This window comes from Pristiophorus japonicus, chromosome 2, assembly GCF_044704955.1.
Source record: "Pristiophorus japonicus isolate sPriJap1 chromosome 2, sPriJap1.hap1, whole genome shotgun sequence".
NCBI lineage: Eukaryota > Metazoa > Chordata > Chondrichthyes > Pristiophoridae > Pristiophorus > Pristiophorus japonicus.
Window position 1 is genome coordinate 12,653,598 of NC_091978.1, and position 72,089 is coordinate 12,725,686.

At 47.6% G+C, this 72,089-nt stretch overlaps 1 protein-coding gene across 1 annotated transcript; it reads right to left on the reverse strand.

The window, feature by feature from the left end:
* Positions 1-6,742: 6,742 nt before the first annotated feature.
* Positions 6,743-59,566, reverse strand: fgf24 (fibroblast growth factor 24). The gene is made up of 4 exons (XM_070859523.1): positions 59,546-59,566; positions 58,956-59,133; positions 22,045-22,151; positions 6,743-7,063 (listed from the first exon to the last, which is right to left on the reverse strand). The coding sequence occupies exons 1-4, from the start codon at positions 59,564-59,566 to the stop codon at positions 6,797-6,799; spliced, it is 573 nt and encodes a 190-aa protein (XP_070715624.1). The 3' UTR covers positions 6,743-6,796.
* Positions 59,567-72,089: the final 12,523 nt, after the last annotated feature.

Genomic DNA, 72,089 nt, shown 5'->3' on the forward strand with positions numbered 1-72,089 from the left:
GTCAGTGAGGAGGGGGAGGCCCAGAGGTCGGCGAGGAGCGGGAGGCCCAGAGGTCGGCGAGGAGCGGGAGGACCAGAGGTCGGCGAGGAGCGGGAGGCCCAGAGGTCAGTGAGGAGGGGGAGGCCCGGAGGTTGGCGAGGAGCGGGAGGTCAGTGATGAGGGGGAGGCCCAGAGGTCAGTGAGGAGGGGGAGGCCCAGAGGTCAGTGAGGAGGGGGAGGCCCAGAGGTCAGTGAGGAGGGGGAGGCCCAGGGGGATGCCCAGAGGTCAGTGAGGAGGGGGAGGCCCAGAGGTCAGTGAGGAGGGAGTGGCCCAGAGGTCGGCGAGGAGGGGGAGGCCCAGAGGTCGGCGAGGAGCGGGAGGCCCAGAGGTCGGTGAGGAGCGGGAGGCCCAGAGGTCGGCGAGGAGGGGACGGCCTGGAGATCAGCGAGGAGGGGGAGGCCTGGAGATCAGCGAGGAGGGGACGGCCTGGAGATCAGCGAGGAGGGGGAGGCCTGGAGATCAGCGAGGAGGGGACGGCCTGGAGATCAGCGAGGAGGGGGAGGTCGGCGAGGAGCGGGAGGCTTGGAGGTCGGCGAGGAGGGGGAGGCCCAGAGGTCAGCGAGGAGGGGGAGGCCCAGAGGTCAGTGAGGAGGGGGAGGCCCAGAGGTCGGCGAGGAGCGGGAGGCCCAGAGGTCAGTGAGGAGGGGGAGGCCCAGAGGTCAGTGAGGAGGGGGAGGCCCAGAGGTCGGTGAGGAGGGGGAGGCCCAGAGGTCAGTGAGGAGGGGGAGGCCCAGAGGTCAGTGAGGAGGGGGAGGCCCAGAGGTCGGCGAGGAGCGGGAGGCCCAGAGGTCGGTGAGGAGGGGGAGGCCCAGAGGTCAGCGAGGAGGGGGAGGCCCAGAGGTCAGCGAGGAGGGGGAGGCCCAGGGGGATGCCCAGAGGTCAGCGAGGAGGGGGAGGCCCAGAGGTCAGCGAGGAGCGGGAGGCCCAGAGGTCAGGGAGGAGGGGGAGGCCCAGAGGTCAGCGAGGAGGGGGAGGCCCAGAGGTCAGCGAGGAGGGGGAGGCCCAGAGGTCAGCGAGGAGCGGGAGGCCCAGAGGTCAGCGAGGAGGGGGAGGCCCAGAGGTCAGCGAGGAACGGGAGGCCCAGAGATCAGCGAGGAGGGGGAGGCCCAGAGGTCAGCGAGGAGGGGGAGGCCCAGAGGTCAGCGAGGAGGGGGAGGCCCAGAGGTCAGCGAGGAGCGGGAGGCCCAGAGGTCAGCGAGGAGGGGGAGGCCCAGAGGTCAGCGAGGAGCGGGAAGCCCAGAGGTCAGCAAGGAGGGGGAGGCCCAGAGGTCAGCGAGGAGCGGGAGGCCCAGAGGTCAGCGAGGAGGGGGAGGCCCAGAGATCGGCGAGGAGGGGGAGGCCCAGAGATCGGCGAGGAGGGGGAGGCCCAGAGGTCAGCGAGGAGGGGGAGGCCCAGAGATCGGCGAGGAGGGGGAGGTCAGCAAGGAACGGGAGGCCTGGAGATCAGCGAGGAGGGGGAGGCCTGGAGATCAGCGAGGAGGGGGAGGCCCAGAGGTCAGCGAGGAGGGGGAGGTCGGCGAGGAGCGGGAGGCTTGGAGGTCGGCGAGGAGGGGGAGGCCCAGAGGTCAGCGAGGAGGGGGAGGCCCAGAGGTCAGTGAGGAGGGGGAGGCCCAGAGGTCGGCGAGGAGCGGGAGGCCCAGAGGTCAGTGAGGAGGGGGAGGCCCAGAGGTCAGTGAGGAGGGGGAGGCCCAGAGGTTGGCGAGGAGCGGGAGGCCCAGAGGTCAGTGAGGAGGGGGAGGCCCAGAGGTCAGTGAGGAGGGGGAGGCCCGGAGGTTGGCGAGGAGCGGGAGGTCAGTGATGAGGGGGAGGCCCAGAGGTCAGCGAGGAGGGGGAGGCCCAGAGGTCAGTGAGGAGGGGGAGGCCCAGGGGGATGCCCAGAGGTCAGCGAGGAGGGGGAGGCCCAGAGGTCAGCGAGGAGCGGGAGGCCCAGAGGTCAGCGAGGAGGGGGAGGCCCAGAGGTCAGCGAGGAGGGGGAGGCCCAGAGGTCGGCGAGGAGGGGGAGGCCCAGAGATCGGCGAGGAGGGGGAGGCCCAGAGGTCAGCGAGGAACGGGAGGCCCAGAGGTCAGCGAGGAACGGGAGGCCCAGAGGTCGGCGAGGAATGGGTGGCCCAGACAACGGCAAGGAGCACCCAGCCTTCACTTAAACAATACCTTAAACGTTACTTTTAAGCAAGTAGTATAATTCGGGCCTTTGGTTTACAGAGACTGAATAAATCAAATGGAATTTGTTGGTGATCGAATTTGTAATGCCAATAAATCAGTGGCCTTAATTATCACCATACAGTCCTGGAGGATGCCAGGTTTGATTGCCGACTTATGCCAAGTTGCCTGATCTCGGTTAAGACATTGTCAGTGGTGGCTCAGCAGGAAGCACTCTTGCCTATAGGTCAGTAGGTTGTGGGTTCAAGTCCCACTTATAGTACAAAAATCTAGGCTGACACACCCAGTGCTGCACTGTCGGGATGAGGGGCAAGTTTTCTCTGGTGGATGGAAAAGATCCCATAGTATTATGTGAATAAGATCAGGGGAGTTGTTCTGGCCAATGTTTATCCTCCAACCAGCAGCTAAAAGCGGATGATCTGGTCATTATCACATTGTAGGACTTTGCTGCGCGCAAATTGGCTGTCGCATTTCCTACAGTACAACAGTGACTACACTTCAAAAAGTACCTCATTGGCTGTAAAGCGCTTTGGCACGTCCTGTGATTGTGAAAAGTGCTATAGAAACGCAAGTTTACAAGTGGCCTCACCTTGCCCTGTTGAGTGAAGGGGACTAACAGTCAACTAACATCCCTATTCTTGGAAACACCACGTACTATATCATAGAAATTTACAGCATGGAAGGAGGCCATTTCGACCCATCGTGTCTGTGCCGGCCGACAAACAGCTACCCAGCCTAATCCCACTTTCCAGCTCTTGGTCCGTAGCCCTGTAGGTTTCGGCACTGCAAGTGCACATCCAAGCATCCCTTAAATATGGTGAGGGTTTCTGCCTCTCCCACCCTTTCAGGCAGTGAGTTCCAGATCCCCATCACCCTCAGGGTGAAGAAACATAGAAAATAGGTGCAGGAGTAGGCCATTCGGCCCTTCGAGCCTGCACCACCATTCAATAAGATCATGGCTGATCATGCACTTCAGTACCCCATTCCTGCTTTCTCTCCATACCCCTTGATCCCTTTAGCCATAAGGGCCACATCTAACTCCCTTTTGAATATATCTAACGAACTGGCCTCAACAACTCTCTGCGGTAGGGAATTCCACAGGTTCACAATTCTCTGACTGAAGAAGTTTCTCCTCATCTCGGTCCTAAATGGCTTACCCCTTATCCTTAGACTGTGACCCCTGGTTCTGGACTTCCCCAACATCGGGAACGTTCTTCCTGCATCTAACCTGTCCAATCCCGTCAGAATGTTATAAATTTCCCCTTAAATCCCTTCTAAACCTCTAAACTATATAGGTTTTCACGTAAAGAATGGGTGCTAGATCAAGGTAGCAAAGTACTGCCTGACTTATATTTCGGCATAAATCGCCACACACAGGAGAGTAGGGGTTAAAATTTGGGGAATGATCGGGAGGGGGTGGCAGAGGATAATTGAAGGAGACCACAAATTCTCTCAGCCCACAAAGCATCAAACAGCACATCACATTTTTCCATGTAATCCTCATTCTTTAATCATGAGGGCACCTTAAATCTCCTCAAATTGTATTTTAGGTACAGATGCAATAAATAGCGATCTTTATAATAGTCATAAAAATTATTTTCATACACTTTACACTGTATATAAATGAATCAAGCTGTTGTTGGAAACAATTTTCCAAGCCAAGGTTGTTGCACGATGACTGAGATGTATAACTTGGGGACGATTTGGCCCGTTGGTTCCAACGATAGCAAGTCATGGGACAACTGCGCCAGTCCAGTAACAAACCAACCCGTTCAAATCCTTTTTCAGCATTTTTTTGCGTTGTCCTTAATGGAGTTGCTGAACATCACGCCAGTTCTCAAACAGAAACGACTCCCTTTAACACATCAGTGTCCTTTTTTGATACCCCTCCTCCGGCTAAGTCCTTTCACACTGTCCTCACAACAAGCCACGTGAAGCTCTTGCCAGCAGTTCTACAATAGTACCATTAACGCACTGTCACTACTTTCCTCAGGGCTTTGTCACTATATGCGTGTAAAATGGCACCAAGCCCAAAGGAAAACTTTATCCGAGGCCTTGTTCACAGTTAATCGAGGACCTCCTTCTCGAAAGGCCCTGTTTGCAGATCTGAAGATGAGGCAGAGACGACGAATCTGATATCTTTCACAGTAAAAAAAACTTTTCATCTAAGCCACCTTTCCAGTCTCTCCACACAATTTTCCAGTGTGGGCGCCGCAGTACCTTTTCGTTGATCACCTTCTGAACACGCCCAAAGTACAACCTGTTCTCCAGACTCCTTCCCAGCACGTCCACAGTGGAACCTTCCCTCACAGGCGCTGGGCAATGCTTTCCACACTGTAGCGTTTGGGTACCCTGGCAGTTTTTCCACGGTGGAAGCTTTCTCTGTGGACAGTTGGCCAGCGATCCCACCGACCCATTGCCAACACTTCCATTGCAAATGGCTCAGGAACTTTTGCGATTGCCTCTTGTATTTACAAGAGAGCCTTGTCAGACCAAAGACATTTTACACAGCTTAAAATTATGTACAGAACTGATGATTCTTTTTTCCCCTGAACTCTACTACACCATGGCCTCTCCATAAATGGGAAAGCTTGAGAAAGTCGGCTCTTAATGCAAACTGATACACAATAAGAACCCTCGCTTTAGAAAAAAGGGTCGTAAACAGAGCTCAAAGACAAGCAATGCTTCCTTGCTCTTAATCCAGCCTTGACTTATTGTTGATCACATTAATGTAAATAATAATAATTGAAAGGAGATAATATGACTACAATAAAAATGATACATATTTTTACAGATTCTGTACAATTTGTTTTCCAGAAATGTCTGAACGTTATCGAACAAAAGGTCAGAGAAGGATGGAGACCGTTACAGCAGCAGTAGACTTGAGGCAAAACGCTTGCCGCGGAACTTCTTTGTCTATTCTTTGTCATTGGGAAACCTCGGTGAAGGGTCAAGGGTCAGAGTGCAGGACGCCACCAAGATTGAGAGAAGGTGGGAGCGAAGACAAGCGGGAAGTGGTGATTAGGGTGGGTTAGGCCAAGTGAGGGTTTAAAAAGGGTATCAGAGGGAAGACTTTTTGTTAATTAGTCCAGGATGTGGGCATTGCCGGCAAGGCCGGCATTTATTGCCCATCCCTCATTGCCCTCGAGAAGGTGGTGATGAGCCGCCTTCTTGAACCGCTGCAGTCCGTGTGGTGAAGGTACAGTGCTGTTAGGGAGGGACTTTCAGGATTTTGACCCAGCGACGATGAAGGAACGGCCGATATATTTCCAAGTCAGGATAGTGTGTGACTTGGAGGGGAATGTGGAGGTGATGGTGTTCCCATGCGCCTGCTGCCCTCGTCCTTTAAGGGGGTAGAGGTTCGTCAGTTTGGGAGATGTTACCAAAGAAGCCTTGGCGAGTTGCTGCAGTGCATCTTGTAGATGGTACACACTGCAGCCACGGTGCGCCGGTGGTCGAGGGAGTGAATGTTGAAGGTGGTGGATGAGGTGACAATCAAGCGGCTGCTTTGTCCTGGATGGTGTTGAGCTTCTTGAGTGTTGTTGGAGCTGCGCTCATCCAGGTAAGTGGAGAGTATTCCATCACACTCCTGACTTGTGCCTTGTAGATGGTGGAAAGGCTTTGGGGAGTCAGGAGGTGAGACACTCGCCGCAGAATACCCAGCCTCTGACCTGCTCTTGTTGCCACAGTATTTATGTGGCTGGTCCAGTTAAATTTCTTGGTCAATAGTGAACCCCCAGGATGTTGATGGTGGGGGATTCGGTGACGGCAATGCCGTTGAATATCAAGGGGAGGCGGTTAGACTCTCGCTTGTTGGGACTGATTGCCGAAGAGCAAGTCACGGCAAAACCAGCCTGGGATGAAATAGAAGGGAGAAGCTCACTGTTGTCACTCAGCGAGTTGTACCAATAGGCTAGAGGCGGATATGTGGGGGGTGGGGGGGGGGGGTCACACTTCAGCCACTATGTTTCAGCATTTGTGGGATACACGTCTTGCGCAGTAGCGTGTCAAATATCTCCCAACACTGCACTGCCACTGTAGCAACCAGTCTGTCATTCCCAGTCCTTTATAGCTCAAAAAGGCTCTCTGCGGAGCGCAACCCAAGTATGGAAGGACACAATTCGGGAATTGCATGACTGGGTGTTTTTCACAGTTCAAGCGGACTCGGTATATATATATATAAAAATGACAGCCCAAACCCACCCTGCCCGACTCTCACCACTGCACGCTTCACTGTGGATCCTGGTGGTGGAATTTGGATCAGCGTCAAATGCTTATGGGGACGTTTTTTTTTTGCATGGTTTCCGTCAATCTATTAAACTGCAGCCTAGCTACAGGCCAACAAGAGGTGCTTATCCTTTTCAGGATGCTGATGGAGAAATGGCCATCTTATAAATAACCTACACACACACACACACATGCATACGCACACACACATACAGACACACCCAGTTTCCCTTTAAATACAGGTCAGTTCAGAGCTGCTCCTTTCACGAGTATAAAAATAAAGTATCTTTAGTTTTTTTTTTTAAAAACCCCAAACGCAAATATTTAGCCAAGGCAGCCAGCGGGCCGATGATAAAGGTCCCTTAGGTCCTAGCTGGTCTTGTGGTGACGAGCTCGCTTAGTCCTTTTAGTGACGGTGGTATATTTGAAAGGTCTATGGTGTTCCCCTTTGTCTTTGGGGGGTCTCTTCATGAAGTGGACCTCCCTCTGGTTCTGCTCGGTTTTCGACCCCTTCCTGGGACGTCCTTTCCTGGTGAAGCCCAGATACCAGCCCTTGTACTTGGCCGACATCAGGGCAGTGTAGTTATTCTCCAGGACCTCTTCGACAAACACGCACTCCCGGTTCTTGCCGTTAAGCTGAAAAGGGAAATAAATGTGTCACTGGACAGGGAAAAGGAGGACTGGAAATGGGCAGGCAGCCCTCAGAGCCAACCAAACTAGAATGGGGCTGAAATTCCGCCCCCCCGCCCCTTCACTTAAAGGGGAGAGCCTGCGCCATTTCTAAAGTTCTGTCCAGCGAGGGTTTCGACCGGGCCAGTGGCCTGGCACCCAAGAGGGGGAAGGAAGATTTTCGCGGTGGAATTTCGACATTGGTGGTGGGGGGGAACATCAGCGGTGCGCACTGTGTGACATACTAAGCATGGATCGACAGCAGCGGAGCGGTGGGGGGGGGCGGGAAACTGGTCACTGCCGGGGTATCGCAGGAGCTGAATTTTGATAATGGAGGCCATTGCATGGAAAGTTGGCGGCCATTGCACTCTGCAGCTTTTAAGCCCTTAAAGCTCTGGTCACACCTATCTGAAATGTCAGGTTCAGTTCTGAGCACCACACTGTGGCAGGAAGGATAACGATATATTGGCCTTGGTGGAGGTGCAGCGCTGATTGACCAGAATGATACCGGGGCTAAAAGGGTTGCATTATGAGGTCAGGTTTGCCTAAACTTAGCTTGTATTGAGCAGAATAGGCCTATGTTCTCTGGTGTTTAGAAGAATGAGAGATAAGCCCATTGAAAAGTATAATGTTCTTGGAGGGCTTGACAGGTTGGATGCTGAGAGGTTGTTTCCCCCTGGCTGGAGAGTCTAGAACCAGGGGTCAAAGACTCAGGATAAAGGGTCGGCCATTTAGGACTGAGATGAGGAGAACAGGCTCGAGGGGCTGACAGACCTGCTCCTGAGGAAGTGACCTGGATGGAGGATGGAGTTGGTTGCAAGGGAACAGAGTTGCCTAAGAGTAGGGATTTAATCTTCCCAATGTTTAACTAGAGAAAATTGTGGCCCGTCCATGGCTGCATATCAAACATCACAGTGGCAGAGGAAGGGTTGAGAGAGCTGGTGGGAGGTTGAGAGATGGTGGAGAGGTAGAGAGAGGTGGTTGAGCGGTTGAGACAGGGGGTGGTGAGGTTGAGAGGGCTGGGGGGGTGGAGAGGTAGAGAGGGGTGTCGTCAGTGTACATGTGGAAGCTGACCCCATGTCTTTGGGTGGACGATGTCACTAAGGGCCAGTACGGAGATGAGGGGCTAAGGATAGATCCTTGGAACACCACTGTGGTGACACAGTGGGGTGAGGAGAGAAGACACTGCTGAAGATACTCTGGCTATGATTGGTTAGCTAAGATTGGAACCAAGTGAGTGTTGGACAATGGAGAAAAGGCATTGGAGGATGGTTTAACTGACCATATCAAAGGCAGCAGAGAGGTCGAGGAGGACAAATTGTGATAATGTACCATGGCTACAATCACAAAGAATGTCATTTCTGATTTCGGTTAGGACCGTGGGAGGGGCAGAAACCCGATTGGAAAGGTTCAAACAGGGACTTGCAGGAAAGGTGGACACAGACCTTGGAGGGGAGAACACATTCAAGGACTTTGGAAAAGAAAAGGAGGTTGTAGGCAGGGCGGTAGTTAGCGAGGGCAGAAGGGTAGACCATGTTTTTTTTTGAGGGGAGGGGGTGATGATAGTGGCTTTGCAAGAACATAAGAAATAGGAGCAGGAGTAGGCCATACGGCCCCTTGAGCCTGCTCCGCCATTCAATAAGATCATGGCTGATCCGATCATGAACTCAGCTCCACTTCCCTGCCCACTCTCCTTAACCCCTTAATCCCTTATCGGTTAAGAAACTGTCTATCTCTGTCTCAAATTTATTCAATGACCCAGCTTCCACAACTCTCTGAGGCAGCAAATTCCACAGATTTACAATCCTCTGAGAGAAGAAATTCCTCCTCATCTCAGTTTTAAATGGGCGGCCCCGTATTCTAAGGGCCCCCTGGTTATTGACTCCTCTGCCAAGGGAAACAGGTCCTTCCTATCCACTCTATCCAGGCCCCTCATAATTTTGTACACCTCAATCAGGTCTCCCCTCAACCTCTTCTGTTCCAAAGAAAACAGATCCAGCATCTCCAATCTTTCCTCATAGCCAAAATTCTCCAGTCCAGGCAACATTCTTGTAAATCTTCTCTGCACCCTTTCCAGTGCAATCACATCCTTCCTGTAATGTGGTCCTAGTTCTAGTCTCCCCTATCAGTGGAAACATCCTCTTTGCATCCATCTTGTCAAGCCCCCTCATAATCTTATACGTTTCGTTAAGATCACCTCTCATTCTTCTGAAACCCAATGAGTAGAGGCCCAACCTCCTCAACCTTTCCGCATAAGTCAACCCCCTCACCCCAAAAAAAACCATGGTCTACCCTTCTGCCCTCACTAACTCCCACCCTGCGCCCAACCTCCTTTTCTTTTCCAAAGTCCTTGAATGTGTTCTTCCCTCCAAGGTCTGTGTCCACCTTTCCTGCAAGTCCCTGTTTGAACCTTTCCAATCAGGTTTCTGCCCCTCCCACGGTCCTAACCGAAATCAGAAATGACATTATTTGTGATTGTAGCCATGGAATATTATCACTCTTTGTCCTCCTCGACCTCTCTGCTGCCCTTGGGAGGGCAGTACCCTAAGGAGAGGGAACCACCTACAATGTTAGCGTGCATGGGGGCCAGGAAGGGAATTTGGGTGTTCAATAGCTTAATAGGAATGGGTTCAAAGGAGCAGTGGGTGAATTGCATTGATGAGATGATCTCAGAGAGGGCATGGGTGAGCTGGGAGAGAAACAAGAAAGAGACATGGGATTTGGGGCAGTGGTAGGAGGGGCACTTGGGGGGAGGACTAGCTTGCTGGGTATAGAGAAGGGTGGGGGGGGGAGCAGCAGGATAGCTCAACAATGGTCTCAATCTTAGTGTTCAGGATATTCGTTAGCTCCCGACACTCGTTTTTAGAGGTAAAGATGGAGGGAATGGGAAAAAGCTTTCAAGGGAGCGATCAGTATTGGGGAAAAGAAGCCACGGGTTTTTTTTAAATTTCCAAGTTGTTTCTAGAGAGGTAGGCATGTTTGGTAAAGAAGCCCCAGGCCCTTCGGAACATAGTGTGGTCGAGTCAGATGGATGGATGGCTAAGTCAGTTAGGCACCGTTATAAAGAAGGATCGTACATTTCTATTGCACCTTTCGTGACCTCAGGATGCCCCAAAGAGCTTTACAGCCAATGAAGTACTTTTGAAGCATAGTCACTGTTGAAATGTGGGAAACGCGGCAGTCAATTTGCGCACAGCAAGCTCCCACAAACAGCAATGTGATAATGACCAGATAATCTGTTTTTTTGTTTATGTTGATTGAGAGATAAATATCAGCCAGGGGATAACTCCCTTGCTCTTCTTCGAAATAGTGCCAAGGGATCTTTTACGTCCAATTGAGAGAGCAAACGGGGCCTCGGTTTAAGGCCTCATCCGAAAAACAGCACCTCCGACAGTGCTGCACTCCCTCAGCACTGCACTGGAGTGTCAGCCCAGATTTATGTGCAAAAGCTGAACCCACAATCCTCTGGCTCAGAGGCAAGTATGCTGTCCACTGAGCCACGGTTGATGGGTTCATGACTCGAGGAAGTGAGGGAGGCAGTTGCAGGGATGGTTAGGGTCTCATATGTGGAGCTGAGACACTGGTTGGCTCATTCATCAAATCAGCAGCTGGAGGGATATTGAAATAGTGCGGGTCCTTTGTGCAAATACTGCTTTTGTGCCAAATGTGACTCCTAGTGTGCCAAAGAACCATGCGTACAATATTTGAATTTCCATTGTACTACCACGCTGGGTCCTAAAGAAACACAAATAGCTTAACACTGGGGTTGAGGGATGTGAGCTAAGTAAGCGCGACTTACATTTATGTAACATTTTACATTGCATTTCAAAATAAACCTAGTTTCATGTACAGTGTATTACCGCGCGGTTCGGTAAATGTTGTGATATAAGCAAACATGGCTGCCATATTGTGCTCAGCAAGATGCCACAAACAGCAACAACAGTAGATGAATGAACATTTTTTGGTGGTGTTCGTCAGTTGAAGAATGTTGTCTAGACTACTGAGAGAACTCCTGGTCTTCTTTGAATAGTGCCGTGAGATCTTTAACATCCACCTGGGCAGGAAGTTGGGGCCTCGGTTTAACGTCTCGTCCAAATGGTGGCACCGATGACACCTGGGAGGTGCTCGAGGAATTCAAAACTTCTATTCCGGAACTGAGGACATTTTAATAATGAAAACATTCAGAATGTGGCTCAGTGGGTAACACTCTCGCCTCTGTGTCAGAAGGTTGTGAGTCTGCAGTCCCACTCCAGGGACTTGCACACAATCCAGGCTGGCACTCCCAGTGTAGTACTGAGGGAGTGCTGCACTGTCGGAGGTGCCGTCTTTCGGATGAGACGTTAAACCGAGGCCCCGTCTGCTCTCTCAGGTGGGTGTAAAAGATCCCATGGCACTATTTCGAAGAGGAGCAGGGGAGTTATCCCCGGTGTCCTGGGCGAATGTTTATCCCTCAATCAACATCACTAAAACAAATGATCTGGTCACTATCAAATTGCTGTTTGTGAGAGCTTGCTGTGCACAAATTGGCTGCTGTGTTTCCTACATTACAACAGCAACTACACTCCAAAAGGGCCTCATTGCCTGTAAAGCACCTTGGGAATTGAAAGGCGCAATATAAACGCAAACTTTTTTTCCTTTCTTTATACATGCTGAACATTCTTACTTGGCTCAACTGCCCTGTTTTTACCAACTGTCTCTTTATTTATCCTACCTGGAGCCAACTCGAGTCATACACCACAACCTCATACCTTGGCTCGTGCTGTGTGCTTTAGTCAGCTCAACTTTCTCCTCATTAAACACAGGACAGAGCATTACATTTGGCAGCTGCTACCTTTCGTGCCTCCAGGTGAACAGGTGAGTTAGTCTGAATAGACATTGCTTATTAGCAGTGTCTCATTGGAAAGCCTTTTGTTCAATTGCATAATGGGCTCAAAGACAAGGTTGGGTTGGCTGGCGACCATCGTGAAACCCTTAAATAAACCTGACCGTCCTGGGCCTCAATCATTTGCATTCAGGCTGCCTTAATTCTTCTGTTTTCTCCGGATACTGCCCTGGTCTGATCATGTCCAATCATCCCTCTAATTTCTTTTGGGGGGGGGGGGGGGGGGGGCGGGGGTGCTGTGCTGCCCAGTCAAATTTTCGTGGTTTTTCCATTTAAGAGTCAGTGAGCCGGCTGCGTGGGAACTCCAGGCCGCTGCGCGAACGAGAACGTTGACCCTGAGCCCCGCGGACCTGAAGGAACCAGATTCAATCCTTGCGCCGCGAGCTGAGACGGCCAGTCTCAGTTCCTTTTTGTTCAAAATTCACTCTCGGGATGTGGGCGTCGCTGGCAAGTCCCGACGTTTATTGCCCATCCCTAACTGCCCTTGGAAAGGTGGTGGTGGTGGGGCTTTTTCTTGAACCGCTGATAGCGGTTTGATACAAACTGAGAGGCTTGATCGGCCATTTCACAGGGCAGCTCAGAGTCAACCACGTTGGTGTGGGACTGGAGTCACATGTAGGCCCAGACTGGTTAAGGACGGTGGTTTTTTATAATAAGAACATAAGAATTAGGAGCAAGAGTAGGTCATTGGGCCCCTCGCACCTGCTCCGCCATTCAATGAGATCATGGCTGATCATCTACCTCAACTCCACTTTCCTGAACTGTCCCCATATCCCATGATTCCCTCAAAAATCTATCATAAGAACATAAGAAATAGGAGCAGGAGTAGGCCATACAGCCCCTCGAGCCTGCTCCGTCATTCCATAATATCATGTCTGATCCGATCATGGACTCAGGTCCACTTCCCTGCCTGCTCCCCATAACCCCTTAATTCCTTATCGCTTAAGAAACTGTCTATCTCTGTCTTAAATTTATTCATTATCCCGGCTTTCACAGCTCTCTGAGGCAGCAAATTCCACAGATTTACAACCCTCTGAGAGAAGAAATTCCTCCTCATCTCTGTTTTAAATGGGTGGCCCCTTATTCTAAGATTATGCCCCCTAGTTCTAGTCTCACCCATCAGTGGAAACATCCTCTCTGCATCCACCTTGTCAAGCCCCCTCATAATCTTATACGTTTCGATAAGATCACCTCTCATTCTTCTGAATTCCAATGAGTAGAGGCCCAACCTCCTCAACCTTTCCTCATAAGTCAACCTCCTCCTCTCCGGAATCAACCTAGTGAACCTTCTCTGAACTGCCTCCAAAGCAAGTATATCCTTTCGTAAATATGGAAATCAAAACTGCATGCAGTATTCCAGGTGTGACCTCACCAATACCCTGTATAACTGTAGCAAGACTTCCCTGCTTTTATACTCCACCCCCTTTGCAATAAAGGCCAAGATTTCATTGGCCTTCCTGATCACTTGCTGTACCTGCATACTATCCTTTTGTGTTTCATGCACAAGTACCCCCAGGTCCCGCTGTACTGCAGCACTTTGCAATCTTTCTCCATTTAAATAATAACTTGCTCTTTGAGTTTTTTCTGCCAAAGTGCATGACCTCACACTTTCCAACATTATACTCCATCTGCCAAATTCTTGCCCACTCACTTAGCCTGTCTATGTCCTCCTGCAGACTCTCTATGTCCTTTTGCAGATCTTTTGTGTCCTACTCATACATTGCTTTTTTTCCCATCTTTGTATTGATCTCTGTCTTGAATATACTCAAAGACTGAGCCTCCACAGCCCTCTGAGGTAGAGAATTCCAGAGATGCACCACCCTCTGAGTGAAGAAATGTCTCCCCATCTCAATCCTAAATGGCTGACCCCTTGAGACTGTGACCCCTGGTTCTAGATTCCTCAACCACGGGAAACATCCTCCCTGCATCTACCCTGTCAAGCCCTGTAAGAATTTTGTATGTTTCAATGAGTTCACCTCTCATTCTTCTAAACTCAAGAAAATATAGGCCTCATTGAACAATCCCCCTATCCCAGGACTTTGTTTCCTTCCCTGGAGGACATTAGTGAGCCAGTTGAGTTTTTACGACAATCCGACAGCTTCACAGTCACTTTTACTGAGCGCAGCTTTTTCAATTTTAAACGGGATTCAAATTCTCAAACGATCATGGTGGGATTTTTCAGTTCAGACTATAAAGCACCATCGCTGGGCTGAGAGATAGGCGGTGGGGCCGGGGAATCAGCCTGAGCTGCTGCTGATTGCTGCTGTAAATGTAGATGAGGCGACGTCAAGGTCAGGTTTTGAGCATGTTTGCCCAGGGTAGACACACCCGTGGCAATGTGTAGCATGTATCAGAGGACCGCTGGTGCGGACGGGTATGTGAAACAAAGACAGTTAGTTAGTGGGGGGAATCACAGACAGCAATGATAAGTGATCAAGGAATTAAACCACTCTTATGCATGCGGCTGTGGTGGGAAGAAATGGTGATCAGGGGCCCACCATGGAGTAAAGCTGAGTCCCACCTTAAACCGAGGTCACGTCTGCCCTCTCAGGTGGATGTAAAAGATCCCACGGCACTATTTCAATGAAGAGCAGGGGAGTTATCCCCAGTGTCCTGGGGCCAATATTTATCCCTGAATCAACACCACTAAAACAGATTATCTGGTCATTATCACATTGCCGTTTGTGGGAGCTTGCTGTGCACAAATTGGCTGTTTTCTACATTACAACAGTGACTACACTTCATGGACTGCAAAGCGCTTTGAGATGTCTGGTGGTCTTTCTTTCTTTAGAGTTTGACTTCCCCTTGTGCCAAATTAATTATAACAATGAAAGTTATCAATGGCGTCTTGTATTTATTGACTAAAACTTGTTTGTTTAGGAATGGCAGAGACTGTGACCTTTTCCTCTCCAGTCTGCTCTCTCAGGTGCACGTAAAACATAGAAACATAGAAAATCGGTGCAGGAGTAGGCCATTCGGCCCTTCGAGCCTGCACCACCATTCAATATGATCATGGCTGATCATGCAACTTAAGTACCCCATTCCTGCTTTCTCTCCATACCCCTTGACCCCTTTAGCCGTAAGGGCCACATCTAACTCCCTTTTGAATATATCTAACGAACTGGCCTCAACAACTTTCTGTGGTAGCGAATTCTACAGGTTCACCACTCTGAGTGAAGAAGTTTCTCCTCATCTCGGTCCTAAATGGCTTACCCCTTATCCTTAGACTGTGACCCCTGGCTCTGGACTTCCCCAACATCGGGAACATTCTTCCTGCATCTAACCTGTCCAATCCCGTCAGAATTTTATACGTTTCTATGAGATCCCCTCTCATTCTTCTAAATTCCAGTGAATATAAGCCTAGTCGATCCAGTCTTTCTTCATATGTCAGTCCTGCCATCCCGAGAAATCAGTCTGGTGAACTCCCTCAATAGCAAGAATGCCCTTCCTCAGATTAGGAGACCAAAACTGTACACAATATTCAAGGTGTGGCCTTTTTCAAAGAAGAGCAGGGGAGTTATCCCCGGTGTCCTGGGCCAATATTTATCCCTCAATCAACATAACAAAAACAGATTATCTGGTCATTATCTCATTGCTGTTTGTGGGAGCTTGCTGTGCGCAAATTGGCTGCCGCACTTCCCACATTACAACAGTGACTACACTCCAAAATTACTTCATTGGCCGTAAAGTCCTTTGAGACGTCTGGTGTTTGTGAAAGGTGCTATGTAAATCTGAGACTTTCTTCCTTTCTTATTATAGTTCCAATCCATTGTGCCACCTGCAATCTAATAGGGTTTAAACTTTAACGTGCAGTTTATCTACAGTGAGAGCATGAAGTATTTGGAACTAAGCTCCAATGACGTCTGCCTGGCTTCAGTGTAAGAGCCAGCATCCCTTGGCTCTGGTAACAGCACACACTGTTTGTTCCTGCTCACTTTACGCAGGCATTTTCAGTGAGCCTTAGCACAAATGGGCACAAAATCTGTTGATGTGGGGTTTTACATTTAACTCTTTCGGCACCATGTTCCCACGTGATGATAATTCTATATTAAAACTGTTCCTCCGAGAATTTCCTCAAGGGTTACTCCTGCGCTTCCTGGAGGAAATTAGCCGGAAACCCTGATGACCTTTGTATCCGGGATTTCTGCCATAGTTAATTCGCCCAATCGCGCCTATGCCCGAGGACTACTCACTAGCCTGGATGAGTGCAGTTCCAACAACACTCAAGAAGCTCAACACCATCTAGGACAAAGCAACCCGCTTCATTGCCGTCCCATCCTTCACTTTCAACATTCACTCCCTCCATCACTGGCTGTAAGATGCACTGCAGCAACTTACCAAGGCTTCTTCGGCAGCACCTCCCAAACCCGCGACCTCTACCACCTAGAAGGACAAGGGCAGCAGGCGCATGGGAACACCACCGCCTCCATGTTCCCCTCCAAGTCACACACCATCCTGACTTGGAAATATATCTACATTTCTTCATTGTCGCTGGGTCAAAATCCTGGAACTCCCTCCCTAACAGCACTGTGGGAGCACCTTCACCACACGGACTGCAGCGGTTCAAGAAGGCGGCTCACCACCACCTTCTCAAGGAGCAATTAGGGATGGGCAATAAATGCTGGTCTTGCCAGTGACGCCCAGGAATGAATAAAAAATAAACTTCCGAGGTTTAGAGGGCATATGAAGGGAAATTTCTTCACCCAGAGGGTGGTGGGGGTCTGGAACTCACTGCCTGAAAGGGTGGTAGAGGCAGAAACCCTCACCACATTTAAAAGATACTTGGATGTGCACTTAAAGTGCCGTAACCCACAGGGCTACGGATCAAGAGCTGGAAGGTGGGATTAGGCTCGATAGCTCTTGGTCGGCCGGTGCGGACACGATGGGTCGAAATGGCCTCCTTCCGCGCTGTAAATTTCTATGGTTCTATGAATCATACCGCACAGAAGGAGGCCATTCACCCCATTGACTTCATCCCTTTGGTTTATAGAGGCTTGTCTGGTGGCTCAGTGGGTGCTTGCATCATCCGCTACTGTACTGAAACATGCAGAAAGGCCTCGGCATCGATCATCGGTTCATACTGAGTACCTCATTTCAGTTAGAATGGAGTCACCTCTTGCACATTCCCGGTTTTGCTCACTCCACCATAGGCGGCTGTGCCTTACTGCCTGGGCCCGAAGCTCTGAAATTCCCTCTCTAAACCTCTTTGCCTCCCTACTTCTCCCTCTCTTTTAAGACTCTTCTTAAAATCTAGCTCTGACCAAGGTTTTGCTCGCCTGTCCTAATATCTCTTTATGCAGCTCGGTGTCAAATCCCTCCGCCTCTCTATCTCTCTTTCCTCCTATAAGACACTCCTTAAAACCTACCTCTTTGACCAAGCTTTTGGTCACCTGCACTAATTTTCCCTTATGTGGCTCGGTGTCAAATCGTTTGTTTTATAATGCTCCTGTGAGGCGCCTTGGGATGGTTTACTACATTAAAGGTGCTATATAATTTCAAGTTGTTGTTGTACTGGATGAGCAGAAATGTTCTCCCATTGAACATTGGGAAGACTGAAGCCATTGCTTTCGGTCCCCGCTACAAACTCCGTTCCCTAGACACTGACTCCATCCCTCTCCCCAACTTCTGTCTGAGGCTGAACAACACTGATCGCATATTTGACCCTGGAATGAGCTTCCGACCACATATCCACAGCATAACCAAGCCCGCCTATTTCCACCTCTGTAACATCGCCCGCCTCCGCCCCTGCCTCGGCTCATCTGCTGCTCAAACCCTCATCAATGCCTTTCTTACCTCTAGATTTGACTATTCCAAAGCACTCCTGGCTGGCCTCACACGTTCTTCCCTGCGTAAACTTGCGGTCATCCAAAACTCGGAGGCCCATGTCCCAACTCGCACCAAGCCCCTTTCACCCCTGTGCTCGCTGACCTACATTGGCTCCTGGTTAAACAACGCATCAATTTCAAAATGCTCATCCATGTTTTCAAATCCCTCCATGGCCTCGCCCCTCCCTATCTCTGTAATCTCCTCCAGTCCCTCAACCTCCCGAGATGTCTGTGCTCTTTTAATTCTGCCCTCTTGAGCATCCCTGATTATAATCGTTCCACCATTGGCGCCCGTGCCTATTGTTGTCTAGGCCTCAAGCTCTGGAACTCCCTCCCTAAACTTCTCCTCCTCTCTACCTCTCTTTCCTCCTTTAAAACGTTCCTTAAAATCTCTCATCTGCCCTAATTTCTCCTTATGTGGCTCGGTGTCAAATTTTGCCTTATAACACTGCTGTGGAACGCCTTAGGATGTTTTACTACATTAAAGACGCTACATAAATACAACTTCTTGTTGTTGCAATTGGCCTCAGAATCCCTGGAATAGAGAGGGATGAAAAATCAGCCAGGGCCTCAGCTGAGGACAGGAGCAGACTCAACTGTGAAGCCCAGCCCGCAATGATAACCCGCCAGCACTCACTCTCTGGCCTTACACATTAAGAATGGACAGCTGGAGGAACTAGATGGTTGCCAGGCTATGGTACCCAGCTTTTGGTATCAAAAAATATCCAAAATAAAACCCTGGTGGCCAATTCTTCCGTTACCACAAACGTATTCGATTATCGCGACCTGGAAGCAGATCACTGCCTGAACCATCGGTGAATTTGACACAGATATCAGAGGGAAAAGGAGCAGTTTATAACCATTCTTGGTTGGGGTAGAAATGAATTACATCGGATATACGGCACAGAAACAGGCCATTCGGCCCAACCAGTCCATGCCGACGTTTATGCTCCACTCGAGACTCCTCCCGTCTTTCCTCATCTAAATCGATCAGCATAACCCTCTATTCCCTTCTCCCTCATATGCTTGTCTAGTCACCTCTTAAATTCATCGATACTATTGGCTTCAACCCCTCCCTGTGGCAGCGAGTTCCACATTCTCACCACTCTCTGGGTAAAGAATGTTTCTCCTGAATTCCCTAATAGGGGTTCCCTGGAAACGTGCGGGAAACCTGGGAGATTTAACTCCACAGTGTCCGTCTTTCGTCAGACAGGTTCCTCGCCCTGAAGTCAGCCTGAAGTCAGTTCCTCGCCCTGAAGTCAGGCTTCCATTCGGGCGGAGGGTGCTAGAGAAGAGGCCGCAGCCCCAGGTAAGACTGATTCCCGCCTCAGAGGAGGGGGGGCCTAATCCTGGGGCATCAAATCCTTGACACCGGGAGAGGTGGTTATAAGAACATGAGAAATAGGAGCAGGATTAGGCCACTTGGCCCCTCGAGCCTGCTCCGCATTCAATAAGATCGAGCTTGCTCCCCATAACCCTTTACTCCCTTATCGCTCAAACATCTGTCTATCTCCACCTTAAATATGATCAATGACCCAGCCTCCACAGCTCTCTGGGGCAGAGAATTCCACAGATTTACAACCCTCTGAGAGAAAAAAAATTCCTCCTCATCTCAGTTTTAAATGGGCGGCCCCTTATTCTAAGACTATATCCCCTAGTTTTAGTTTCCCCTATGAGTAGAAATATCCTCTCTGTATCCACCCTGCCGAGCCCCCTCATTATCTTATATGTTTCGATAAGATCACCTCTCATTCTTCTGAATTCCAATGAATATAGGCACAACCTGCTCAACCTATCCTCATAAGTCAACCCCCTCACTCCGGAATCAACCTAATGAACCTTCTCTGAACAGCCTCCAATACAAGTACAGGTATATCCTTCATTAAATACGGAGATCAAAACTGCACGCAGTACTCTAGGTGTGGCCTCACCAATACCCTGTCCAGTTGTAGCAGGACTTCTCTGCTTTTATACTCCATCCCCCTTGCAATAAAGGCCAACATTCCATTTGCCTTCCTAATCACTTGCTGTACCTGCATACTCACTTTTTGTGTTTCATGCACAAGAACCTCCAGGTCCCTCTGCACTGCAGCACTTTGCAATTTTTCTCCATTTAAATTATAATTTGCTTTTCTATTATTTCTGCCAAAGTGGATAACCTCACATTTTCTCACATTATACTCCATCTGCCAAATTTTTCCCCCACTCACTTAGCCTGTCTATATCCCTTTGCAGATTTTTTGTGTCCTCCTCACAATTTGCTTTCCCACCCATCTTTGTATCACCAGCAAACTTGGCTACATTACACTCGGTCCCTTCATCCAAGTCATTAATATAGATTGTAAATAGTTGAGGACCCAGCACCGATCCCTGCAGCACCCCACTATGTCACTGCTTGCCAACCAGAAAATGACCCATTTATCCCGATTCTCTGTTTTCTGTTAGATAGTCAATCCTCTATCCATGCTAATATATTATCCCCAACCTCATGAACTTCTATCTTGTGCAGTAACCTTTTATGTGGCACCTTATCGTATGCCTTCTGGAAATCCAAATACACCACATCCACTGGTTCCCCCTTATCCACCCTGCTCAAAAAAATCCAGAAAATTTGTCAAACATGATTTCCCTTTCACAAAACCATGCTAGCTCTGCTTGATTTAATCATGCTTTTCCAAATGTCCCGCTACAGCTGCCTTAATAATAGACTCTAACATTTTCCCAATGACAGATGTTAGGCTAACTGGTCTATAGTTTCCTGCTTTCTGTCTGCCTCCTTTTTTAAATAGAGGCATTACATTTGTGGTTTTCCAATCTGCTGGGACCACCCCAGAATCCAGGGAATTTGGTAATGTACAACCAATCTACTATCTCTGCAGCCACCTCTTTTAAGACCCTAGAATGTAAGCCATCAGGTCCAGGGGACTTGTCCGCCTTTAGTTGCATTATTTTACCGAGTACTACTTCATTAGTGATAGTGATTGTATTAAGTTCCTCCCTCCCTATAGCCCCTTGATTATCTACTATTGGGATGTATTTAATATTGTCTACCATGAAGACCGATACAAAATATTTGTTCAACGTCTCTGCCATTTCCCTGTCTTCCATTATTGATTCCACAGTCTCATCCTCTAGGGGACCAACATTTATTTTAGCCAATCTTTTCCTTTTTATGTACCGATTCCTGACCCCACGATTGGTCCGATCCGGGGGGCGGGGAGGGGGTGGGGGGCGGGGGCGGCGATCGAATTGGGGTTGTTATGTGGAGGGTGAGTCTAATGTGAGCTCAGGGGAGCCGGGAGGAAGTACTTCGTCTCCTCTTGGCCCACTGGGAGTGCCTTGGAAATGTATATGGAGCCAAGGCAGGAGCCAAGAAACAGATCGGCCATGATCTAATTGAATGACATAACAGACTGAAAGGGCTGAATGGTGTACTCCTGCTCTTATGTTCCTAACATAAGAAATAGGAGCAGGAGTAGGCCATTTGGCCCCTCGAGCCTGCTCCGCCATTCAATAAGATCATGGCTGATCTGATCATGGACTCAGATCCACTTCCCTGCCTGCTCCCCATAACCCTTTACTCCCTTATTGCTCAAGAATCTGTCTATCTCCGCCTTAAATATATTCAATGACCCAGCCTTCATAGCTCTCTAGGGCAGAGAATTCCACAGATTTACAACCCTCTGAGAGAAGAAATTTCTCCTCAGCTCAGCTTTAGATGTGCAGCCCCTTATTCTAAGACTATATTCCCTAGTTTTAGTTTCCGCTATGATTGGAAATATCCTCTCTGCATCCACCCTGTCTAACCCCCTCATTATCTCTTAAGTTTCAATAAGACCACCTCTCATTATTCTGAACTCCAATGTGTATAGGCCCAACCTACTCAACCTATCCTCATAAGTAAACTCCCTCATCTCCGGAATCAACCTAGTGAACCTTCTCTGAACAGCCTCCAATGCAAGTATATGCTTCCTTAAATAGAGACCAAAATTGTACGCAGTACTCCAGGTGTTGCCTCACCAATACCCTGTACAGTTGTCGCAGGACTAACAGGTTATTCAAGTCCCTGTTTCGGGGACACTGATGGTGCAGAATGACTGCCATGTTTGTTTACATAACAGGCTCTCTCTGCTCTAAAGGTTAATCTGTTGCGTGAAGGGTTTTCGGTTGCTTCAGTGTGAAAGGCGATATATTATCTGAGGACTTGATAGTGGGACCACCTCTCACGGAATAATGATTACCTTGCCAAGTATCTTCCCTCGCTTGCTCATACAGATGTAATGGCCCGTCTCTTTCCCCTTGATTCTCACATGGCTGCCGAACGTATCTGTCTCCACCACAAGAAGAGCTGGATGGAGAAGAGAAGGAAAACACATGTAGAATAAGAACATAAGCAAAACCAAGGATCAGACATGGCTATTTAGCCTATTGAAGATCATCCTATTAGTACCTTAAAGATCCTATGGAACCACATCCCTCTTGCACCCCAATTATCGCATCGAAGCCCATCCCTCTAGTCCCCAAACTTTCCCATCGAAACCCATCCCTCTAGTCCCCAAACTCTCCTATCGAAGCCCATCCCTCTAGTCCCCTAACTTTCCCATCGAAGCCCATCCCTCTAGTCCCCAAACTCTCCTATCGAAGCCCATCCCTTTAGTCCTCTAGCTCTCCTATCGAAGCCCATCCCTCTAGTCCCCCAACTTTCCCATCGAAGCACATCCCTCTAGTCCCCAAACTCTCCTATCGAAGCCCATCCCTTTAGTCCTCTAACTCTCCTATCGAAGCCCATCCCTCTAGTCCCCCAACTCTCCCACTGAAGCCCATCCCCCTAGTCCCCTAACTCTCCTATCGAAGCCCATCACGATAGTCCCCTAACTCTCCTATCGAAGCCCATCCCTCTAGTCCCCTAATTCTCCTATCGAAGCCCATCACGATAGTCCCCAAACTCTCCTATCAAAGCCCATCCCTCTAGTCCCCAAACTCTCCTATCGAAGCCCATCCCTCTAGTCCCCTAACTCTCCTATCGAAGCCCATCCCTCTAGTCCCCTAACTCTCCTATCGAAGCCCATCCCTCTAGTCCCCCAACTTTCCCATCGAAGCACATCCCTCTAGTCCCCAAACTCTCCTATCGAAGCCCATCCCTTTAGTCCTCTAACTCTCCTATCGAAGCCCATCCCTCTAGTCCCCCAACTCTCCCACTAAAGCCCATCCCTCTAGTCCCCTAATTCTCCTATCGAAGCCCATCACGATAGTCCCCAAACTCTCCTATCAAAGCCCATCCCTCTAGTCCCCTAACTCTCCTATCGAAGCCCATCCCTCTAGTCCCCTAACTCTCCTATCGAAGCCCATCCCTCTAGTCCCCCAACTTTCCCATCGAAGCACATCCCTCTAGTCCCCAAACTCTCCTATCGAAGCCCATCCCTTTAGTCCCCAAACTCTCCTATCGAAGCCCATCACGATAGTCCCCTAACTCTCCTATCAAAGCCCATCCCTCTAGTCCCCCAACTTTCCCATCGAAGCACATCCCTCTAGTCCCCAAACTCTCCTATCGAAGCCCATCCCTTTAGTCCTCTAACTCTCCTATCGAAGCCCATCCCTCTAGTCCCCCAACTCTCCCACTGAAGCCCATCCCTCTAGTCCCCTAACTCTCCTATCGAAGCCCATCCCTCTAGTCCCCCAACTTTCCCATCGAAGCACATCCCTCTAGTCCCCCAACTCTCCCACTGAAGCCCATCCCTCTAGTCCCCTAATTCTCCTATCGAAGCCCATCACGATAGTCCCCAAACTCTCCTATCAAAGCCCATCCCTCTAGTCCCCCAACTTTCCCATCGAAGCACATCCCTCTAGTCCACAAACTCTCCTATCGAAGCCCATCCCTTTAGTCCTCTAACTCTCCTATCGAAGCCCATCCCTCTAGTCCCCCAACTCTCCCACTGAAGCCCATCCCTCTAGTCCCCTAACTCTCCTATCGAAGCCCATCACGATAGTCCCCTAACTCTCCTATCAAAGCCCATCCCTCTAGTCCCCAAACTCTCCTATCGAAGCCCATCCCTTTAGTCCTCTAACTCTCCTATCGAAGCCCATCCCTCTAGTCCCCCAACTTTCCCATCGAAGCACATCCCTCTAGTCCCCAAACTCTCCTATCGAAGCCCATCCCTTTAGTCCTCTAACTCTCCTATCGAAGCCCATCCCTCTAGTCCCCCAACTCTCCCACTGAAGCCCATCCCTCTAGTCCCCTAACTCTCCTATCGAAGCCCATCACGATAGTCCCCTAACTCTCCTATCGAAGCCCATCCCTCTAGTCCCCTAACTCTCCTATCGAAGCCCATCACTATAGTCCCCAAACTCTCCTATCGAAGCCCATCCCTCTAGTCCCCAAACTCTCCTATCGAAGCCCATCCCTCTAGTCCCCAAACTCTCCTATCGAAGCCCATCCCTCTAGTCCCCTAACTCTCCCATTGAAGTCCATCCCTCTAGTCCCCTAACTCTCCCACTGAAGCCCATCCCTCCAGTCCCCTAACTCTCCCATTGAAACCCATCCCTCTAGTCCCCTAACTCTCCCATTTGAAGCCCATCCCTCTAGTTCCCTAACTCTCCCATTTGAAGCCCATCCCTCTAGTCCCCTAACTCTCCCATTGAAGCCCATCCCTCTAGTCCCCTAACTCTCCCATTGAAGCCCATCCCTCTCATCCCCTAACTCTCCCATTGAAGCCCATCCCTCTCGTCCCCTAACTCTCCTATCGAAGCCCATCCCTATAGTACTCTAACTCTCCCATTGAAGCCCATCCCTCTAGTCCCCTAAATCTCCCATTGAAGCCCATCCCTCTCGTCCCCTGACTCTCCTATCGAAGCCCATCCCTCTAGTACTCTAACTCTCCCATTGAAGCCCATCCCTCTAGTCCCCTAACTCTCCCATTGAAGCCCATCCCTCTAGTCCCCTAACTCTCCTATCGAAGCTCATCCCTCTTGTCCCCTAACTCTCCCATTGAAGCCCATCCCTCTAGTCCCTAACTCTCCCATTGAAGCCCACCCCTCTCATCCCCTAACTCTCCCATTGAAGCCCATCCCTCTCATCCCCTAACTCTCCTATCGAAGCCCATCCCTCTAGTCCCCTAACTCTCCCATTGAAGCCCATCCCTCTCGTCCACTAACTCTCCTATCGAAGCCCATCCCTCTAGTCCCCTAACTCTCCTCTCAAAGCCCATCCCTCTAGTCCCCTAACTCTCCTATCGAAGCCCATCACTATAGTACCCTAACTCTCCCATTGAAGCCCATCCCTCTCGTCCCCTAACTCTCCTATCGAAGCCCATCCCAATAGTACTCTAACTCTCCCATTGAAGCCCATCCCTCTAGTCCCCTAACTCTCCCACTGAAGCCCATCCCTCTAGTCCCCTAACTCTCCTATCGAAGCCCATCCCTCTAGTCCCCTAACTCTCCTATCAAAGCCCATCCCTCTAGTCCCCTAACTCTCCTATCGAAGCCCATCACTATAGTCCCCTAACTCTCCTCTCAAAGCCCATCCATCTAGTCCCCTAACTCTCCTATCGAAGCCCATCACTATAGTACCCTAACTCTCCCATCGAAGCACGTCCCTTTAGTACCCTAACTCTCCTATTATAGCAGCTAGCACCACTTTGAAAGTCCCTAAAGCATTCACCTCTACTTGTTCCTAACATTTCTCATGCTTTGCCAAAAGACTTTCTTGACAGTCATGGTTTAAAACTATGAGTTGAGACTTCCCCTGTGGACTGCATGTAGTGACATCAAGAATCCATTCGTGAAGAGTTTTCCTTCGGTATTTCTAACAAAATTTCAGATGTGCTTTAAGAGGATATGCTTGTGATTCGGATTAAAGTTCCCCTTCTCTGCTCCTGGCATGTGCAGAAAGTGTACATCATGAAAATTGCGCACTGTCAGCCAACAGTTTTCCATTGGGATGCAAAACTAATACCTTCTACCCTTGGCTTACGGGTTCTTATAAATTTAGAATATCTCCATTAATGTCTGTGCTAAAATATCTCAGGCAGGAAGTTAACCAGAAGCACTAACCAACGCACTGAATGTAGTGCTTATAGGAAATTATGCTTAAAGGGAAATTGAGCAAGAGGTGCTTTTTGTTTAGAGAAATACATTAAAGATATTTTATTTCAACGCACTCCTGGCCTCCCACATTCTACCCTACGTAAACTAGAGGTGATCCAAAACTCGGCTGCCTGTGTCCTAACTCGCTCCAAGTCCCGCTCACCCATCACCCCTGTGCTCCCTAACCAACATTGGCGGTTAAGCAATGCCTCGATTTCAAAATCCTCATCCTTGTTTACAAATCCATCCATGCCCTCGCCCCTCCCTATCTCTGTAATCTCCTCCAGCCCCGCAAACCAACGAGATGTCTGCGCTCCTCTAATTCTGCTCTTTTGAGCATCCCTGATTATAATCGCTCCACCATTGGTGGCCGTGTCTTCAGCTGCCTAGGCCCTAAGCTCTGGAACTCCCTCCCTAAACCTCTCCGCCTCTCTACCTCTCTTTCCTCCTTCAAGACGCTCCTTAAAACCTACCTCTTTGACCAAGCTTTTGGTCACCTGCGCCAATTTCTCCCTATGCGGCTCAGTGTCAAATTTTTAAATCTCATAATGCTCCTGTGTCGCGCCTTGGGACGTTTCACTACGTTAAAGGCGCTATATAAATCCAAGTTGTTGTTGTTGTTTTAAAAGTCCAAAACCCTAGTCAAACAGAAGCCTGCTAGGCCGGGAAACCCTGAGTGCCAAGGAAACTCCATTGGTAACTAATGGAGCTGAGTCTTTCAACTCCATTCTGGACCGTCCGGATCCTGGAGAATGTTCACTCGAAATGGGTCTAAATTCAGCTGAGCAACTTAAAGCGTTTAGTATATATTTATTTCATCAATTTTTTAAATAGGCAGTAAGAGAGTATTTTGACAAATAGCACCTCCAATGGACCTTCCATCCCCCTTTAACAACAGCAACGTATTTATATAGCGCCTTTAACATAGTAAAACATCCCAAGGCGCTTCACAGGAGTATTATCAAATAAAATTTGACGCCGAGCCGCAAAAGGAAATATTAGGACAGGTGACCAAAAGCTTGGTCAAAGAGGTAGGTTTTAAATAAGTACTGAGTACTGTATGCAATGAGTAAGTGTGACCTTAGCTCCTTTAATTGAACTCCGTGCAGCATGGGAGGCCTGCTTATATAGAAACATAGAAACATAGAAAATAGGTGCAGGATTAGGCCATTCGGCCCTTCGAGCCTGCACCGCCATTCAATGAGTTCATGGCTGAACATGCAACTTCAGTACCCCATTCCTGCTTTCTTGCCATACCCCTTGATCCCCCTAGTAGTAAGGACTACATCTAACTCCTTTTTGAATATATTTAGTGAATTGGCCTCAACAACTTTCTGTGGTAGAGAATTCCACAGGTTCACCACTCTCTGGGTGAAGAAATTCCTCCTCATCTCGGTCCTAAATGGCTTACCCCTTATCCTTAGACTGTAACCCCTGGTTCTGGACTTCCCCAACATTGGGAACATTCTTCCAAGTGCTCCCAAGTGATGCTGGGTAAGCCCTCTGGTGATGGTGTGATACAGGTTGCCAAGGGTTACATACATAACACGAGTATTAATCACTGTGTGAAGGCGCCCTTCCTGACGCCAGTCCTGAACTTGCTTTTTACCAGATTGTACCTAAATGTCCTATACTTAGTGTTTAAATCAAGAATTTAGTTCTATTTGGCTTACAGTTGTCCAACAACGTTCTAGCTTCCTTCAATCTATTTTCATTTTTGGTTGGAAATTCTTCTGTTTTAAAAAAAAAATCATTTAATAGTCTCGGTAATTTTATTCTATCTGACCTGTATCGAAAAGATTTTCACAGCTCACAAGACCTGCATAAATATACTTTCAGATCTAAAAGTACGACCTTTTTTTTTGAGGGTAATGTTTTGGACGAGAATAGACTGGAGATTCTCTTACAGGACAGTCGAGTTTATTGTCACTGCTCGCTCTCTGTTAAACCTTTCAATGTTTCCTAAAAGGTCTCTAATTTCTACCTTTCCTGCAATCAGCTAGTAATAACGTGCATTTATATAGGTCCTGAAATCCCAGCCTTGCCGGGTCTGGACAGAATGCATTTGGACCCAACAAGGTCTTTACAAAAACCAGTTTATTTGGCGTGCAATGAGTATGCGCCAAAAACTGGCTTTTCTTATGTCAAGAAATCTCTTGTCAGATCCCAACTGTGCTGGGACCCCAACTATTTACAATCTATATTAATGACTTGGAAGAGGGGACTGAGTGTAACGTAGCCAAGTTTGCTGACGATACAAAGATGGGAGGAAGGGTAATGTGTGAGGAGGACATAAAGAGTCTGCAGGAGGACATAGAGAGGCTAAGTGAATGGGCGAGAATTTGGCAGATGGAGTATAATGTTGGAAAGTGTGAGGTCATGCACTTTGGCAGAAAAAATCAAGGAGCAAGTTATTATTTAAATGGAGAAAGATTGCAAAGTGCTACAGTACAGCAGGACCTGGGGCTACTTGTACATAAAACACAAAAGGTTAGTATGCAGATACAGCAAGTGATCAGGAAGGCCTGAAGCATGAATACTGGTGGCAAAGGATCAATTGCCCCTATACACCCAGTCTGATATTCCCTGCCATTGAAGTCACCCCAAGCGATACGAGAGAAGTTCTAGAAGAGCTTTATTTAGAAGAGCTTTGATCTTCTTAGTTAAGGAAGGATATACTTGCATTGGAGAAGGTTCACGAGGTCAATCCCTGAGATGAGGGGGTTGACTTATGAAGAAAGGTTGAGCAGGTTGGGCCTATACTCATTGAAGTTGAGAAGAATGAGGTGATCTTATTGAAACGTATAAGAATCTGAGGGCGCTCGATAAAGTAGATGCAGAGAGGATGTTTCCCCTCGTGGGGGAATCTAGAACTAGGGGGCATAGTTTCAGAATAAGGGGCCACCCATTTAAGACGGAGATGAGGAGAAATTTCTTCTCCCAGAGGGTTGTAAATCTGTGGAATTCTCTGCCCCGGAGAGCTGTGGAGGCTGGGTCATTGAATATATTTAAGGTGGAGATAGACAGATTTTTGAGCGATAAGGGAGTCAAGGGTTATGGGGAGCGGGCAGGGAAGTGGAGCTGAGAACATGATCAGATCAGCCATGATTGTATTAAATGGTGGAGCAGGCTCGAGGTGCCAAATGGCCTATTCCTGCTCCTATTTCCTATGTATTTATAGAGGAGCTTTGGACAGACTAGAGGTGAGAGTTGTCAGAAAGGAAGAGAAGCATTTTTAGCACGGAAAAGGAAGCTGAGGATATAAGAAAAAATATTTTCTGTTCGACAATGGCTCTCTTACTTTTCGATTTGAACTATCCTGTCGGCTGTGCCTCAGTGGGCCCCACGCCTGCTGCTGAGTTAGAAGGCTGCGGGTTCAAATCCCACTAAAGAGCCTTGAACACATAGGCTGACGCTCCAGTGCAGTGCTGAGGGAGTGCTGCACTGTCAGAGGTGCCGTCTCTTGTATGAGACGTTAAACCGAGGTCCCGTCTGCTCTCTCAGGTAGACGTGAAAGTTCCCACGGCACCATTTCGAAGAGGAAGGGTGTTCTCCCTGTATTTCTTCGCGCCAATATTTATCCCTCAACCAATATCACTAAAAAGATGCTCTGGCGATTATCACGTTGCTGTTTGTGGGCCCTGTAACTTGGCTCTATTTCATTGGCTGTAAGGTGCTTTGGGACATTCGGAGGCCATGAAAGGTGTGATATAAGTGCAAGTTCCTTCTTTCCATCGTAGCCTGCCTGGTCTCTCTCTGTTTCAGGGATACTACTTTGATCAGCGTTACTAATGAGCTGTAAATCATAGAATCATACGGCACAGAAGGAGGCCATTCGGCCCATCGTGTCTGTGACGGCCAAAAAAGAGCTTTCCCGTCTCATCCCACTTTCCAGTCCTGAAGGTTACGGCAGTTCAAGTGCATATCCAAGTGCTTTATAAATGTGATGAGGGTTTCTGCCTCTACCACCCTTTAAAGCAGTGAGTTCCAGACCCCCACTACCCTCTGGATAAAAAAAGTTCTACTCAAATCCTCTCTAAACCTCCAACCACTTCCTTTAAATCTATGCCCCCTGGTTATTGACCTCTCTGCTAAGGGAAACAGGTCCTTCCTATCCACTCTTTCTATGCCCCTAATAATTTTATACACCTCAGTTAAATCTCCCCTCAGCCTCCTCTGGTCCAAAGAAAACAACCCCAGTCTATCCAGTCTTTCCTCGTAGCTAAAATTCTCCAGTCCTGGCAACATCCTCGTAATTCTCCTCTGTACCCACTCTCGTGCAATCACATCTTTCCTGTAGTGTGGTGACCAGAACTGCACGCAGTACTCCAGCTGTGGGCCCAACTGGTCTTTTGTACAGTTCAAGCATAGCCTAAACGCTCCAACCCTGCTCACCTTCCTCCTCCCTGCAAATCAAGGCACACGGCTCTGTGTCCCAACGCAACTCGCCCTTCTCAAGACATTAGAGCTGTGGAATTCTTCCCTCCCTCAGTCTATCCTTTCTCCTACAATGTTTAGATTTGGAAACCCCAGGCACGGTGCCACCTAGCCACTGTATTACCTTCTTTCTAAGCTTGCCGGTTGTCCTGCGACTGTGGGCCATGGCCCTTCGCTTGGGTTACCCAGCTGGGAAAGTGCAGGCCCAATAACTGCTGGCAGTTGTGGACAAAGCCAATTTATTTTTGTTTTCTATACCGCGGTCTCACTCTCTAAATAGTACGGTTAATTACACCAGTGGTATGTGTTTTCTTATTCTGTAAACAGTCAGATGCTGGCCGGGCTGCAATTTTTTGGGTCAGCAACTTCTTGTAAGCGGCCTTCACACAAACACTGGCAAAGTTCCGTAGCCAAGCTGTCGGCATAGTGGCATTCCGCCTCTCCAGTCCTGCTGCTAGCATTTGATGATAGATGGGGGGGAGATGGTGAAGCGTGGGGAACATGGGAACAGGAGTCGGCCATTCAGCCCCTCGAGCTTGCTCCGCCATTCAATGAGATCAGGGCTGATCTGCGACCTAACTCCACAGACCTGCCTTTGGCCCATATCCCTTAACACTTTTGGTTAACAGAATGTTATCAAATCTCAGATTTAAAATTAACAATTGATCCAGCATCAATTGCCATTTGCGGCAAGACTTGCATATATGTAGCGCCTTTTGTTGTGTATGTATAATATAAGTATACTCCCTGTACACTCAATGTACAGTTGCATAAGACCACTGAATGTACCTTCACACTGTATACACTATGCCTGTACCACCAGAGGGTGCAACTGGTGGGGTCCTAGGGGGTCACCTGCACACTGCAGGTAACCAGGTATAAAAGGGAGCTCACCTTACTGTACCCTCATTCAGGATTTGCAATCAATGGACTAAGGTCACAACAGTTCAAGTGCAATACCTTACCTCGGGGAGTCATTACTAGAGTACTTACAGACACAATACCGTTCACCACCACCGGACGTTCAAAAGCGCTTTACAGCCAATGAAGTACTTTTTGAAGTGTAGTCGCTGTTGTAATGTAGGTAGAGTTCCAAACTTCTACCATCCTTTGTGTGTAGAAGTGTTTCCTACTTTCACTTCTGAAAGGTCTGATTCTAATTTTTTACACTACGCACCCTAGTCCTAGACTCCCCAACCAGCGGGAATAGTTTCTCTCTACCTTCCCTCTCTGTTCCCCTTAATATCCTGAAAACTTCGATCAGATCACCCCTTAACCGTCTAAATTCTGGGGAAGACAACCCTATCACAATAGGGGGTCACAATGGGGTGGGACAGGGAAGGTGATGAAAGTATTTTTTATTTCATTCTCGGGATATGGGCGTCACTGGGCAAGGCTGGCCTTTATTGTCCGTCCCCAGTTGCCTTGACTGAGTGGCTGGCTGGGCCAGTTCAGAGGGCAATTAAGAGTCAACCGCATTGGCAGTGGGATTGGAGTCACATATAAGGAAAGCCGGTTCTCCTTCCCTAAAGGGACATTAGTGAACCAGTTGGGTTTTTTACGACAATCCGACAGCTTATATGGTCACTTTTACTGGCAGCAGTTTTTTTAGTTCCAGATTTTCTTTTTCAAAACTGAATTCAAATTCTCGAGCTGCCACAATGGGGTTTGGACTCACGTGTATGCAAGAATACGAGTCAAGTTCTACTGGGTTATTAGCACGGCAAAATAACGACTGCACCGTCGTAATCTCTACGCAGAATCATGGCATCAAATGAGCTGAGATAGCAGCTGAGCCAATCAGACCAGGCCCCAAGTTTGATCCCTGGTCAGCGGCGAATTAACTAATTGCCAGAGGGATAGCAGGGCAGCCTGGCTACACAGGGCTCCGTGGGGAAAGTGGGCCAGTGCCCCCATTCCAGCAAGCTCCTGGTGTATGCGTGTTGGTCTGTATGTGCAATACTAAAGAAAAGAAAGAGTTGCATTTATATAGCACCTTTCAAGCCGATCCAAAGCCCTTAACATGCCAATGAAATACTTTTTGAAGTGTAGGAAACGCAGCAGCAAATTAGGCACAGCAAGGTCCCACAAACAGCAATGTGATAATGACCAGATCATCTGTTTTTGTTATGTTGATTAAGGGATAAATATTGGCTCCAGGACACCGGGGATAACTCCCCTGCTCTTCTTCGAAATAATGCCAAAGAATTTTTAACATCCACCAGAGAGAGCAGATGGGGCCTCGGTTTAATGTCTCATCTGAAAGTTGGCACCTAGAAACATAGAAATTTGCAGCGCAGAAGGAGGCCAATTCGGTCCATCATGTCCACGCCGGCTGACAAAGAGCCACACGGCCCTCGGTCAGCAGCCCTGAAGGCTAAATATAAATCTATGAACAATGAATGCTGGCGGACAGGTAAAGAGCACCCGGCCCAACCAGTCCGCCCCACACAACGGTGACACCCCTTACACTGAAACATTCTACACTCCACCCCAACCGGAGCCATGTGACATTTTTGTGTTCAAGTCTCTGCAGTGGGGACTTGAACCCACGATCTGCTGACCCAGAGGTGAGAGTGCTACTCATTAAGCCAAGGCGGATACTGCCCATTGACATTCATTGTCAGCTTGGCTCCGTTAGTAGCACTCTCGCCTCTGAGGCAAGGCAGAAGGTCGTAGGTTCATAGTCCCACTCCAGAGACTGAAGCACGTAATCTAAGCTGACACTCCAGTGCGGTGTTGAGGGAGTGCAGCACTGTTGGGGGGCGGTGTCTTTCGGATGAGACATTAAATCAAGATGCCCACGATCAAGGCTCCTGCTCAGCTGGCAGTCTAGAGGTCCTGCGCAGGCCACTCACCGGCTTGTCAATGGAAGAAACTGCACAGGTCCGAAAATTTGAATGGGCGGTGCAGCCAGTTAAAGGGACCGCGCGCAAAACAAAAAATTAATTCAAGGGAATCTTGCCTCTGATCCCACAGCACTGTTCAATGGAGAGGAGGGTGTTTCCTCGGCATCGAAGCACTGACCACACTCGACCAGCTCTGTTGGGCGAGCCACATTGTCCGCATGCCCGACACACGACTCCCAAAGCAAGCGCTCTATTCAGAACTCCTACACAGCAAGTGAGCCCCATGTGGGCAAAGGAAACGTTTCAAGGACACCCTCAAAGCCTCCCTGATAAAGTGCAACATCCCCACCGACACCTGGGAGTCCCTGGCCAAAGACCAGTCCGCCCTAAGTGGAGGAAGTGCATCCGGGAGGGCGCTGAGCTCCTCGAGTCTCGTCGCCGAGAGCATGCAGAAATCAAGCGCAGGCAGCGGAAAGAGCGTGCGACAAACCAGACTCCCCACCCACCTTCAACCACTGTCTGTCCCACCTGTGACAGAGACTGTAATTTCCGTATTGGGCTGTTCAGTCACCTGAGAACTCACTTTTAGAGTGGAAGCAAGTCTTCCTCGATTCCGAGGATCTGCCTATGATGATGATGGTCACCATTGTACAGTCTTCTGAAGGGCCTGATCTCCTTCAGCGCTGCACTGGAGTGTTAGCCTAAATTAAGTGCTCAAGTCCTGTGACAGAGTTAGAACCACGATCCTCTGACCGAGAAGCCAGTGTGTTACCGACTGAACCAAGCTGAATTAGGTGGTAGGGATCTAAGAAGATAATGAAAAACGTCGTCGTCCGAAGAGTAGATTTCCCTTTACGGAGTCCCTAAGCTCTACGATACGATGACCTGTGGCGAGTGTTTACACGAACCTAAATGGCCCAGTGTAAATATATTGAGCCCAAGGCACACAACTGTAATCAGCACACATACCTGATTCAGCCCAGGCTTCCCGGATAGACATCGCTGAGTCATGTCGCAGTAACTGATGTTTCATTATTGGGACTGGCCGACTTATAATAAGCTGCAGGGATCAAAGTGCACACTGGGTGGGTTGAGGTGTCGCGCTTCCCTAATACGTTAAAAAGAGAGAGAAAGGCGAGTGTGCAATATCGCACAGGGCCTGCTACTGAGGAACGAGCCAGTAGTGACCCTGGTCACTTCTAAGTGTCAGCTGTGGCTCAGTGGGGAGCCCACTCACTTCTGAGTCAGTAGGTTGTGGGTTCAAATCCCACTGCACGTTGACACTCCCAGTGCAGTGCTGAGGGAGCGCTGCACTGCCGAAGGTGCCATCTTTAGGATGAGACGTTAAACCAAGTCCCTGTCTGCTCTTTCAGCTGATCATAAAAGATCCCACGGCACTTTTTCGAAGAAGAGCAGGGGAGTTATCCATGGTGTCCTGTTCGATATTTATCCTTCACTCAACATCACTAAAATAGATTATCTGGTCATTATCTAGAGTATTGTGTACAGTTTTGGTCTCCTAACCTGAGGAAGGTCAGTCTTGTTATTGAGGGAGTGCAGCGAAGGTTCACCAGACTGATTCCCGGGATAGCGGGACTGACCTATCAAGAAAGACTGGATCAACTGGGCTTGTATTCACTGGAGTTCAGAAGAATGAGAGGGGATCTCATAGAAACGTTTAAAATTCTGACGGGTTTAGACAGGTTAGATGCAGGAAGAATGTTCCCAATGTTGGGGAAGTCCAGAACCAGGGGTCACAGTCTAAGAATAAGGGGTAAGCCATTTAGAACCGAGATGAGGAGAAACTTCTTCACCCAGAGAATGGTGAACCTGTGGAATTCTCTACCACAGAAAGTTGTTGAGGCCAATTCACTAAATATATTCAAAAAGGAGTTAGATGTAGTCCTTACTACTTGGGGGATCAAGGGGTATGGTGAGAAAGCGGGAATGGGGTACTGAGGTTGCATGTTCAGCCATGAACTCACTGAATGGTGGTGCAGGCTAGAAGGGCTGAATGGCCTACTCCTGCACCTATTTTCTATGTTTTCTATGTTTTTCTATGTTTATCACATTGCTGTAAGTGGAAGCTTGCTGTGTGCAAATTGGCTGCCACATTACAAGAGTGACTGCACTCCAAAAGTACTTCATTAGCTGTAAAGCGCTTTGAGACGACTGGTGGTTGAGGAAGGCGCTATATAAATGCAAGACTTTCTTTCCTTAGCTGTTTCTCTGCTGCCTGCTGCCACCAAGCAGGCCAGGTCTCGGTTAGCCGCGATGACACCGGAAGGCTAAACAGGCTGGCTTAGTTAAGACTGAGGAGTCTGGAAGATCACCATTGGTCTCCTGATGGTAGGAGTGGGCAGTAAAAAGAAAAACAAAAGAAAGACTTGCATATACATAGTGCCTTTCACAACTGTTGTAATGCAGGAAACGCAGCTGCCAATTCGCACACAGCAAGATCCCACAAAACAGCACCATGAGATAATCTGTTTTCTTAGTGATTTTGGTTAAGGGATAAATATTGGCCAGAATACCAGGGATAACTCCCCTGCTCTTCTTCGAAATAGTGCCATGGGATCTTTTACATCCCCCTGAGAGAGCAGACGGGACCTCGGTTTAATGTCTTATCCGAAAGACGGCACCTCCGATGGTGCAGCGCTCCCTCAGCCTAGATTTATGTGCTCAAGTGGGACATTGCAGATTGTGGGAGCTTGCTGTGCGCAAGTTGGCTGCCGCATTATCCACATTACAACTACGCTCCAAAAGTACTTCATTGGCTGTAATGCGGCTTTGAGATGTTTGGTGGTCGTGAAAGATGCTGTAGAAATGCAAGCCTTTCTTTCTTTCTTAATGCGCTCATTAGGGGAAAGTCCCAGACTGGATCTTTTTTCATTGATACCATGAAGACGTCGCTGGCAAGGCCGCCATTTATTGCCCATCTCTAATTGAGCCGTCTTCTTGAACCACTGCAGTCCGTGTGGTGAAGGTGCTCCCACAGTGCTGTTACGGAGGGAGTTCCAGGATTTTGACCCAGCGCCGATGCAGCAACGGCAATATTTTTCCACGCCAGGGTGGTGTGTGACTTGGAGGGGAACGTGAAGGTGGTGGAGTTCCCATGTGGCTGCTGCCCTTGTCCTTCTAGGTGGTAGAGGTCGAGGGTTTGGGAGGTGCTGTCGGAAGAAATGGTTCCAGCTGCAGCATTGTGTATCTGAGTCTGGGTGATGATGGGAGGACTACCATTGGCCTCAGCATTCCCGGGCTGGCTGCCAGGGTTCCTATTCTTCACCACTGCCCAGTGGCTCCTATTATATGTGTATTGGGATGAGCAGAGGAGCGGTTTGGCTATGGGGTTCCCCCCACACAAGGAATGAACACTTGGGTGAGGTACTGGAGGGCAGGGGGCATCTGTGGAGGTGTAACCCTAGGACTGAGTCAGTACCTTCAAGAGAGTAAGGGAGAAAAAACAGGCAGGAAGAAAAAAAAAGCGAACTATACCTTTATTGGTAAGCAGTGTGAAATGGAAGGTTGAATCGCTGGCTAAGGAATGGTAAAAGGATACCTCAGAGACTGAGCCTTATTAAAGGAAAGGTTGGTTCTATGCGAACGCATTATTGAAAGAAGGTTAGCGTTAGCAGGTAAACAATGTTAAAGGGGATGTTGGTTCTGGGTAAGCACTGTTAAAGGGCAGGTTGACTCTGTAGGTAACCGTTGTTAACAGGAAGGGTGACTATTGGTAAACACTCTTAAAGGGGAAGGAAACTGTACATCAATATTGTTAAAGGGGAGGGCGACGCTACAGTTCAGAGCTATTAACCAGAAGAGTGAACCTACAGGTATTAATTATTGGGGTGGTGAGTGATGCTATAGCTAATCACTAATCACTAATCCTGTATGGTTCAGAGACGTGGATTATATACAGTAGACGCCTCAAATCGCTGGAGAAATACCACCAACGATGTCTCCGCAAGATCCTGCAAATCCCCTGGGAGGATAGACGCACCAACGTTAGCGTCCTCGATCAGGTCAACATCTCCAGCATCGAAGCACTGACCACACGCGACCAGCTCCGTTGGGCAGGCCACATCGTATCATACCCGACATAAGACTCCCAAAGCAAGTGCTTGACTCGGAACTCCTACGCGGCAAGCGAGCCTCAGGTGGGCAGAGGAAATGTTTAAAGGACACCCTCAAAGCCTCCTTGATAAAGTGCAGCATCCCCACCGGCACCTGGGAGTCCCTGGCCAGTGACCGCCCTAAGTGGAGGAAGTGCATCCGGGAGGGCGCTGAGCACCTCAAGTCTCGTCGCCGAGAGCATGCAGAAATCAAGCGCAGGCAGCGGAAGGAGCGTGCGGCAAACCAGACTCCCCACCCATCCCTTTCCTTCAACCACTGTCTGTCCCACCTGTGACAGAGACTGTAATTCCCGTATTGGACTGTTCAGTCACCTGAGAGCTTACTTTGAGAGTGGAAGCAAGTCTTCCTCGATTCCGAGGGACTGCCTATGATGATGATGAGCTGATCACTGCTTCTCCTGGCCAAACAAAAATACACTTTGAACTTGCCTTTTGGCGCCTTCAATAGCTTCTATTTGAGCAGTGTGTCCATGTGGGACTTTCTACTCAGTAGGTCTTTAAAATAATACAGTAGAGAACCAAGCTGAATATAGAAAGTACAATGGGATCTAAAAAAGGGAATAAGAGGGGCAAAGAGAAAAGATGAGAATAGATTAGTGGCTAACATAAAAGGGAACGGAAAAGAAAGTCTTGGATATATATAGCGCCTTTCATGACCACCGGACATCTCAAAGCACTTTACAGCCAATGAAGTACTTTTTTTTTAAGTGTAGTCACTGTTGTAATGTATGAACTGCAGCAAACAATTTGCACACAGCAAGTTCCCACAAACAGCAATGTGATAATGACCAGATAATCTGCTTTTGTTATGTTGATTGAGGGATAAATATTGGCCAGGACACCGGGGATAACTCCCCTGCTCTTCTTCGAAATGGTGCCATGGGATCTTTTACATCCTGAGAGAGCAGACAGGGTTAACATCTCATCCAAAAGACAGTGCAGCATTCCCTCAGCACTGCACTGGAGTGTCAGCCTAGATATTTGTGCTCAAGCCCCTGGAGTGGGATTTGAACCCACAACCTTCTGACTCAAGAGGCAAGAGTCCTACCCAATGAGCCACAGCTGACATTATAGAAGTTTTTAATAAACACATAAATAGCAAAAGAGTTGTCAAAGGAAGGCTAGTGCCTATTATGGACCAAAAAGGAGATATTCTTGTGGAGACAAGAGGCATGGCTGAGGTAATAAATGTGTACTTTGCATCTGACTTCACTAGAGAGGAGGATGCTGCCAATGTAGTAGTAAAAGGAGGAGGATAGGATAAAAATAGATAAAGAGGAGATACAGGTTGAACCTCCCTTATCCGGATCCCTCGGGACCTGGCCTGTTCTGGATAAGGGATTTTTCCCGGACGAGGGGTGGTCACATTAAATTGGATGGTACAGGTAGTGAGCAAGGGGATATCGGGGCTGGCTGGCTTGGGGCTGGGAGTGTGGCAGAGAGATCATGCGGGGGGGGGGGTGGCGGGAGGGAGCGGTGGATCGTGGGGTCAGGTCAGCGATTGCGGGAGTCGCCAGTGAGGAAGGACTTCAATTCGTTCAATTTGTTCATGTCGGAGTTCTGCGATGCGCCACCCAGTGGCCGGGAATGGTTCTGGACGAGGGGTGGTTCCGGATAAGGGAGTTCTGGATAAGGGAGGTTTAACCTGTACTTAAAAGGTTGGCAGTCCTCAAAGTAGAAATGTCACCCGGTCCAGATGGGATGCATCCTAGGTTACTGAGGGACGTAAGGGTGGAAATTGCAGGGGCTCTGGCCACAGTCTTCCAATCCTCCTTGGTTGTGGGGGTGGTGTTAGAAGACTGGAGGATTGCAAATGTTAAACCTCTGTTTAAATAAGGGGAAAGGGATAAAGCCGGTAACTACAGACCAGTCAGCCTAACGTCGGTGGTGAGGCAACTTTTAGAGACCATAATCCGGGTCAAAATTAATTGGAATTTGGAAAAGTACGAGCAAATAAGTGAAAGTCAGCACAGATTTATTAAAGGCAAATCGTATTTGATAACTTGATCGGGTTCTTTGATGAAGTAACAGAAAGGGTTGATAAGTGTAGTGTGGTTGATGTGTTTAAGTACTTTCCAAAGTACCACATTATAGACTTGTTAGCAAAATGAAAGGCCATGGGATTAAAGGGGCAGAGGCAGCATGGATACAGTACTGGCTGTGGAACAGAAAGCAGAGAGTAGCAGTAGTTTTCCAGACTGGAGGAAGGTATACAGTGGTGTTCCCCTGGGATCGGTATTGGGACCACTGTTCTTTTTGATATATATTACTGACCTGGAGTTGGGTACACAGGGCATAATTTCAAAGTTTGAAGATGACACAAAACACGGAAATGTAGTAAACACTGAGGCGGATAGTAACTGACTTCAGGAGGACGTAGACAGACAGCTGAAATGGGCAGACACATGCAGAGATGTGTGAAGTGATACTGTAGGAAAAAAGAGGAGAGGCAATATAAAGTAAATAGTATAATTCTAAAGAGGAACTCAGAAACCTGCTTGGTATATGTACACAAATATTTGCAGGTGACAGGACAAGTTGAGAAGGCTGTTAAAAAAACCAAATGGGATCCCAGGCATTATTAATAGAGGCATAGAGTACAAAAGTAAGGAAGTCATGCTAAACCTTTATGAAACACTCAGTTACAGTATTCTGTTCAATTCTGGGCACAGCACTTTAGGAAGGATGTCAAGGCCTTGGATATTTACTAGAATGGTACCAGGGACTTCAGTTACACGGAGAGACTGAAGAAGTTATCACAGGGAGTGGTTGAGGGGAATAATATCGATGCATTTAAGGGGAGGCTAGACAAGCATATGAGGGAGACGGGAATAGAGGGTTATGCTGATAGATTTACATGAGGAAAGACGGGAGGAGGCTCAAATGGAGCATAAATGCCGGCAGACTAATTGGGCTGAATGGCCTGTTTCTGTATTGTATACCCTATGTAATCCTATGTAAAAGAAAGAAAGAAAGACTTGCATTTATATAGCGCCTTTCACGACCACCGGATATGTCAAAGCGTTTTACAGCCAATGAAATACGTTTGGAATGTAGTCACTGTTGTCACTCTCACTCATAGGCAGTCCCTCGGAATCGAGGAAGACTTGCTTCCACTCCTAAAGTGAGTCCTTTGGTGGCTGTACAGTCCAATGCGAGAATCACAGACCCTGTCACAGGTGGGACAGATAGTTGTTGGGGGAAGGTGGGAGTGATTTGCCGCACACTCCTTCCGCTGCCTGCGCCTGACCTCTTCACGCTCGCGGCGCTGAGATTTGAAGAGCTCAGCGCCCTCCCGGATGCACTTTCTCCACCTCGGGCGGTCTTCGACCAGGGACTCCCAGGTGTCAGTGGTGATGTCGCACTTTACCAGGGAGGCTTTGAGGGTGCCCTTGGAACGTTTCCGCTGCCCACCTTTGGCTCATTTGCCGTGAAGGAGCTCCACATAGATCAATTGCTTAGGGAGCCTCGTGTCTGGCATGGGAACTGTGTGGCCTGCCCAGCGAAGCTGATCGAGTGTGGTCAGTGCTTCAATGCTGGGGATGTTAGCCTGGGCTACCGATATCACCAACGATGTCTCCGTATGATCCTGAAAATCCCCTGGGAGGACAGGTGCACCAACATCAGTGTCCTCATTGTAATGTGGGTAACATTGGGGTTGGTCTCCTTAGAGCAGGGAAGGTTAAGGGAAGCTTTAATAGAGTTGTTCAAAGTTAGGAGAGAACCAGAGGCGACACAGGGACTAATTGGATTGCTCTATCAAAGAGCTGGCACAGGCACAATGGGCTGAATGGCCTCCCTCTGTGCTCTATCATTCTATGATTCAATGAAAATGGGTTCTATAGGATCACAATTTGCATAAATTCATTAGTCAGGCACTCGGCTTGATATAACCCTCGGGCGGAACCAGATCCTTAAGTCTACCATTTGGATATTGGGCTGAAAATTGCGGCCTCTCTGGGTGTGTACGAAGTGTGCACGGACCCGGCTTTTCTCGGCGATCCGCATGTGCCGAAAACCGGCTTTTCGAATCTGTCACGATTTCTCTTGACAGATTCTCCACATCCCCGGGAGAAGGAGATGCGCGCGGCAGAGATTGGGCTATTTGCTCAACTCATGCCCAGCGAATGTCCTTCAAACTCTTACGCCTGGTAAAAGCAGGCGCATAGCTTTCTTTTGCCAGCATAAGAGTATTGATAACATCTAAAAATTAAACTTAATCATTCATTTTTATGTTAAAAACCCTGTCCATTAAGGTAAATTTATTTTTAACCCTATTAAAACACATTTAAAAAAAAAATCCCAAACATATTTTTTTTTCCAAAACATTTAATTGCATTTAATTTCAATTAATTTTAAATATGTGAGGTGTTTTTTTTATTTATTATGTTGTGCTTCTTGTTTTAGGGGGGTTTTCTCATTGATGGTAACGGGATCTCGTACAAACGGAGATCCCATTTTTATCAATGAGAATACTACCTGGTGATTGGTGGCCCAGGCCCACGTGACTCCAGCATTTACCTATGTACGGACAATTCATCTCCCCGTTTGCTGTGCAGCGAATGAAGGCCTCCAGCCCATTCGAAGGCACCTCCGTGACCTCCAGGTATTTTCGTGAAAAAATTTTGGGTCGAAGGCGTTCATCCGAAGGAAGCCTCCGACCGCAATTTTCCTCCCAATAACTCCGATTCCACCTGGTTTTTATCTGGTGGACGGAGTTAAAATCCACCCTAAAGCATAGCACAACAACAATCTGTATTTATACAGCACTTTTAATGTAGTCAAACCGCCCAAGGCGTTCCACAGGAATGTAATCAGACAGAACTTGTCACCGAGCCAATGAAGCAGATACTGCGATAGGAAGCTTGATCAAAGAGGTAGGTTTTAAGGAGCGTCCTAAAGGAGGAGAGAGATAAAGAGAGGCGGAGAGGTTTAGGCAGGGAATTGCAGAGCTTGGGGCCTCGGCAGCTGAAGGCACGGCCACCAATTGTGGGGTGGCGGTAGCATGAGACCAGAATTGGAGGAGTGCAGAGTTCTCTCAGAGGGTTGGAAATCTGTGGAATTCTCTGCCCCAGAGAGCTGTGGAGGCTGGGTCGTTGAATATATTTAAGGTGGAGATAATGAGACAGGAATAATAAACGATCTCCTAGTAAAAGATCCTCTCGGAATGAGTGATCACAGTATGGTTGAATTTGTAATACAGATTGAGGGTGAGAAAGTAGTGTCTCAAATGAGCGTACTATGCTTAAACAAAGGGGACTACAGTGGGACGAGGGCAGAGTTGGCTAAAGTAGACTGGAAACATAGTCTAAACGGTGGCACAATTGAGGAACAGTGGAGGACTTTTAAGGAGCTCTTTCATAGTGCTCAACAAAAATATATTCCAGTGAAAAAGAAGGGCGGTAAGAGAAGGGATAACCAGCCGTGGATAACCAAGGAAATAAAGGAGAGTATCAAATTAAAAACCAATGCGTATAAGGTCGCCAAGGTTAATGGGAAAATAGAAGATTGGGAAAATTTTAAACGACAGCAAAGAATGACTAAGAAAGCAATAAAGAAAGGAAAGCTAGGTTACGAAAGTAAACTTGCGCAAAACATATAAACAGATAGTAAAAGCTTTTACTGATATATAAAACAGAAAAGAGTGACTAAAGTAAATATTGGTCCCTTAGAAGATGAGAGGGGGGATTTAATAATGGGAAATGTGGAAATGGCTGAGACCTTAAACAATTATTTTGCTTCGGTCTTCACAGTGGAAGACACAAAAGCAATGCCAAAAATTGCTGGTCACGGGAATGTGGGAAGGGAGGACCTTGAGATAATCACTATCACTAGGGAGGTAGTGCTGGACAGGCTAATGGGACTCAAGGTAGACAAGTCCCCTGGTCCTGATGAAATGCATCCCAGGGTATTAAAAGAGATGGCGGAAGTTATAGCAGATGCATTCGTTATAATCTACCAAAATTCTCTGGACTCTGGGGAGGTACCAGCGGATTGGTTAAAAAAGGGGGCAGACAAAAGGCAGGTAACTATAGGCCGGTTAGTTTAACATCTGTAGTGGGGAAAATGCTTGAAGCTATCATTAAGGAAGAAATAGCGGGACATCTAGATAGGAATAGTGCAATCAAGCAGACGCAACATGGATTCATGAAGGGGAAATAATGTTTAACTAATTTACTGGAATTCTTTGAAGATATAACGAGCATGATGGATAGAGGTGTACCGATGGATATGGTATATTTAGATTTCCAAAAGGCATTCGATAAGGTGCCACACAAAAGGTTACTGCAGAAGATAAAGGTACGCGGAGTCAGAGGAAATGTATTAACATGGATCGAGAATTGGCTGGCTAACAGAAAGCAGAGAGTCGGGATAAATGAGTCCATTTCGGGTTGGAAATCGGTGGTTAGTGGTGTGCCACAGGGATCGGTGCTGGGACCACAACTGTTTACAATATACATAGATGACCTGGAAGAGGGGACAGAGTGTAGTGTAACAAAATTTGCAGATGACACAAAGATTAGTGGGAAAGTGGGTTGTGTAGAGGACTCAGAGATGCTGCAAAGAGATTTAGATAGGTTAAACGAATGGGCTAAGGTTTGGCAGATGGAATACAATGTCGGAAAGTGTGAGGTCATCCACTTTGGGAAAAAAAACAGTAAAAGGGAATATTATTTGAATGGGGAGAAATTACAACATGCTGCGGTGCAGAGGGACCTGGGGGTCCTTGTGCATGAATCCCAAAAAGTTAGTTTGCAGGTGCAGCAGGTAATCAGGAAGGCGAATGGAATGTTGGCCTTCATTGCGAGAGGGATGGAGTACAAAAGCAGGGAGGTCCTGCTGCAACTGTACAGGGTATTGGTGAGGCCGCACCTGGAGTACTTACTTAAGGAAGGATATACTAGCTTTGGAGGGGGTACAGAGACGATTCACTAGGCTGATTCCGGAGATGATGGGGTTACCTTATGATGATAGATTGAGTAGACTGGGTCTTTACTCGTTGGAGTTTAGAAGGATGAGGGGTGATTTTATAGAAACATTTAAAATAATGAAAGGGATAGACAAGATAGAGGCAGAGAGGTTCTTTCCACTGGTCGGGGAGACTAGAACTAGTGGGCCACAGCCTCAAAATACGGGGGAGCCAATTTAAAACCGAGTTGAGAAGGAATTTCTTCTCCCAGAGGGTTGTGAATCTGTGGAATTCTCTACCCAGGGAAGCAGTTGAGGCTAGCTCATTGAATGTATCCAAATCACAGATAGATAGATTTTTAACCAATAAGGGAATTAAGGGTTACGGGGAGTGGGCGGGTAAGTGGAGCTGAGTCCATGGCCAGATCAGCCATGATCTTGTTAAATGGCGGAGCAGGCTCGAGGAGCCAGGTGGCCCACTCCTGCTCCTGTTTCTTATGTTCTCTGGAGGAGGTTAGAGATATGGGAAGGGGGTGAGGCCATGGAGTGACTTGAGATACTGGGAACTATTTCCACTGGAGAAGAAAAAGCTAAAGAGATGTGGTAGAGCTTTTTAATATTATGAAAGGTTTTGATGGAAGTGTCACTGAGAGAGTGAGGAGGGAGGTGAGGAGAATTTGTTTTAAACAGATTGGAGAATGGAAACCTTTGCCACAGTGAGTGGTTGAGACAGAAGCCATTGCAGCTTTTGAGGAAAAATAGGATATATGTTTGAAGCAGAAGAAAATACACAGCTCAACAATGTGTTCATGGCAGTGGATTTGTTTTGGATTGGTCGACCAACGAGCTGGTACCAATTCAATGGACCGAATGGCTGTAAACCTATATGAATCTATCACAAGCAATAGATTTCTGGGTAGGATAGTGGAGGCTAAAACCATGGAATCATTTAAGTAATGCTGTGATGGAGGAGTGTAGGGTTTTTTTTCTAGATGAATGACCACTGGCATCCCAGTTAACTTATGAACAATGATTGGCATATCCAAGTTTGCAGATAACACTAAATTAGGAGGGAGAATAAGAACATAAGAACATAAGAATTAGGAGCAGCAGAAGGCCATTTGGCCCCTCAAGCCTGCTCCACCATTCAATATCATGGTTGATCTTCTATCTCAACTCCACTTTCCTATCCTATCCCCATAATCCCTTGATTCCCTTAATATTCAAAAATCTATCGATCTCTGTCTTGAATATACTCAAAGACAGAGCCTCCACAGTTCTCCAGGGTAGAGAATTCCCACGATTCAGCGCCCCTTGAGTGAAGAAATTTCTCCTCATCTGTCCTAAATGGCCGACCCATTATTCTGAGACTGTGACCCCTGATTCTAGACTCTCCAGCCAGGGGAAACATCCTCCCTGCATCTACCCTGCATCTGCCCTGTAAGAATTTTGTGTGTTTCAATAAGATCACCTCTCATTCTTCTAAACTCTAGAGAATATAGGCCTAGTCTACTCAATCTCCCCTCATAGGACAATCCCCCCATCCCAGGAATCAGTCTGGTGAGCCTTCATTGCAGTCCCTTCTATGGCAAGTATATCCTTCCTTAGATAAAGAGACCAAAACTGTACACAATACTCCAGGTGTGGTCTCACCAGGACCCTATATAATTGCAGTAAGACGTCTTTACTCTTATACTCAAATCCACTTGTAATAAAGGCCAACATACCATTTGCTTTCTTAATTGCTTGCTGTACCTGCTTGTTGACTTTCAGTGATTTGCACAGAAATAATGGTGAGTGTCATTAGCCTCGCTGTTACTTTGACAGCAAGTTGGGGGTCAATATTAGGTAGTGCAGATGGGAGCAGGAGTTTATAAAGGAAGAGACAGATTAAGTGAGTGGGCAAAATTGTGGCAGATGGAGTTTAATGTGGGCAGGTGCGAGATCATCTACTTTGGACCTGAGAAAGATAAATCGGAGTATTTTCCAAACAGTGAGAAACTAAGAATCATAGAGAAGCCGAAAGATTTTGGAGTCCAAGTACACAAATCCTGTAAACTAATAGACAGGTACAGAACGTAATCAAAAAGGATAATGTTAAGTGAGTTATGCTTAAGTTTTACAGAGCCTTGGTCAGGTCCCATCTGGAGTAAGTGTCTGGGCATGGGACCTCAAGAAGGATATACTGGCCTTGGAGGGGATGATTCACAGAATGATAGACTAATTGCTAGTGTTTAGAGGGCTAAAATATAAGTACAGGTTGCCTGAACTTGGCTTGTATTCTCTTGAGTTTAAAAGGTTGAGAGGTGATCCGATCGAGGTGTTTAAATTGATTAAAAAAAAAGGATTCAATAGGGTAGAGACACACATTCCTCTCATGGAGGAATCAAGAACAAGGGAACACAATCTTAAAATGAGAGCTAGGCCATTCAGGAGTGAAATCAGGAAGCACTTTAGTACAAAAAGGGGCATAGAAATCTGGAACTCACTCCTTCAAAAGACTTTGGCTGCTGGGGGTCGTCAATTGGAGCTGCGTTCGATAGATTTTTGTTGGGTAAGGGTATTAAGGGATACGGAGCTAAAGCGGGTAAATGGAGTTATGGTACAGATCAGCCATGATCTAATGGAATGGTGGAATGATCTCCCTGGCTATATTTTCAATTTCACCTAAAGTCAAAGTAGCATCTAAAGTAGAAGATTCCGGTACCCGTCGTGTTACTTTATCATAGAATCATAGAAATTTACAGCACAGAAGGAGGCCATTTCAACCAAGAGCTATCCGGCCTAATCCCATTTTCCAGCTCTTGGTCCGTAGCCCTGCAGGTTACGGCACTTCAGGTGCACATCCAAGTACTTTTTAAATGCGGTGAGGGTTTCTATCTCTTCCACCCTTTCAGACAGTGAGTTCCAGACCCCCACCACCCTCTGGGTGAAGACATTTCTCCTCAAATCCTCTCTAAACCTCCTACTAATTACTTTCAATCTATGTTGATCCCTCTGCTAAGGTAAATAGGTCCGTTCTATCCACTAATATCTAGGTCCCTCATAATTTTATAGACCCCAATAAGGTCTCCCCTTAGTCTCCTCATTCCAAAGAAAACAACCCAGCCTATCCAATCTTTCATCTTAGCTAAAATTCTCCAGTCCAGGCAACATCCTCATACATCTCCTTTGTACTTTCTCTCGTGCAAATACATCTTTCCTGTAATGTGCTGACCAGAACTGCATGCAGTACTCCAGCTGTGGCCTAACTAGTGTTTTATGCAGTTCAAGCATAACCTCCCTGCTTTTGAATTCTATGCCTCAGCTAATAAAGGCAAGTATTCCATATGCCTTCTTAACCACCTTAGCTATCTGGCCTGCTACCTTCACGGATCTGTGGACCTGCACTCCAAGGTCCTTCTACACTTCATTTAATGTGTATTCCCTTGCCTTGTTAGCCCTCCCCAAATGCATTACCTCACACTTCTCCGGATTGAATTCCATTTGCCACTGTTCTGCCCACCTGACCAGTACATTGATATCTTCCGGCAGTCTACAGCTTTTTTCTTCATTATCAACCACACAGCCGATTTTAGTATCATCCCTGGTTATATTTGCAATTTCACCCAAAGCAGCTATCCAACGGCCAAAGTACCATCTAAAGTGGAAGAATCCCGTACCCGTAGTGTTACTTTATCTGAAAATGAAACAGTTACATCAAAAAAGAGACAAGTTATAAAGGCTGGTGAGATTTGAAAGAACAGTGTTTAAGGATGAATGCTGAATCCATCTTTAAAGTGCTGCCAACACGGACAGATAGCATCTTATCAAAGAAACGCTTCTTCACTTGATCAACACAGGCTGTGGTGAAAAGCTATCCACCATGCAATCTGTCAAGTACGTATTGAATTAGCCTACATTAGCTTGGGTCAGGCATTGTAGGGGTGTTGCACTTACCCTCGGCGCCTCTAGTCTTTGCGGTACAAATTATCAGACCTAGTTATCCATCCAACAGACTGAAGGGGTTTTAAAAAGTTCATAGTACATCTTTAAATAACGTGTTGGGTATTACTGGCTTCAGGTGCTAAAAGCAGGATCTGAAGTATTTCAGAAATAGTTCATAGACTTGCATTTCTGTAGCGTCTTTCACGACCACCGGACATCCCAAAGCACTTTATAGTCAATGAAGTACATTTTGAAGTGTCGTTACTGTTGTAATGTAGGCTGTGGAGGCTCAGTCTTTGAGTTTATTCAAGACAGAGATCGCTAGATTTTTGGATATTAAGGGAATCAAGGAATATGGGGATAGTGTCGGAAAGTGGAGTTGAGGTAGAAGATCAGCCGTGATCTTATTGAATAGCGGAGCAGGCTCGAGGGGCTGAATGGCCTTCTCCTGCTCCTAATTCTTATGTTAAGCGTGGCAGCCAATTTGCGCACAGCAAGTTCCCACAAACAGCAATGTGATAATGACCAGGCCATCTGTTCTTGTTATGTTGAGAGGTAAATATTGGCCAGGACACCAAGGATAATTTCCCTGCTCTTCTTCGTAATCGTGTTGTGGATCTTTTACATCCACCTTGAAAGGGTGGACTGGGCATGGGTTTAACGAATCATCTGAAAGACAGCACCTCCAACAGTGCAGCACTCCCTCAGCACTGCACTGGAGTGTCAGACGATATTTTTGTCTGCAAGACTCTGGAGTGGGACTTGGAACCCACAACCTTCTGACTCCAAGATAACAGTGCCACCTACTGAGCCACAGCTGACACTAATTAATTCATAGGGACAAACTTAACAAAACTTTGGGCCATAATTTGCCGTAGGAGTGAATCTAATGCTGTCTGCCGTTAGCTAGACTTGCCTGTGCCCGTTTAATCTCAACGATATTTTGCTCCACAAGTCGATGTAAGTGAGAACTGATAATGGCGCAGCGAGGGAAACTGAGCATCTGGGGCCGTGAGTGAAAAGGGAAAGCAACTGTGTATCTCCTTAACCAATGAGATTGAAGGATTGTGAAATGAACAACGCTCGGACTGAAAAGGAAGTGTAAATCAGAGAGGGTGAATTCAATACCAAATCAGGTGCAAGAAGAGAAATAAAGAGAGGACCATATGAACAGGAAGAGACAATTTAGCCCCTCGAGCTGATCTGTGACCTAACGCCATATCCGCCTTTGCCCCATATCAAGCCCGTGTGGTGGCTGGTGTGCAACGGCCACCACACGTTAAAAAACCCATGCACAGGCACCTTCCACCTTTCAAGATTTAATTCGGGACCTGGAATATTAGGTCCTTCATTGAAACAGCTGTGAACTCCTTGACGTGGAAGCAAGTCATCCTCGATGCGAGGGACTGCCTATGATGATGATGATGATATCCCTTAATACCTTTGGTTAACAGAAAGCTATCAATCACAGATTTAAAATTAACAATTGATCTAGCAACAATTGCCATTTGCAGAAGAGAGTTCCAAACTTCTACCACCCTTTGAGTGTAGAAGTGTTTCCTAATTTCACTCCTGAAAGGTCTGGCTCTAATTTTTTAGACTATGTTCCTCAGTCCTAGACTCCCCAACCAGCGGGAATAGTTTCTCTTGATCTACCCTATCTGGTTCCCCTTAATATCCTGAAAACTTCGATCAGTTTACCCTTAACCTTCTAAATACTAGGGAATACAGCCCTAGTTTGTGTAATCTCTCCTCGTAATTTAACCCTTGAAGACCAGATATCATTCTGGTAAACTCCCTCCAAGGCCAATATATCCATCCTAAACTGTGGTGCCCAGAGCTGCTCACAGTACTAAAGGGGAATAGAAGGAAAGAAAGACTGGATTAAGAGCGAGAAAAAAAAGACAGAAAAAAAAAGGTAAAAACAAATATTTTTAAATTTAAAATGTTTTAAATATCCAATGACAATTGAAACCTGAAGGAACGTACACTTGTAATAGTTAATTTTCGGTGCCAAAGAGGCTAATTGGCAGTAATTAACACTTCGCACATCAGTAAAAGAATCTCTGGCAGCTAAGCCAGGCTCAATTAAATATGCACGGACCTTAAATGGCTCCAAAAACAGGCTCTTTGGGTCACGTTAGACCAGCTCTAACTTTCTGTGGAGAATTTAGATCGTATCTAGCACGCAAGTATGGCAACATCACGCCGTCCAATGCATTTCAATGGCGAGGCAGAGAGCGAGCTGACCTTTCCACAAAGTTAACAGCTCATCTCGGACGGCAAATTTCCGATTTCCACGTTTAAATGCACATCTGCCCTTGCCTGAAGTTGCTGCGGCATTTAGAACATAAGAATTAGGAGCAGGAGTAGGCCATTCGGCCCCTCAAGCCTGCTCCGCAATTCAATAAGATTACGGTTGATCTACCTCAACTTCACTTTCCAGCCCTAGCCCCATATCTCTTGATTCTCTTAATAGCCAAAAATCTATCGATCTCTGTCTTGAATATACTCAAAGGCTGAGCATCCACAGTCCTCTGGGGTAGAGAATTCCAAAGATTCACCACCCTCTGAGTGAAGAAATTTCTCCTCATCTCAGTCCAAAATGGCCGACCCCTTATTCTGAGACAGTGACCCCTGGTTCTAGACTCCCCAGTCAGAGGAAACATCCTCCCTATATCTGCCTTGTAAGAATGTTGTATGTTTTCAATTAGATAACCTCTCATTCTTCTAAAATCTAGAGAATATAGGCCTAAGTCTACTCAATCTTTCCTCATTGGATAATCTCCCCATCCCAGGAATCAGTCTGGTGAACCTTCGTTGCACATCTTTTATGGCAAGTATATCTTTCCTTAGGTAAGGAGACCAAAACTGTACACAATACTCCAGGTGCGGTCTCACCAGGACCCTATATAATTGCAGTAAGACGTCTTTACTCTTGTACTCTAATCCTCTTGTACTAAAGGCCAACATTTGCTTTCTTAATTGCTTGCTGTACCTGCGTGTTAACTTTCAGTGATTTGCGCAGAAATAATGTTGAGCATCATTAGCCTTGCTGTTACTTTGACAGCAAGTTGGGGCCAATATTTTGGGTCAAGTAGTAATTACCACCCTCAGCTTCAGGACCACCACTGTGCTGCCACAGATTGTCTGCCCTTGAGTTCTGAACAAGCCAACCTTTCCTCCAACTGAAAGCATACTGTTCAGCTTCCACCAAAAGTTCCACATCCTCATCCTGACTGCACCCCCATCCTTGGCTGCACACCCTATCCTAATGGTGTAGATCCATAGTGTCCTGATTGACCCGGAGCTGAGCTTCAAACCAGTTATTCCAATCATCGTTGAGGCCACCAAATCCATCTCCACGAAAAAGGCAATCGCCCGTGATCACCCCGCTCCCACCACTCTCGAAACCTTCATCCCTGCTCTTAGATGTCCGGTGCAATGTATCCACAACTCTGTCACCCACATCCTATCTCCTCATCTCACATCACTCCCATACTTACCAGCTGCCCAATAAACTCAGAATCGTCATCCTTATTTACAAATGCCCGCTTCAAACACCCACATCCCATGAAATTTTTTTTAAAAAAGACCAGGGTTTACATAAGAACATAAGAACATAAGAATTAGGAACAGGAGTAGGCTATCTAGCCTCTCGAGCCTGCTCCGCCATTCAACAAGATCATGGCTGATCTGGCCGTGGACTCAGCTCCACTTACCCGCCCGCTCCCCATAACCCTTAATTCCCTTATTGGTTAAAAATCTATCTATCTGTGACTTGAATACATTCAATGAGCTAGCCTGAACTGCTTCCTTGGGCAGAGAATTCCACAGATTCACAACCCTCTGGGAGAAGAAGGTTGTACAGAGGGTTAAATTATGAGGACAGGTTGCACAGACAAGGCTTGTATTACTTTAAATATAGAAAACTAAGGGGTAATCTAATTGAGGTGTTTAAGATGATTAAAGGAGTTGATAGGATAGATCAAGAGAAACTATTTCATCTGATGGGAGAATCCAGTTCAAGAGGGCGAAATCTTAAAATTGGAGCCAGGTCATTCAGGGATCGTGATGTCAGGAAGTATGTCTTCACACAAAGGGTAGTGGAAACCTGGAACTCTCTTCACCCAAAAATTGTTGAGGCTGGGGGGGGCGGGGTCAATTAAAAATGTCAAAACTGTGATTGATAGATTTTTATTAGGCAAAGGTATTACAGAACCAAGACGGGTCGATGGAGTTAAGATACACATCAGCCATGATCTAATTGAATGGTGGAACAGGCCCGAGGGGCTGATTGGCCTCCTCCTGTTCCTTTATGTGAATTTTGTACTTTTGGGATCACTAGCCACTAGATGGCGTCACATAGAAACATATAAAATAGGTGCGGGAGCAGGCCATTCAGCCCTTTGAGCCTGCACCACCATTCAATATGATCATGGATGATCATGCAACTTCAGTACCCCATTCCTGCTTTCTCTCCATACTCCTTGATCCCTTTAGCCGTAAGGGCCACATCTAACTACCTTTTGAATATATCTAATGAACTGGCCTCTGTTAGAGGCCATTGAGCTGCATGCACGTGTGTGCAGCCCAAGTATAAAATGCCAGCCATTTTGTATATTAGTCACTTTGGGCCTTAATAAAGCAGAGCCACAGTCATACCTCTTGGAGTTAAACAGTATTCAGTCTAACAGTTATTACATACACAACATTTGGTGACGAGGCAACAAGAACCTTTACATGCAAAAATGATCACAATTGGATTGTTGGAGCGATTTGTGGAAGGAGAAGATTGGGCAGACTTTGTGAGCCGTTTGAGCCAGTTCCTTGTGGCCAAGAAAATGGAGGAGGTCGGCGAGGCAGATCGGCACTGGGCGGTGTTCCTCACGGTCTGCGGTCCAAAAATTTATGGTCTGATAAAGAATCTACTCCTGCCTGTGAGTCCAACAGAGAAGACGTATGAAGAATTGTGCACACTGGTACAGGACCACCTTAAGCCAGACGAAGGCATCTTCATCTCGAGATACAGATTTTACACGCACGTTCGCTCAGAGGGCCAGAATGCGGAGGAATTCGTTGCCGACCTGAGACGTCTCGTGGGACCGTGTAAGTTCGGGGCTGTGTTGGCAGACATGCCCCGGGACTTCTTAGTAATCGCCATCAACCACGAGGTGATCCTGCGTAAACTACTGGCGGTGGAGACATTGGACTTGAACAGGGCCATCACGATCGCTCAGTCATGCATGACGACGGATAGAAGTCTAAAGCAGATATCAGTGAAAAATCGAAACTCGGCAAGTACTGTAAATATGAGTGATTCAGCGTTCGGCAGAGTGGCACATGACAGGGCCTACCCGACTGCGTACGCAATACCTGTGGCTGTCCAAAGTCCGCCAGCGGGAATGCATCCGATTTCTCCATGTTGGGGTTGTGGGGGAAACCAGCAGTGCCGATTTAAGCAATATAGTTGTAAAGGCTGTCTGAGAGTGGGGCATCTCCAGTGCAAGTGTCCGCAGATGAGCAAGCGTGCTGTGACACACCACGTGGAGGATGATGGTCAGACTAGCGCAAATTCGGATACGCAATCTGAGATACCAGAGGAGGAAGTGTGTGGACTGTACTCGTTCCTAACTAAGAGCAAATCGATAATGATCAACGTGAAACTTAATGGGGTGCCGGTATCGATGGAACTGGACACGGGGGTGAGTCAATCGATAATGAGCCAGAGGGCATTCGATAAGCTGTGGGATACTAAGGCTGTGAGGCCCAGGCTGAGTCCAGTCAATGCCAAGTTGCACATGTACACCAAAGAACTCATAACAGTGATTGGCAGTGCCACAATTAAAGTTTCGTATGACGGTGCGGTTCACGAGTTATTGCTATGGATTGTCCCAGGCAATGGTCCAATGCTTTTCGGCAGGAACTGGCTTGAAAAAATCAGATACGACTGGAACGACATCAATGCGTTGTTGTCGGAGAAAGATACATGTGCCCAAGTAATCATAGAAAATAGGTGCAGGAGTAGGCCATTCGGCCCTTCGAGCCTGCACTGAGCAAGTTCCCCTTGTTGTTCGAACCAGGCACTGGCAACTTCACGGGAGCCACGGTGCAGATCCACGTGGACTTGGATGCAAGACCCGTCCATCATAAAGCTCGGGCAGTTCCGTATACGATGAGGGAGAAGGTCGAAATCGAACTGGACAGACTCCAGCATCAAGGGATCTTATCACCGGTTGAATTTAATGAATTGTCCAGCCCCATTTGTCCTGTGCTGAAAATAGATGGTACAGTCAGAATCTGTGGAGACTACAAGGCTATGATCAACAGGGTTTCGAAACAGGATCAGTACTCGTTACTGAAGGCTGATGACTTGTTTGCAACACTAGCCGGGGGGAAGTCGTTCACCAAACTGGACTTGACGTTGGCCTATATGACACATGCATAAGGCCTGGCGCTGTTCCCTGCATTTTTCTTGCAGCTGTCACGCTGTAAAAATAATGTTCGTTGTGCCCCGGAGGGGACGAAATCCGCACTGTGACTCCGGGAGGAGCTCCTCGGCCACTGGGAGAAGACGGTTGAGGAGGACTCTGGCGACGACTTTCCCAGTGGTTGATAGCAGGGAGATTCCTCTGTAGTTGCCGCAGTCGGACTTGTCCCCTTTTTTAAAGATGATCATGATTACTGCATCTCTAAGATCTCCCGCCATGCTCTCTTCCCTCCAGATGAGAGAGATGAGGTCATGTATTCACGCCAGTAGTGCCTCTCCGCCATACTTCAGTGCCTCAGCAGAGATTCCATCCACTCCAGTAGCCTTGTTGTTTTTTTTAGCTGTCTTATGGCCTTTTCTACCTCATGCAGTGTTGGGGTCTCACTGAGGTGGTGGCGGGTAGCATGCTGCGGAATGGAGTCGAGGACACTCGAGTCAAAGGCAGAGTCTCGGTTGAGGAGATCTTCGAAGTGTTCCTTCCAGTGAGCCCTGACTGCCTCGGGGTCCTTGATGAGTGTTTTCCTGTTCTTGGCCAGGAGTGGGGTGGGGCCTTGGGAGTTTGGCCCGCAGGTGGCCTTGACTGCGGTGAAGAATCCTCGCACATCATGGCTGTCGGCCAGCTGCTGTATCTCCTGTGCTTTCTCCATCCACCACCTGTACGCGGATGACGCCTGCATCTGTGCACACACAGAGGCTGAACTCCAGGACATAGCCGATGTATTTACCGAGGCATATGAAAGCACGGGCCTTACGCTAAACATTAGTAAGACAAAGGTCCTCCACCAGCCTGTCCTTGCCGCACAGCACTGCCCCCCAAACATCAAGATCTATGGCGTGGCCCTGGACAACGTGGACCACTTCCTCTAGCTTGGGAGCCTCCTATCAACAAGAGCAGGCATTGATGATGAAATCCAACACCGCCTCCAGTGCGCCAGTGCAGCCTTCGGCCGCCTGAGAAAAAGAGTGTTTGAAGATCAGACCCTCAAAACTGCCACCAAGCTCATGGTCTACAGGGCCGTAGTAATACCCGTCCTCCTGTATGGCTCAGAGACGTGAACCATGTACAGTAGACACCTCAAGTCGCTGGAGAAATACCACCAGCGATGTCTGCGCAAGATCCTACAAATCCCCTGGGAGGATAGAGGCACAAACATTAGCGTCCTCGTGCAGGCCAACATCCCCAGCATTGAAGCACTGACCACACTTGATCAGCTCCGCTGGGCAGGCCACATGGTTCGCATGCCAGACACGAGACTCCCAAAGCAGGCGCTCTACTCGGAACTCGTCCACGGCAAACGAGCCAAAGGCGGGCAGAGGAAACGTTACAAGGACACCCTCAAAGCCTCCCTGATAAAGTGCGACATCCCCACTGACACCTGGGAGTCCTTGGCCATAGACCGCCCTAAATGGAGGAAGTGCATTCGGAGGGCGCTGAGCTCCTCAAGTGTCGTCGCCGAGAGCATGCAGAAAACAAGCGCAGGCAGCGGAAGGAGCGTGCGGCAAACCAGGCTCCCTACCCTGTCCCTCAATGACTATCTGTCCGTCCTGTGACAGAGACTGTGGTTTTCGCATTGGACTGTACAGCCACCTGAGAGTGGAAGCAAGTCTTCCTCGATTCCGAGCGACTGCCTATGATGATGATGATATGACACAGGAGCTGGTCGAGACGTCGATGAGACTTATGTGCATTAACACGCATAAAGGATTGTTTATTTATCACAGGTGCCCTTTTGAAATTCGCCGCTCAGCTGCAGCAATATTTCAGAGGAACATGGAGAGTCTACTGAAGCCCGTTCCCAGAACCGTCGTGTTCCAAGATGACATCCTGGTCACAGGTCGTGACTCCGATGAACATCTGAACAACCTGAAAGAGGTTCTCCATCGTCTGGACAAAGTGGGACTCAGACTGAAACGCTCGAAGTGCATCTTCATGACACCAGAGGTCGAATTCCTGGGGAGGAAAATTGCTGCTGACGGCATCAGGCCCACAAACGCGAAAACCAAGGTCATCAAGATTGCACCCAAGCCTCAGAGTGTGACAGAGCTGCATTTGTTCCTGGGTCTACTCAACTACTTCGGTAACTTCATACCTACATTGAACACCTTATTAGAACCACTGCACATGCTGCTAAGAAAAGGCGACAACTGGGTGTGGGGTGCGTCTCAAGACAGAGCTTTTGAGAAAGCCACTAATCTGCTTTGTTCTAACAAGCTGCTGGTACATTATGACCCATGTAAACGTTTAGTATTGGCCTGTGATGTTTCGTCATATGGAATTGGTTGTGTGCTCCAACAAGCTAATGAGTCGGGTAAACTACAACCAGTCGCGTATGCTTCAAAAAGTTTGTCTAAAGCGGCAAGAGCCTACAGCATGGTAGAGAAAGAAGCACTAGCCTGTGTGTATGGGGTTAAAAAGATGCATCAGTACCTGTTTGGTGTTCGGTTTGAACTGGAGACAGATCACAAGCCGCTCATTTCACTGTTCTCTGAAAACAAAGGTATCAATACCAATGCTTCATCCCACATCCAGAGGTGGGCGTTGACATTATCCACTTATGATTGTATCATTCACCATAGACCTGGCACCGAGAATTGTGCCGATGCTTTGAACTGTCTGCCGTTGCCCACAACGGAGGTGGAAACGCCACAACCAACGGACCTATTGTTAGTTATGGATGCTTTTGAGAGTGAAGAAACCCCTGTCACGGCTCAACAAGTAAAGACCTGGACCAGCCAGGACCCGATTGGTGAAGAGTTGCATCCTCAAAGGTGATTGGTCTGCCATACCCAAGCATATGTGCGAGGAGACCAAACCTTACATTCGTCGCAAAGACGAACTGTCTATTCAGTCGGATTGTATACTGTGGGGCAATCGTGTTGTTATGCCCAAGAAAGGGAGAGAGAAATAGCACACATCCTGGCATTGTACTGATGAAAGTCATCGCCAGGTCTCATGTATGGTGGCTGGGAATTGACTCTGAGCTGGAATCAAGTGTGTATCAGTGCAACACTTGCATGCAGCTCAGCAAAGCACCAGCAGAATCGCCACTGAGTCTGTGGTCGTGGCTGTCCAAACCAAGGTCCAGGATCCACATCGACTTTGCAGGTCCCTTCCTGGGGAAGATGTTTTTAGTTGTGGTGGATGCATATTCGAAGTAGATAGAGTGTATAATCATGTCATCTAGCACATCCACAGCTACCATTGAGAATCTCAGTGTCATGTTCGCGACATATAGTCTGCCTGACATCGTTGTTAGCGACAACGGATCGTGCTTCACCAGTCAGGAGTTTCAAGAGTTCATGAAACTCAATGGTATCAAACATGTAAGGTCAGCACCATTCAAACCTGCATCCAATAGGCAAGCAGAACATGCTGTCCAAATCATAAAGCAGACTATGAAGCGAGTAACCCAAGGGTCACTGCAGACCCGCCTGTCATGCATACTGCTTAGTTACAGGACAAGACTACACACGTTTACCAGGGTCTCGCCTGCTGAACTAATGATGAAGAGAGGTCTTAAGAGCAAGCTTACACCCTGACTTTAATAATCATGTTGAATATAGAAGACAAAGTCAGCAAGGGTATCACGATCGCGCAGCTGTGTCACGCGATATTTCTGTAAATGATCCTGCATATGTTCTGAATTATGGTCAGGGTCCCAGTTGGATCGCTGGTATTGTCATGGCCAAGGAGGGCAACAGAGTATTTATTGTCAAGCTCAAAAATGGGCAAACGTGCATGAAACATTTGGATCAGACAAAGCTGTGGCACACAGCTGGAACAGTCGGAGGAAGAGACAATCGACGACCAACCAACCTACCCCCAGTCATCAGAGATCTCAGTGGTCATCAGTGAATCGGGACTTTCAATCACTGACATGTTCAATGAAAATGGACTTTCAATCCCTGACATGGCCATTGCCACTCCCACCAGGTCAGCCACCCAGCCACCAGTCACAACAGACTCTGAACACTCACCCAAGGCTGGAGTTAAACTGAGACAGTCAACCCGGGAGCATAAGACACCGGACCATCTCAATTTGTAAAAGACTGTGTTAATATCTCAGAGGGGGGGTATTGTCATGTATGTACTTTTGGGATCACTAGCCACTAGATGGCGTCACTGTTGGATGCCATTGGGCTGCATGCTTTTGTGTGCAGCCCAGGTATAAAAGGCCAGCCATTTTGTATATTAGTCACTTTGGGACTTAATAAAGCAGAGCCAAGGTCATACCTCTTGGAGTTAAACAGTACTCAATCTAACAGTTATTGCATACACAACACTATGTTTGTATCTTTCAAGCCTCACTGAACAAGACGTTTACCGTATTTGCCACCATCCTCCCCGTTGGCATTGACCTTTTTGCCCAGCACCTGGACATGTTTGCCACTAGTCCGGCTGTAAAGCTGGTAGATTCTGATCTGCTTCCGGCTCAGGTCATCGGAGTGTCTGGTATGGTTCTCCACATAGGTCCTGAAGTGTGCTGTGGTCTGCTTTGATTCCTGTTAAATTAATGAATAGTGAGAATGAGGGCAAGGAGCTGAGTGAGGATCAAGACTCTAAAGGCCGGGTTTTCGGCTTTTCTGTTTTCGGGGCGATAATGGCGGCGGGGCGGGAAAGTTAGTGGCCGGGAATAGTTTGCGCTTTAGTAGGTAAGTCTGGGCAGCTGGGCCCTGAGTCCAGGGACGCAGCGCTAAGGGATGCGTTGTACACCTCTCTTAGGGCGTTAGGATGGGAAACTCCCGAGTTAAAGAGCCGAGCCGGGAGCGCTCCAAGAGAGGCCTGGGGGGTGGGGAGAAACCCCAAAAAAACCCCAACAAGAACATTGCTAAAACATTGCCCACACCACTATAACACAAATCACTCCAAAATCCAAAACAAGAAAGACTTGCACTTACTTTCACAGTACATTACCTTCCTCACCACCGCCGGCATGGCGGGACCACTCCAATTTCCCAGGCGGTCATTGCGAGCGCTGCTCTGCCCGGGCAATGCTGCTCAGCACCGCCGTAAAACCCGACCGGAGGATCGCGGCGAGGCGCAGGAGATCTCACCGCCGCCTTTCACTCCGCTCCAGGTGACCGGAAAATCCAGCCCAAAGGGTAAGGAACTGAGAGTGAGGATTGGTCACGAAAGGGGGAGACATTTTGTTGCGTAAAACCTCCCGTTAGCGCCTGAGGGTGGGGTGCTATCGGGGCGCTAAGGGGTTAGCGACCTGACGCGACGAATTCAGCACTGGTTTAGTGCTGGGGCTAACTCCTACCATCTGGGTCTCCAGCGCCTTGCAGATCATGACATCATAAAGTGCGCAGCGCCCCGTTACCGCCCCGGATGTAAAACTGCCTCCCGCCCTCTGCTGTATTGCCGGGCGTTAACAATGGCAGGAAGAGGAGGCGTTGTCTGACCACATTGTTCGCATGTCTGACACAAGACTCCCAAAGCAAGTGCTCTACTCGGAACTCCCACACGGTAAGCGAGCCCCAGGTGGGCAGAGGAAACATTTCAAGGACACCCTCAAAGTCTCTTTGATAAAATTCATCGTCCCCACCGACACTGGGAATCCCTGGCCAAAGACCGCCCTAAGTGGAGGAAGAGCATCCGGGAGGGCGCTGAGCACCTCGAGTCTCGTCGCCGAGAGCACGCAGAAAACAAGCGCAGGCAGCGGAAGGAGCGTGCGGCAAACCAGACTCCCCACCCACCCTTTCCTTCAACCACTGTCTGTCCCACCTGTGACACAGACTGTAATTCCCGTATTGGACTGTTCAGTCACCTGAGAACTCACTTTTAGAGTGGAAATGATGAAAGGGAATGGTTTTCAGGTAGGCCAACCTTTATTATTTGCACCAGTCTGCTGCCTGTTCAAAGTTTTTGATGTTTCATTGCTGCGCAATGTCCAAGCGCTCCACTCTGAGAGATTTTGGGGCTGTAATGGCAGTCGCGCAGGTCGCCTGGCAACGCAGAACTGTCGACATGTAGGTTGTGCACCATCACTGGCCTACCCTTTAAACAAGGAAAGCAGCCTCTGATGCCGTTAGCAATGCGCTCCAGATTGTTCAGCGTTCTGCCGCTCCCGCCCCACTCTTGGACTGTAGCGCCCGAAGAGAAGTGATTAGCGCTTGATTTAGCATTCCACTTCCCTCTTGGAGCGCTAAAGCTGAATTTCTACTTTTCAAATGTTAGTATGCAATTTCTAACCCATTTAAGAATTGAGGACAAGGAGCTAAGAGTGAGGATGAGACACTACGCCGAGAAATTCCGTTGCGCCCTAACTTGGGGCGATAACTTTTGAAGTCTCCGAATAATAACCATCTTTTGCTCCGGGGAAAATCAGCTTTCGCGCTCCAAGAGGGAAGTGGAGTGCTAAATCATGCGCTAAGCCACTTCTCTTAGGGCGCTAAAGTTTGTGAGCAGTGCGGTGGTGACAGAGCGCTGAGCGATGTGCTATCGACATTACAGGCTGCTTCCCTCGCTTAAAGGGAAGGGCCAGTGATGGTCAATAACATTCTTCTACTCAATCCTGTGGGGCCAGGGAACCTGTACAACTGCCAGTACATCCTCGGTCACTCGCAGAGAGTAGAGCGCTTGGACATCGCGCAGCAAGGAGGCATCACAAACTTTCAGCAGACTGGTGTAAAGAATAAAGTTTGGCCAAACTGACCACCACTGCCTTTAATTATCGCTCCCAAAGCGGCCCGGCCGAGGTGACCTCACCTCCTCTCCCTGCCGTTGTTGATGCCCTGCGACACAGCGCTGGGTGGGAGCCAATTTGTTCAGGAGAATGAGAGGTGATCTTATCGAAACATATAAGATCAATGAGGGGGCTCGACAAGGTGGATGCAGTGAGGATATTTCCACTCATAGGAGAAACTAAAAATAGGGGACATAGCCTCAGAATAAGGGGCCGTCCATTTAAAACTGAGATGAAGCGGAATTTCTTCTCTCGGAGGGTTGTAAATCTGTGGAATTCTCTGCCCCAGAGAGCTGTGGAGGCTGGGTCATTGATTATATTTAAGGCGGAGTTAGACAGATTTTTGAGCGATAAGGGAGTAAAGGGGTTATGGGGAACGGGCAGGGAAGTGGAGCTGAGTCCATGATCAGATCAGCCATGATCTTATTGAATGGCGGAGCAGGCTCGAGGGGCCAAATGGCCGACTCCTGCTCCTATTTCTTATGTTCTTATGGTTTATGTAATTTCACATCCGGGGCAGTAACGGGGCGCTGTGTACTTGATGATATCATACTCTACGGGGTGCAGGAGAGCAAGGCGGTAAGTGTTAGCGTTCGCGCAAAACCGGCATAAGAGGTTCGTGGGCGTCGCCGAATTCGCTGAGCCCAGTTGGTAACCTCTTCGCGCCCCGTTGCTGCCCCTGCAGGCGATAATGGGAGGCGCAAAGCAGCCGATATTCTCCCCCTAAGAATGAGGATAAGAAGCTGAGAGTGAGCATCAGACTAGAATGAGGGTAAGGGGCTGAGAGTGAGGGTCTGACTAAGAATGAGGATAAGGTGTCAAAAAGGAGGATGAAGAGGGTGAGATGTTGAAACAACAACTTGTATTTATATAGCCCCTTTAACGTAGTGAAACATCTCAAGATGCTTCACAGGTGTATTATGAGCTTTAAAAAATGTTGACACTGAGCTGCGCAAGGAGATAGATATTAGCGCAGATGACCAAAAGCCAGGTCAAAGAGGTAGGTTTTAAGGAGCGTCTTGAAGGAGGAACGAGACGCAGAGAGGTTTAAGCAGCGAGTTCGAGCTTAGGGCCTAGGCAACAGAAGGCACGGCCACCGATGGTTGAGTGATTATAATCAGGGATGCTCAAGAGAAGCGCAGACATCTCGGGGGGTTGTGGAGCTGGGGGAGATTACAGAGTTAGGAAGGGGACGAGGTCATGGAGGGAGTTGAAAATAAAGATGAGAATTTTGAAATCGAGGCGTTGCTTAACCGGAAGCCAATGTAGGTTATTGAGCAATGGATCACCTCTAGTTTACATAGGGTAGAATGTGGGCGGCCAGCCAGGAGTGCATTGGAATAGTCAAGTCTAGAGGTAACAAAGGTATGGATGAAGGCTTCAGCAGCGGATGAGCTGAGGCAAGGGCGGAGAGGGGCGATGTTATGGAGGCGGAATAGGCGGTCATTTCGCGGTCAAATATGACACCAAGTTCGCGAACAGTCTGGTTCAACCTCAGACAGAAGTTGGAGAGGGGAATGGAGTCGGTGGCTAGGGAACAGAGTTTGTGGCGAAACAATGGTTTCGGTCTTCCCAATATTCAATTGGAGAAAATTTCTGCTCATCCAGAACTGGATGTCGGACAAGCAGTCTGACTGTGGAGGGAGTCTAAATCTGGAGAACGAGGAGAAGAAACTAAGTGAATTATTAATAAGAATGAAGTCTGGAAGCGAAACTGAGAGCAAAGTACCGAGAATGAGAGTTAGATGGCAAGGGCTGGGGGTGGGGGGAGGGGTAACGTACTGTGCATGATGGGGAGATGCTGAGAAAGAAGGCACGACATGGCTGAACTATATTGCTAGATATATCGCGTAGGTTTGGTCAGCAAGACAGAAGGAAGCTCTGGGAGCCATATAATAACAGCTGTGAGGTTGATCCCTAGTGTGAGGGAATTGAGTTATGAAGACAAGAGGAACCGGGGATCTTTAGCTTTTAAAAGGAAGCAACGGAGAGGGATCCTTGGTGCAGTGTCCTCAATATTAAGGATGTTGATAAATTTAGCCTGGAGCACTCCTCAAGGTTAAGCCAGGTTAGTAGAACAAGAGGCGTAGGTAAGAACTGGTGAAAGGAAAGCTAAAAGGAAAGGGTTGTGAATCTGTGGAATTCTCTGCCCAAGGAAGCAGTTGAGGCTAGCTCATTGAATGTATTCAAGTCACAGATAGATAGATTTTTAACTAATAAGGGAATTAAGGGTTACGGGGAGAGGGCGGGTAAGTGGAGCTGAGTCCACGGCCAGATCAGCCATGATCTTGTTGAATGGTGGAGCAGGCTCGAGGGGCTAGATGGCCTACTCCTGTTCCTAATTTTTATGTTCTTATGTAAATGAAAGAAAGATTTGCCTTCATGAAGCATCTTTCACAACCACCGGATGTCCCAAAGCGCTTTATAGCCAATGAAGTACTTTTTGAAATATAGTCGCTGTTGTAATGTGGGAAACGCTGCAGCCAATTTGCGAACAGCAAGCTTCCACAAACAGCAATATGATAATAACCAGATAATGTTTCAGTAGTGTTCATTGAGGAATAAATATTGACCAGGACACAGGGGATAACTCCCCCTGCTCTTCTTCGAAATAGTGCCATGGGATCTTTTACATCCACCTGAGAGAGCAGACGGGGCCTCAGTTTAACATCTTATCCGACAGACGGCACTGTATGGGAGTGTCAGCTGGATTTTTGTTCTCAAGTCTCTGGATTGGGGCTCAAACCCACAATCTTCTGACTCAGAGGCGACAGTGCTGCCCACTGAGCCACGACGAAAACAACACATATCAGGAGGGACTTTAACAAAGAGTGAGAAACACTGGGTGAAACTCATTCAAGATTACACCTGCTCAAATTTATTGAAAATTACACTCTATTTGGCCATTGGCAAACTTGATATTTTAAAATGTCTTTCTCCAAGTAGCCACGGATAATCTTTTACTACGTGAAAGCACCGAGTAACGAATGAGGCATTCAAACTCCATTAGCTTTGACCGTTCTAGTCAAGACGGTGGGCAGGGAATTAAGAATTGTACACATTGAACCATCAGGGTTATTTGCTTGCATCCGACCATCATATAACTGCAAGACTCTCAGCTTTCTGCTCCTGTTCTGATTAATCACAAGAAAGGGTGTGGTCAGGGGTGTAATGCTGTGAGGATGCTCACAGGTTTGTAGAGTTTTGCATTGTGAGTGGCTTAGCCAGTCATGTGATGTTCACGTGGACCATTTCCCATATCTCGGGAGCCTTTTATCAACAAAAGCAGATATTGATGAGGAGATTCAACACCGCCTCCAGTGTGCCAGCTCAGCCTTCTGCCGCCTGAGGAAAAGAGTGTTTGAAGACCAGGCCCTCAAATCTACCACCAAGCTCATGGTCTACAGGGCTGTAGTGATGCCCGCCCTCCTGTATGGCTCAGAGACATGGACCATGTACAGTAGACACCTCAAGTCGCTGGAGAAATACCAGCAACGATGCCTCCGCAAGATCCTGCAAATCCCCTGGGAGGACAGACGCACCAACATTAGTATCCTCGACCAGGCCAACATCCCCAGCATTGAAGCACTGACCACACTCGATCAGCTCCGCTGGGCGGGCCACATTGTCCACATGCCAGACATGAGACTCCCAAAGCAAGCGCTCTACTCGGAACTCCTTCATGGCAAACGAGCCAAAGGTGGACAGAGGAAACGTTACAAGGACACCCTCAAAGCCTCCCTGATAAAGTGCAACATCCCCATCGACACCTGGGAGTCCCTGGACAAAGACCGCCCTAAGTGGAGAAAGTGCATCCGGGAGGGCGCTGAGCACCTCGAGTCTCATTGGCGAGAGCATGAAGAAATCAAACGCAGGAAAGAGCGTGCCTCAAACCAGTCCCACCCTCCCTTACCCTCAACGACTGTATGTCCCACCTGTGACAGGGACTGTGGCTCTCGTATTGGACTGTTCAGCCACCTAAGGACTCATTCTAAGAGTGGAAGCAAGTCTTCCTCGATTCCGAGCGACTGCCTATGATGATGAAGTTCACAATCATAGAATCATAGAAATTTACAGCATGGAAGGAGGCCATTTCGGCCCATCGTGTCCGCGCCAGCTGACAAACAGCTATCCAGCCTAATCCCACTTTCCAGCTCTTGGTCCGTAGCCCTGTAGGTTATGGCACTTCAAGTGCCTATCCAAGTACTTTTTAAATATAGTGAGGGTTTCTGCCTCTACCACCCTTTCAGGCAGTGAGTTCCAGACCCCCACCACCCTCTGGGTGAAGAAATTTCTCCTTAAATCCCCTCTAATCCTCCTACCAATTACTTTAAATTTATGTCCCCTGGTTGTTGCCCCCTCTGCTAAGGGAAACAGGTCCTTCCTGTTCACTGGATCTAGGCCCCTCATAAGGTCTCTCCTCAGCATCCACTGTTCCAAAGAAAACAGACACAGCCTAACCAGTCAAGACTCAATAAAACCCCAGTGAGTTGCGTCTATGTTATCCACAATGAGGTATGCAATGAGCCCAGTGGATGAACATGATGATGAATGTGCAGTGTGCTTATTATATCTCTGTTAATAAACCAACCAGCTCTTAATTGCAATGTGTTACTATGAGTTCTTAAATACTATATGATCGGGGCCCAGGAGAGATTTGAATTTGGGGCCAGGGGCCCAGGGCAGCACAGGCCAGCCCACACTGCGATGTGTGTGCGCACTAGATCCGTGCAGCAGAGCAGGTCTCCAGTCATCTTGGATAACCCATGCCACTGGATAAAGGCCCAGCTCTGTCAAGCCCGCGTGGTGGCCGGCACAAGTTAAAAACATCCACGCACAGGCATCTTCCACCCTTCAGGATGTAGTTCAGGATCTGGAATATTAGGTCCTTCATTGAAACACTGTGAACTCATCCTTTTTTGGCGTGGAAGCAAGTCATCCTCGCTTCGAGGGACTGCCTATGATGATGATGATGATGATGATGACTATGAGTTCTTAAGCAAAGAACCCATGAAGCAAATACATTACAAGGGTAACTAGCAATATGACACCTGTCTCTGTCAGCCTGCCTCACTGGAAAACCAAATGCACCGAATCCCGTTCAGAATACGAGATATGGGATCAATCGCGGCAGATTGGTTAAGCGAATGGGCGAAGGTTTGGCAGATGGAATACAATGTCGGAAAATGTGAGGTCATCCACCTTGGAAAAAAAAAACAGTAAAAGGGAATATTATTTGAATGGGGAGAAATTACAACATGCTGCGGTGCAGAGGGACCTGGGGGTCCTTGTGCATGAATCCCAAAAAGTTAGTTTACAGGTGCAGCAGGTAATCAGGAAGGCGAATGGAATGTTGGCCTTCATTGCGAGAGGGATGGAGTACAAAAGCAGGGAGGTCCTGCTACAACTGTACAGGGTATTGGTGAGGCCGCACCTGGAGTACTGCGTGCAGTTTTGATCACCTTACTTAAGGAAGGATAGACTAGCTTTGGAGGGGGTACAGAGACGATTCACTAGGCTGATTCCGGAGATGAGGGGGTTACCTTATGATGATAGATTGAGTAGACTGGGTCTTTACTCCTTGGAGTTCAGAAGGATGAAGGGTGATTTTATAGAAACATTTAAAATAATGAAAGGGATAGACAAGATAGAGGCAGAGAGGTTGTTTCCACTGGTCGGGGAGACTAGAACTCGGGGGCACAGCCTCAAAATACGGGGGAGCCAATTTAAAACCGAATCGAGAAGGAATTTCTTCTCCCAGAGTGTTGTGAATCCGTGGAATTCTCTGCCCAAGGAAGCAGTTGAGGCTAGCTCATTGAATGTATTCAAATCACAGATAGATAGATTTTTAACCAATAGGGGAATTAAGGGTTATGGGGAGCGGGCGGGTAAGTGGAGCTGAGTCCACGGCCAGATCAGCCATGATCTTTTTGAATGGCGGAGCAGGCTCAAGTGGCTAGATGGCCTACTCCTGTTCCTAATTCTTATGTTCTTATGTTCTTATGTAGAATGATACCACAGCATTAATCCTGACCCGCGCTGGGCATTCAGCGGAGGGATTAAGGTTATTCCTCTGTTCTGTCTGTTGGATGAAGGAAAGAAACACTTGCATTTATATAGCGCCTTTCACAACCTCAGGAGTTTCCAAAATGCTTGACAATCAATGAAGTACTTTTGAAGTGTGGTCACTGTTGTCATGTGGGAAATGCGGCAGCCGATCTGTGAACAGTAAGTTCCCACAAACAGCGATGTGATAATGACCAGATAATCTGTTTTAGTGATGTTGGTTGTGGGATAAATATTGGCCCCAGGACACCGGGGAGAATTCCCCTGCACTTCTTCAAAATAGTGTCACGGATTCTTTTACATCCATCTGAGAGAGCAGAAGGGGCATCAGTTTAACATCTCATCTGAACGATGACATAGAAACATAGAAACATAGAAAATAAGTGAAGGGGTAGGCCATTCGGCCTTTTGAGCCTGCATCACCATTCAATAAGATCATGGCTGATCATTCACCTCAGTGCCCCTTTCCTGCCTTCTCTCCATACCCCTTGATCCCTTTAGCCGTCAGGGCCATATCTAGCTCCCTCTTGAATATATTCAACGAACTGGCCTCAACAACTTGCCGTGGTAGAGAATTCCAGAGGTTAACAACTTTCTGAGTGAAGAAGTTTCTCCTCATCTCGGTCCTAAATGGCTTACCCCTTATCCTCAGACTGTGACCCCTGGTTCTGGACTTCCCCAACATTGGGAACATTCTTCCTGCATCTAACCTGTCCAGTCCCGTCAGAATTTTATATGTTTCTATGAGATCCCCTCTCATCCTTCTAAACTCCAGTGAATATAAGCCTAGTTGATCCAGTCTTTCTTCATATGTCAGTCCTGCCATCCCAGGAATCAGTCCAACAGTGCAGCGCTCCCTCAGCACTGCACTGGATGGGAAACTAAGCCGAGACCCCATCTGCCTGTCCAGATGGATGTGAAAGAGCCCAGGACACTATTTGAAGAAATGTTCTCCCTCCGTCCTGGTTAACATTGCTTCCTCAACCACAACTACTGATAGCAGATTAACTAGCTATTCCTATCATGTTCTGTCTGTGGGCTCTTGCTGTGTACAATTCCCTCACAATCACAGTACTTCAAAATAAATGCTCTTATGATCGCACCACCGTTTTACTGCATTTATAACTTACGGCGAGCATTTGGTCGAATAACAATATTACCACAGTAACTGCATTGATACCGCATTTCTAGAGAGGCTGTGTACGTTGCAGAGAATAACAGCCCCTGTGTTTGTTATAGAGAATAGCAGCCCCTGTGTATATTATAGAGAATATCAGCCCCTGTGTATATTATAGAGAATATCAGCCCCTGTGTATATTATAGAGAATGGGAGCCCCTGTGTATGTTATAGAGAATAGTAGCCCCTGTGTATGTTATAGAGAATAGCAGCCCCTGTGTATATTATAGAGAATAATGCCCCCTGTGTATATTATAGAGAATAGCAACCCCTGTGTATATTATAGAGAATAGCAACCCCTGTGTATATTATAGAGAATAGCAGCCCCTGTGTATATTATAGAGAATAATGCCCCCTGTGTATATTATAGAGAATAGCAACCCCTGTGTATATTATAGAGAACAGCAACCCCTGTGTATATTATAGAGAATAGCAGCCCCTGTGTATATTATAGAGAATAACAGCCCCTGTGAATATTATAGAGAATGGGAGCCCCTGTGTATATTATAGAGAATAACAGCCCCTGTGTATATTATAGAGAATAACAGCCCCTGTGTATATTATAGAGAATAGCAACCCCTGTGTATATTATAGAGAATAACAGCCCCTGTGTATATTATAGAGAATAGCAACCCCTGTGTATATTATAGAGAATGGCAGACTCTATGTATATTATAGAGAATGGGAGCCCTTATGTAGATTATAGAATGCAGCCCCTGTGTATTTTATAGAGAATGGCAGCCCCTGTGTATATTACAATGAATAACAGCTCCTGTGTATATTGTAGGGAACAGTAGCTAATGTGCATGTTAGAGAATACCAACCCCTGTGTATGTTATAGAGATTTGTATGGGAACAGGACTCGTGGAATTGGGGGTAATATATTGGCATGGATTGAGAATTGGATAATGGACAGAAAACAGAGAATAGGAATAGGACTTTTTCGGGTTGGCAGGCTGTAACTGGCAGGGTAACGCAAAGCCTCAGCTATTTACAATCTATTTTAATGACTTAGATGAAGGGACTGAGTTTGCTAATGATATAAAGTTAGGTGGGAAAGTAAGCTGTGAGGAGGATGCAAAGAGGCTGCGGAGAGATATAGACAGATGGACTGAGTGGGTAAGACCATGGCAATATAATTTGGGGAAGTGTGATGTTATCCACCTTGGTAGGAAAAACAAAAAAGCAGAATATTTTTTGACTGGTGAGAGACTGGGAAATGTTTGCATTGAAAGGGACCTGGGTGTCCTTGTACATAAATCACAGGAATTTAACATGCAGGTCGTACAGCAAGCAATTAGTAAAGCAAATAGTATGTTAGCTTTTGTTACAAAGGGATTAGAGTATAAGAGTAAAGAAGTCTTACTACAATTATACAGGGCATTGGCGAGGCCACCCTTGGAGTACTGTGTACAGTTTTATTCTCCTTACCTAAGGAAATACATACTTACCTTAGAGGGAGTGCAACAAAGGTTCACTAGACTTCCTGGGATGGGAGGATTGCCCTATGAGGAGAGATTGAGTATACTACAACAACAACAACAACTTGTATTTATTTATTTATATAGCACCTTTAACGTAGTAAAACATCCCAAAGCGCTTCACAGAATTATAATATGACAAAAAATTCGACACTGAGACACCAAAGGAGAAATTAGGACAGGTGACCAAAAGCTTGATCAAAGAGGTATGTTTTACGGACCGTCTTAAAGGGAGGAAAGAGAGGTAGAGAGGCGGAGAGTTTTAGGCAGGGAGTTCTAGGTAACAGAAGGCATGGCCACCAATGGCTGAACGATTATAATCAGGGATGTTCAAGAGGGCAAAATTAGGTTCATTCTCAGGTTGGCAATCAGTAACTAATGGGGTGCCGCAAGGATCAGTGCTGGGACACCAACAATTTACAATCTATATTAATGATTTGGAAGAAGGGACCGAGTGTGACATAGCCAAGTTTTCTGACGATACAGGATGCTTCCTGTGTTCTGGACAAACACATGTGCAGGAGGAAAAGCAATGTGTGAGGAGGACACAAAAAATCTGAAAAAGGACATAGACAGGGTAAGTGAGTGGGCAAAAATTTGGCAGATGGAGTATAATGTTGGAAAGTGTGAGGTCATGCACTTTGGCAGAAAAAAAATCAAAGAGCAAGTTATTATTTAAATGAGAAAGATTGCAAAGTGCTACAGTACAGCAGGACCTGGGGGTACTTGTGCATGAAACACAAAAGGATAGTATGCAGGTACAGCAAGTGATCAGGAAGGCCAATGGAATCTTGGCCTTTATTGCAAAAGGGATGGAGTATAAAAGCAGGGAAGTCTTGCTACAGTTATTCAGGGTATTGGTGAGGCCACAGCTGGAATACTGCGTGCAGTTTTGGTTTCCATATTTACGAAAGGATATACTGGAGGCAGTTCAGAGAAGGTTCACAAGGTTGATTCCGGAGATGAGGGGGTTGACTTATGAGGAAAGGTTGAGCAGGTTGGGCCTCTACTCATTGTAATTCAGAAGAATGAGAGGTGATCTTATCGAAGCGTATACAATTATGAGGGGGCTTGGCAAGGTGGATGCAGAGAGGATGTTTCCACTGATGGGGGAGACTAGAACTAGAGGGCATGATCTTAGAATAAGGGGCCGCTAATTTAAAACTGAGATGAGGAGAAATGTATTTTCTCAGAGGGTTGTGGATCTGTGGAATTCGTTGCCTCAGAGAGCTGTGGAAGCTGGGACATTGAATAAATTTAAGACAGAGATAGATAGTTTCTTAACCGATAAGGGAATAAGGGGTTATGGGGAACGGGCAGGAAAGTGGACCTGAGTCCATGGTCGGATCAGCCAAGATGATTTGTGTACACTGGTCCAGGAGCATTTGAACCCAAAGGAAAGCGTTCTGATGGCAAGGTACCGGTTCTACACCTATAAGAGGTCTGAAGGCCAGGAAGTGGCGAGTTATGTTGCCGAGCTAAGACGCCGTGCTGGACATTGAGAATTTGAAGGACATTTGGAGCACATGCTCAGAGACGTTTTCGTACTTGGCATTTGCCACGAAACCATACTTCGCAAACTTATCACTGTAGAGACTCCATCCTTGAGCAAGCCATAGCAATAGCCCAGGCGTTCATTGCCACCAGTGACAATACGAAGCAAATCTCTCAGTACTGTGAACAAAGTGATGTTGTTTTCAAATCGCAACGTACAGGGCTGGTCACACGTGCCTGCAGCTGCACATCCTCAGATGTCTCAGAGTCCACCATCAAGGGTCATGAATGCAAGGCCATTAACACCTTGTTGGTGCTGCGGAGGTGATCATCGTTTCCATTCATGCTGAAGCAAAGGATACGTTTGCAAGGGCTGTGGAACATTGGGACACCTCCAACGAGTGTGCAGGCAAGCTACTAGGCCTGCAAACCACCACGTTGCACAGGAGGACATATCCATGGAGGATCACGACGAACCAGAGCCTCAGACGGAGGAGGCAGAGGTACATGGGGTGCACACATTCAGCACAAATTGTCTCCCGATAATGCTGA

Excerpts from the sequence above, each read along its gene's own strand:
- fgf24 (XM_070859523.1), bottom strand. The coding sequence starts at position 59,566 with ATGCCGGCGGTGGTGAGGAAG. Across the intron at positions 22,152-58,955 it reads GGAGGATGGTGGCAAATACG|CTCTTCTTGTGGTGGAGACA; the intron begins GTAAACGTCTTG and ends TTCTCCATCCAG. Across the intron at positions 7,064-22,044 it reads GAGGGAAGATACTTGGCAAG|CTTAACGGCAAGAACCGGGA; the intron begins GTAATCATTATT and ends TTCCCTTTTCAG.